The sequence below is a fragment of the Myotis myotis genome, unplaced genomic scaffold (genome assembly GCF_014108235.1).
Source record: "Myotis myotis isolate mMyoMyo1 unplaced genomic scaffold, mMyoMyo1.p scaffold_m19_p_5, whole genome shotgun sequence".
Classification (NCBI taxonomy): Eukaryota; Metazoa; Chordata; class Mammalia; order Chiroptera; family Vespertilionidae; genus Myotis; species Myotis myotis.
Genome location: NW_023416357.1, coordinates 90,558,097 through 90,630,185, shown reverse-complemented (window position 1 = coordinate 90,630,185; position 72,089 = coordinate 90,558,097). Strand labels below are relative to the sequence as shown.

Here is a 72,089-nt window from a genome sequence, read left to right as displayed (position 1 = left end):
TAATAGAATCAGGGACATAGAAAGGGAATGGACTGACTATTCTTGGGGGGGAAAGGGGTGTGGGAGATGCGGGAAGAGACTGGACAAAAATCGTGCACCTATGGATGAGGACAGTGGGTGGAGAGTGAGGGCGGAGGGTGGGGCGGGAACTGGGAGGAGGGGAGTTATGGGGGAAAAAAAAAGGAACAAATGTAATAATCTGAACAATAAAGATTTAATTAAAAAAAAAAAAAGAGTCTTGTCAAATATCTTTATCCCCCTGACACATGCAAAATAATGTGGGATCGAACTATGGTTTCATCCAAGCCACACTATGGCCCTGTGGTCTGTTGTGTATCAGCAGGGGTTGGGTTTGGAAGGAGTGATTGTGCATGTGTGATGTGTGACTACAACTCTGTGCATGCAGTGTGTGTGTGTGTGTGTGTGTGTGTGTGTGTGTCAGAGATTGAGCCTGTGAGACCTCCTTCTGGCTCAGTGCCCCCGCCTGTTTGGCCCTGCTTACCTGCTGCTCTGGGCCTTGTGCGTGGTGGCCAGATGGCTGAGGAGGAGGACACTGGGCTGCCTTGTTTACTGGGACTCTGGACCATCCCCACCATATTGGACCTCTTGGCCTCTTGGGCATGACTTAGCCTCTGCTGGCATTGCGGGCCTGCCAGAGATGCCATCTGGCCTGGGAACTGTTCTCAGCCTGGGCACAGCACACTAATGACTGCCTGCTCTTCTGTCCAGGAAAACAGCCCAGGCTGACGTGAGCGGGCACCAGGGGTGGGGCCATGTCTTGGGAAAGGCTGCCTTGGGGTTTTCCTGGTTTGGGGGCCTGGTCCTGCCACTTAGGTATAGAGAACTTTGGTTAGTTACTGCCCACTGGCTCTATCTTAAGCCGGTCTAGTGAGTGCCGGCTGGCTTCTCCTTGGGTTTGCCCTGGCAGGACCCCCTCTGCCTGGGTGATGGGTTGAGACAAAGACATTAATGTTTGGAGGGTGTTGTATTAGTCAACACTCTTGTTTGCAAGAGTTAGAAACACAGCTCGTGAGCTATCTTAGGCAGATGTCTCCAGAATCCAGGGAAGGGCAGGATGCAACTGGCTTCAGGAACATGTGGAACCATGGACCAAGCTCTGTCTTCATCTTAGGTACAACACTGAGGACTTTATAGTAATTTTCTCACTTGATTCTCAAAATAAACTGATGAGGAAACTGAGGCTCAGAGCAGTGAGTACCAAGGTCACGCAGTAAGTGATGTTGCTGGGATTTGAACTTGTCTTTCTGACTCTAAAGTCTGAACTCTTAACCACCAGGCATTACATCAGGGTATTAGTTAGGGTCAGCTGAACTGCTGTAACAAATAGGCCCGGACCGAATGGTGCACACACAACAGAAGTTTATGACTCATGTTACAGTTAAGGGTGGTTCTAGGTGAATGGGGAGAGAGAGGTCTATAGTATGCCCAGCTGTTTGGTGCACAGGCTCACAGAGTCTCTGCCATCTCCAACATGTGGCTTTTGAGGTCCCCTTAGAGACATAGCATGGTGAAGCATGCATGGTAGGATTTTATGGGTCAGAAGGGGGAGTGGCACATCGCTTCCATTCCCCTTCCACCCACTTGGATTCAGGCATGTGGCCCTCCCAGGTGTCAGGAATCTGGGCAATCTGGTTAGCTGTGTGTCCAGGAGGAAGGAAGGACCACATCTGATGGGCAGCTAGCAGTCTCCACCACATACAATAGGTATTTCCATTATTTGTCGCTCTCTTCTAGTCCTTGTTCATAAGCACTTTTCCTACTCGGAGCCATAATATGTATTCTCATTTTTATCAGATTTCATTCATTTATCACAATCTTTTTTCCGTGTGGCTCCACTGAGTTTTCATAACGGTTGTGGCTATACGTTGTCTACACCAGTTGTTGGACAGTGACCTTGTTCCATTTTTTTTTCCAGATAATAAAACAGTAAATGTCTTTATGCCAAAAACCTTTGATCCTGTTCAATTATTCCTTTAACTTCTCAGGAGTGGGAATACCAAGTCTGACGCAGGGACATTTTTACAGCTTTTGACACATACTACCTTACTGCTTCCCAAGGGTTTGTAGCTGTCTATGGTGATATAATGTGACCAGCACTGGGCGCTGTTTGCCGATTCAGCTGTTGGAAAGTGGTTCCTTAGTTTATTATGATAGCCCTTTTCAGGTCTCAACTCTTTGGGGAGGGGAGTATTTGTGTGTGTGTGTGTGTGTGTGTGTGTGTGTGTGTGTGTGTGTATCTGGTCCAAGTCATACCTACTGTAATTTTAGTCTCTTGGTTTGGAGCTGACAAAATCATTTATTCACGCAACAAAAATTTAGAGAGTTTCTGTTATGTGTCAGGCAGTAGTCTAGGCCCTGGTATATAGTGAGTCAGAAAAAGACCAAGTCCTAGCTCTCATGGAACTTTATATTCTAGCAGGAAGACATACATTGGCCAAGTAAACACAGGATGCATGGGATCATTTTTGTTAGTGATAAGTGCCAAGAGGGCAGGTCTAGGTTAGAGAGTGTTCAGGGCAGGTCATTCTGAGAAGGTGTCATGAAACGTGACACCCTCTGCCGTAAGGAGGAACCAGCTATCTGAAGAGCTGAGGGACGAGTATTCGAGACTGAGGGGACAGCACAGGCAGAGGCCCCAGGGAAGAATAAGAGTGGAGGGTGGGTCAAGGGTCAAGAAGAAGTAACAGGATGGTTTGGTGAGAGCATGGAGCGAGGGATGGTGGTGGTAGGAGAGAAGACCAGTGAAATACTCAGGAGTAAGGTCACATAGGACTTTGCCAGATGGGATACAGAATTGCGATGTTTTCTAGTGTCCCCTGGAAGACACTGGAGGGCTTTAAGCAGGGGAGGAAAATGATCTGGGTGCTGTTTCAGAAAGATGACTGTGGATGCCGTGGGGAGAAAGGACTGCAGAGCTGAGATTGGAAAACTTCTCCCAAAAGGCCAGACAGCAAATATTTAAGGCATCACGCACCACATACAATCTCTATGGCAACTACTCAGCTCTGCCATTGTGGTGGGAAAACAGCCTAGATGGTACATACATGAATGGACATGGCTTTGTTCCAATAAAACTTTATTGACAAAAAAAAAAATATAGGTGGCTGGCTGGATTTGGCCTGAGGGCCATCATTTGCTGATCTGCTGTAGGGAGTAAGAGCCCAGATGGGGTGACCAGCTGGGAGGTCACTGGATTAATCCGAAGGAGGCGGGATGGTGGATTGGACTGGAAGTCCAGAGAAGCAGATGGATGTGGGATGTGCTTCAGTGGTTGAATCAACATGAACTGCTCCACCCTGGGAACGCTTCTGTCTTTCAAAGGTGACTCTTGGAGCGGTACTGAATGTCTTCACTTTACAGACTTCTAGGGGCTCGATCTGAGTGGAGCCTGCTGGTCAGGTGCTTGGAATGTGGTCACTCCAACCCTGGAGACCAAGTAACTTATCCAAGCCACATAGCTAAGAGGTGACAAGGTCAGGATTTGACTTTAGTCAGTCTGGTCCTGGTGACCCCCATCACAGTCGTGATGCTACACCACCTCCCAGCTCTGACTAGGACTCGAACTCAGTCCAGCCTGCATCTGATGCTCTGAGTTCTCTCCAGGATGCCCGCCAGGTAGGATATGTGTGTGCAGAGCGTCTGCAGGAATACTCCCAGCAAGGGGGCTCTCCAAGTCTCCCCTTCTTTCTTGAGACAACTTTGGGTGTTAAACTGTATAGATTAAGAATTATGAGTGTGCATTTTGGGGCCAGGCAGCCTGAGCCCCTCCACTTACTGGCGGTGTAAGCTTGGGCATGTAGCTCTGAGCCTCAGTTTGCTCAACCATAAACCAGGGTCAGAGAGTCCCTTCCCTGGGGATGCTGGGGGCTGGTCCACAAAATGCCCAGTGGCTCTGGGTACTAAAAAGTCTCCTGTTGCTTTCTTCACACCTTCATAGCTTACAGCTCCATTTTGCTAATTTGTACTTCTACTGGTAAAGGACGTTTTGTGTGACCTCTGAACATTTCTGTTTTGATCAATTAGGTGTCTTTTTTTTTTAAATTGTTAACTTGGTTCAGCGTTACTTCCCAATTTTCTGTGGGGGTGGGGGAGTCTTTCTCTCTCAGGAGGGTTGGAGCTGGTCCAGAGTGGAGCCTGGTCTTTGGTTAAATATGACATGTGCGCCCAACCCCCCGCCGCCCCCCCCACCCCCCCAGCATGCTGCCAAACACCTACCGGCTGAATGAATGACGTGTAAGAGCCTCCATTCACTGTGAACTCCCATGGCAGCCCTTGTAAGCAATGTGACCATTGTACTCCGTCCCTCCCCAGGACCTAGTCTGGTGCCCGGCACGCAGTAGGTGCTCAGGAAATGTAAGCTGAACTATTCGAACCACATTCACATTTCCACTTAGGAGAAGCTAGTCTGTTTGTGATCTTTCCTTAATTCAATGTGGCTTAAGTTTCGTTTGGGGACCAGCAACCAGGACTGGCTGCATCATTTGCGGGGCCCAGGGCAAAATGGAAATGCAGGGTCCCTTGCTAAAAAATTGTTAAGAAGTTAAAGATGATAACAGCAGAGTATTAAAGCAAGCCTGGGTTTGTTTTTGTTGTTTGTTTTTGAGCCCATGGCGCTGTGTCGTTGCACAGTTTGTATACCCATCAGGCTACCAGCATCAGCGCCACCTGAGAAATGCAGACTCTCGGGCCCCGCCCTGAGTGGGTATCTCTGGGGGGTGGGACTCAGGAAGCTTCCCAGTGATTCTCATGCACAGAAAAGTTTGGGCCCTGTCTTAATCTTACAGCCGGGGGGAAGTCACGGAGCCCTGATGGAGACAGAACCCTGCACGGGATGCTTCATTGGTCTGACCCAGGCCAGCATTTATCATGTAATAGTCTCCCTTTTGGTGAGTGGCTTTGACAAAAGGAGCCACTGCTTAAGTTGGTCTGGGACCAGGCACTTCATCTGCTCCATGTGTCTGATCCAGCGGCGTACTCATTCTTCAAGTGCCTTCCTCCGGCATCGAGTCCATCCATTGCCTGGGACGCAGTGAAATGACTTCTCTGTAACAGGCGGTTGGCTGTTTGAATCCTCTCAGGGTCTGGTGATGTGGGACTCTTCAGAGGCTGATGGGCTGTTGGAGAAGTGGTGAGCTCCCTGTCATGGGAGCTGTGCAAGGAGAGGCTGGATGATCATTGGGTAGGGATGCTATCAGGAGGAGCCCAGCATTCAATGTGGGGTCTGAATGGATGATGTTGAAGATCCCTCTCAATATTAATAGCTCTGTCCCTCTCTTTTTAGCACCAGCTTTCTTTTTCTTCCCCAGTGCCTGTTTGTCACCACAGTCTTTGCACAGCCCCTGGGCTGAGAAAGAGTAAGGATGAATGATACCCACCGTGGTAAAATGCACGGGCCATACCTACCACATTGAACTAACCGAAGGGTCCTGTCCATGATTGGGGTAGATGCTTTTGCTGCCCTGCCCACATCCCTCTGGCTTAGTAATGTGCTGGAATCAGCTAGTACCAGCTCGCAAGAACCAGCTGTTATTTTCAGGAATTTTGCAAAATTTTTTCAGGAAATTTGCAAGCCCGTTGACATCATGTTGATAGCTTGCTATTGTTCATAGTGGCAGTATTTACACCATGGAATCAGCAAACATTACAAATCAAGACCCCTCCCTCCTTCTCTCCCTCCCTCCCCCCTCCCTCCATTCCTTTTCTTTTTCCCCAATCTGGAAAGCCAGTTGTTAAACACTTCCCACCACACCACTGCTTTGGCCTAACAATATCAACAAGTGTTGGCCAAATTCCCGCTGCTGGTATGTCTCCTGCTCCTTGTTGGAAGGATTTCGTCAGCGCTGTGCAATGCTACTCTGCCCTTGCAGAGGACAGGCTGGAAGCGTCTGGGCATTAATGCTCCTGAGCGCATCCCTCTGCAATGACGGGCAGGTGTGTAAGTGCTCTGGCTCCCTGGCCCCTTGGCTGGGGTGAGGCTGACGCGCAGTTTCCCCGCAGGAACACTCCAGTGGCCCACAGCCAGAGCTGCCTGGAGAACACAGTCTTCAACGGCTGCTTTCTCTTCCCTATCCCACATCCCCACTTTCCTACAGGTAGTTTCTGTGTCTCCCAAATCAACTCCTTGTACTTGAATTCTTGCCTCATGTCTGCTTCTGGGGAACCCAAACTAAGATTGCATATGACTTAACCTCTCTGGGCCTCAGTTTCCTAATTTAGAAATGGGGTGTTAATCATTGACTCACAGGCAGGTTAACTAAGCACAGTGGAAGTGAAGCTGACCCTAAGCAGAAATGGGTGTATTTTTTTTTAAAAATATATTTTATTGATTTTTTACAGAGAGGAAGGGAGAGAGATAGAGAGCTAGAAACATCGATGAGAGAGAAACATCGATCAGCTGCCTCCTGCACATCTCCTACTGGGGATATGCCCGCAACCCAGGTATATGCCCTTGACTGGAATCGAACCTGGGACCCTTCAGTCCACAGGCCGACGCTCTATCCACTGAGCCAAACCGGTTTCGGCCAGAAATGGGTGTATTTGAAGTGCCTAGAACAGTGCCCGGGACATGCTTAGAAAACATGATCGACAGTGCCTGGTACATACTAAGCACTCAGTAAGGGACCCATCAGCAGCCCCCTGGCTAATCCGATAGGTTGCGCCCCTTCAGGTACAAGTGATCACAGCCCACCTCAAACACCCTGAAGCAAAACTGGAACTTAGTGGCTTATGGAAAGGAAGGAGTCGCTGCATGGACCTGGGACTAGGGACTCAGTGACTCCAAGATGCTTCACACATCTCCCCACCTATTACCTTTGCTGGTGTTAGCATCTCTTGGTGACCTGGCCTTATTTTGTCCTGCCGTGGAAGAGATCCTCTCATGTAACAGGAAACATGAATGGCACTCAGCTCCTGATACTTGGAGTTTTATTCGACACTGCAGCACAGTCACTATATCCTGACTAATACAGGACTCTGCCCCCATTATTAAAATCCTCTTAACTACCTTACTAGGAAGGTACTCATGTCTCCACTTATCAGGTGGGGAAACAGAGGTTAAGGCAGGTCACATAGCTTTCCCTAGATCACCCAGAGGGTCAGCAGCACCTCCAAGACTCAAACACAGTTTTGACTTGTTGGAGAGCCTGCTTTCTTGCCCACCACTCGGGGTTCTGAGATGTAAGTCAGGATTGGGGTGGAGGAAAGAGAAGACAGTGGAACTGACAAATAGGAGGATGTGGAAACGAATGTCAGTTGTCAAGTTAGCCCACCTCCTGCCAAAACTTCAACTGTGAGACTTAACCGATTACAGAGTCCTGCGCGTGGGCTATTTTCAGACGAGCTGTTCTGGAGCATTTGCTAAATACTCTCAATGTGTCTTCAAAGACCCCTTCATATTTCATGCAGCAGGCAGAGCAGGATGATAATGAATGCTAATGCCTCTTTGTGGGAATCCCGGAGGACTGTTCTCTTTAGTCCCTCATTAAAGCTCCATGTGCACTTTTGAATGAATGATGTCTGGCATCTGGACCAGATGTCAGAAGGGCCCCAGCTGCAAGGGCCCTCAGTCCTCCGCCAACTAGCTTCTTCACAGTGAGGCTTTCTGGCAAACTTCCCTTGCTTTCAGGATGAAGTCAATGCTAGTGTCCCCAGCATGCCTCCTTTCTCATGACAATGGCTTTTACTTCCTTTCTCATCCCTGCCACTTTGACCCCTTAGAGGGGTCCTGCCTCCACCTGCTATTGATTGACTTGAAACCAAAGCCCTGAAACTATAGTACTGTGGCCCCCTGGCCACACATGATTGGTCCAGAGGTTGACACATGACCTAAACTGGGCCAATCAGAGCCCTCTTCTGGGATTTTTGAACTTGGAAGCAGAGAAAGTGTCAGTCAGTCCTTCTGAAAGCTGGAGGCTGTGAGGCTGCGGGCTGTAGGAAGCCTCATCTCCTGCCACAGGAGGGAAGCTCCTCTGCTGTGAGAAGGGAAAAGTTGACAGAGGCAGAGATGGAGAGCAATGAATTCAAGTGCTTGGTTTCAGTTATACCTGAACACTTCTGCTCCTCTGGTTACTCTTTCTTTGATTATAGTTTAACAGTGATGAGTGTAGCCTTCTGGAGCCAGACCAGCTAGGTTCAAATCCCGGCTCACGGCCTACGCGTGTGACAGCAGTTTTTTTGTCTTTGTAAAATGGGATAAATGAGAATACCTACATCAGAGGGTGGTTATAAGGAATAAAAGAGATACATGCAAAGTGCTTGAAATAGTGCCTGAGAGGTAGTAAATGCTTCAGAAATGTTTCTTCTTCTTCCTCCTCTTCCCCATCCTAATAATAATAATAATAATAATAATGGCACCAGTGTTATTAATTACCTACTACCACTACTACTACGATATAATATTACTTTCCCAGCTTTATTTAGTTATAACTGACATATAACACTAAGTTTAAAATGTGTAACTTTTTTATTTGATACACTTATACATTGCAAATTGATTACCACCACTTCCGTCACATCACATACTTATCTATTTTGTGGTGAGAACATTTAAGATCTACTCTCTTAGCAGCTTCAAGTATATAATATAGTATTATTAACTGTAATCATCATGCTGTACATTAGATCCTCTGAATAAATTCATCTTATAACTAGAAATTTGTACCCTTTGACCAACATCTTCTCATTTTCCCCACCTCTCAGCCCTGGTAACAAATATAATATTATTATATTCTAATAATAACTATAATATGTTGTATCCAATAATTACCTATCTAATAACATACTACTACTAAAACTGTCATTATTATATCTAATAATAATATTATATCTAATAGTAACAGTAATAATTACAAATTCTTCAGTATTCTTCTAATAAGTTGGGCTTCTATCATTTACAACAAAAATCACTGAGACTTGCGAGATGAAAGAGCCCTTCACAGGTGGAGACCAGCATCAACTTGATCAGTCATTGGGTGCAGGGCCTGACAATCAAATACGCTCTACCAATGACCCAGCGTTCCTTCGGACAGAAAGACCACTCTGTGGTAGGACCCGGGAAACAGGAAGAGGCGGGGCTTCTGCCTCAGCTGTGGGCGGGAGAGAAGGTGGCTTCGCAGGTTGAGAAGGTGGAGCTGGGAGCTCGGCTTCGCAAGCCTGCTGTTCCTGGGCCCCTACCCGGAGGGCAAAGAGAGCTGGGAAAGAGAGGCTGCTGAATGGTAGGTGGCGGCTTTTACACGCGAGGCTTGCACCTGCAAGGCTCGTCTTCGGCGCAGCGCCGGCGTTTATACGGCGGCCTGCAAGGGGTTCAGTCACGTGCACGTTAGCCGGTCTCATGACACCTTGCTCCCTCCGGGCTGTGCCCTTGGACAGGCTCCTGGTGCAGGAAGAGTGGCTGGAACGTGCCTTCCGAGGGCAGGGCTGGAGTGAGGAGCCTCCCATTGCCCCGTTTCCGTGTCTGCCCTCCGTAGCGTCCTCTCCGTGACCTCCAACGAGCTGGAACCCGAGGGTGAGGAACAGCCTCCTGCAGGGCCAGGCTGGCCAAGTGAAGCGAAAAGGGGACTGACGACTGAACTGGAGTCTTCCCTCAGACGGCTCCGTAGAACGGAAGTGCTGACTGCTTTTTACTCTGGCTGGAGGCCTCTACTTGGCTCTTAACAATGGAGTCACCTAAAGCCCCCACAGGGCACCGCCATGGAGGAGCGCACAGTCAAGAGACGGAGAGGATAACTTCACCGTGTTGTCTGGGCTTCTGAATCCTACTGTGTCTGGACCCCGGCCTCCTCATATATGTGGACCAATAAACGCCCGGTGTTTGCTTAACTGGTTCCAGTTGCTTCTCTGTTGTTTTGCAATGGAAAGAGACCTGGCAGTTACCACCTCCGAAGTAAGACAGGCGCCAGCCATATTAAACCGCTGGGAGAATTGGCTGCGGACTCTGAGCGCATACCCTGGACCCAGGAGGAGGAGGGACTGCCAAGCTGTGGTCATCACCTGAATCAGGGGCAGGGCGGGGCCAGGAGGGCCATGTGCTGCATCCACACTGACCGTCAGGAATGGCAGCGGCACAAATCGAGGCCCAGGACAGGTACGTGTGTTTCTTTGGAGGGGAGGTGTAGTGCAGTCCCTGGTGATGGATGGGAAGGACTCAGCGTGAGTCTGAGGGATCCTCATTTTCAGGGGTGCTTGGTGTGCGTGGTGAGGTTCTTGTTGAAAAGATGGTGGAAGAGAGAAGTTTAGAAAACTAGGTGGCTTTTTGTGTTTGTTTTAGAGAGAGAGTGTGGAAGGGAGGGAAGGGGAGAGAGAGAGAGAGAGAGAGAGAGAGAGAGAGAGAGAGAGAGAGAGAAGAGAGAGAGAGAGAGAAAGAGAAAGAGAAAAAGAGAAAGAGAAACATAGATGTGAGAGAGACACTGATTGGTTGCCTTCTGCACTCGCCCCGACTGGGGCCAGATCAAACCTGTAACCCAGGTATTTGCTCTTGACGGGGAATTGAACCTGTGACCCTTTGGTGGGCCAGGGCTGCTTTTTTTTTTTTTTTTTAACTGCCAATAACTATGCATGGTGTCACGTAGGTACTGGGCTTATCGGAGAGATCACTTCCTAAGTTATATAAATGTACACCTGAGGCTATGCTCCATACTTGAAACTAATATAAAATTGAATGTCAACTGTAATTGAAAAACAAAAACGTTAAAAAAAACAAAACAGGTTCTGTTTTCCAGTTGGTTTCTGTATGAGCAGTGGTTTCATCTGTTGAGCCCCTGCAATGTGTTAGACACTGCTTATCTTGATTACCTGTCTTAGTGAGGGACCTGTATCCAGTGGGCATTTGGCAAACGCTTGCTGTGCTGAACTGGCAGTGAACGGAGTGGCAGGGCTCTGTGAAGCTCATTCGGGGGCTGCACGGAGGAATAATGACTCGGAGAGGGATGGGTGCTTTCTGTTCCACATAGAAATAAATCCAGCCATGCGCCTTGAAGGCGATGTTGAAAGGGCTGATTTCCGCACACATTACCGAACCTTGAGAACTTTCTGGGGGCAATTCAACATTCTGATGGCGTAGAGAGCAAGGCCCACCTGGCTACTTGGTGAAGACTTCTTTACTACACTGGCTTGTCCTTCGCTGTCCCTAAAATACAGAGGAACTCAACCATGTGTGTGGGTTGCGATTGAGAAAGAATCATACCTTTGCTGGGATATACTTTTTTGCGGTGCTTAGCTTGTGGAAGATAGGGTCTGGGGATTGCAATTTAACCTGTAGAAAAAATCCATGTATAGGCCGGTAAAGGGGTTTGCTGTTTCTTTCTGGAAGTTGGCCTTCAAATGGGGCTATGTTTGACTTGCATGTTATTTGAAGTAAATTTGAATTAAGCGTAAACATTTAAAAGTTAGAAGAGTTTATATTAAAAACTCTGATTTTGAGCTCCTCTCAAAAATCAGAACATGGGCCCACATTCTGCAAGCATGTCAAACTTGTAGTTCCCACAGCCGCTGCCCCTCCTGACTGAGTTACGCCCAGACTGTGCCTCTCATTTTTGTTACGATTGGTCTTATAGACATTGGGGTTTGGGATTCTTATTTTGGGGTCTAAGCTGAAAGATAAGCCATTCTTGATTTTTATTACAACTTTTTAAAAAAATTAATTAAAGAGGGAGTCATAAAGATTCAATAGTTTCTCATCCCTTTTTGGCGTTGAGGAAACTGAGTCCAAGCAGATGTTAATCACTTACCCGAGGCCACATGACAGGGCACAGCTGAGTGGCTTTCTCCTTGTGGACCACGAGTGCAGCTTCTACTGCTTCTTTTGACTTGGCCAACAGGGAACTCAGAGCCACATTTTCAGGTCCGGTTTAGTAACTGACCTTCTGGCCTATGTATCTTTATCCTACTTCCCATCTTGTTCTATTCCTGCCATTCCTGCCTTTACTTCTTATTCTAAGTTATTTTCCTCTAGTCCCAGTTTTTAATTTATATTTTGTAATTTTGTATTACATATTTCTTGGAGTCTACTGTAGATTCTGTGTGGATGCATAAATACAATGTAACGGGTTTTAGAAGTCCAAGAAGGGCCCAATTGTGTGCTGGGTGAATTGTCATAGACTTAGACTGTGGCTCTGTCCTCACCACTTGCCTTGCCATATCTCCCTCCCCCCCCCTCACTCCCCCCCCCCCCCAGCTTTTACCAACAATAATGTATTTTCCTTCCCTGGCCTAGGCTGATGGCTTCAGCCTAGAGCAGCTATGACGGGTCAGTCTGGTGTCAGGAGGAGGGTGACAGACTCTGTCCTCAGACAGGCTGCATGGGGGGATGTGGGGAAGGGGCAGCTTTGCTACCTGCCTGGCATCTGGGTCTTGGTTGCAGAAGGAATTCCAGGCTCTCCTGGCTTCTCTTCTGTCTCCTGCAGGTCCACTGATACGGCCATTGCTGCGGAGATCTGGAGAGAAAACTCCCAGCCGGCGTTTCTGGCTTGTTTGATTTTGAACATGTTCCCTCACATGCCCTCTCTCTCTCTCCTCACCTTACCCTTCCAGTCCATGGTTTTAAAACAACCAAACCCCAAAAGTCAAAACAGAGGGGCCATTTTATGTATCTTGGCTGTTTCAGGCCAGAGAAGGGAGCTCACAGTTTTTGAGCTCTTACTCTGCACAGCTAATGTGCTGTGTTCTTTGTGTGAGTGTCTGCTTGTCTTTGATTTCAGAATAACCTAGAAATGGATTGCCAGGCCCTGTATGCTCTGTTCCTGGCTGATTTCTCTGACTGCGTCTCCCTGCCTTGCTTCCTCCAGATGAACTGGCCTCCCTTCACCCCAGTTCTCTCCAGTCTCTCTCCCTTTCCTCGGGCTGCTCTCTGTGCTGGGAAGGCTCATGCCTCCTGGTCTTTGCTTGGCTGGCTCCTTCACACCCCAGATCTCAGCTGAGGTATCCTTTGAGGCTTTCTCTGATGCTGAAGTAGACGAATCTCTTACAGAAACCTTCCTTTATAGCACTCTTCAACACTTCTAATACTTTTTTATATGATTTTTTAATATATTTTTCATTATGCTGTAACTTCCATTGGAAGTTTCATGCATGTGGACTTGTGTGTGTCTTATGTACTGTTGTATCCCCAAGTGTCTAGCACAGTGGTTCTCAACCTTGGCTGCACATTAGAATCACCTGGGAATCTTTTTAAAATCCTGATTTCTGGGCCCCATCCTCCGGAAATTCTGTTTCTTTGTTACTAATGTTGTGGCCCCACCCATAACAAAGAAACAGAATTTCTGGAGGATGAGGCCCAGAAATCAGGATTTTAAAAAGATTCCCAGGTGATTCTAATGTGCAGCCAAGGTTGAGAAACACTGGTCTAGCATATAATAGGTGTACAATAAAAATTTGTTGAGTGAACTGATGCAATCCCATGATTTGATTGTTATTGTTGTGATTATTACTAACAGCTACTGCTTATCAGGTGCTGACTTTGTGCCAGGTGTTGTGTTGACTTAAAAAAACACACAAAACTAGCCCTGACTGGTTTGGCTCAGTGGAAGGAGCGTCGGCCTGAGGACTGAAGGTCCCGGGTTCGATTCCGGTCAAGGGCATGTACCTTGGTTGCGGGCACATCCCCAGTAGGGGGGTTGTGTAGTTGGCAGCTGATCGATGTTTCTCTCTCATCGATGTTTCTAACTCTCTATCCCTCTCCCTTCCTCTCTGTAAAAAATCAATGAAATATATATTTTTTAAAAATCTAGCATCTTATTTAATTCCACAATGATCCTAGTGGGGTGCATTGTATTATCCCAGTTCCTCAGAAAGGGAAACTGAGATTCAGGTCTTTGCTCATGGTCACCGAATCAGTTGGTGATAGAGCTGGGATTGGAACTCGGGTTTTTAATAGCAAGGCCGTGCTCCTTCCACTCTGCCACTGGGCTCCTCTCCAGAGCAGTCCTTGCGCTGCCAGGACTTACTGCTTGGCATCTCCCAAGGCATGTGAGTCCTGCGGGGAAGAAGGGCGGAAGGGAAGGGCTTGCCAGGTGGGAAGCCCCTCTAGGTGTCAGCTAAGAAGGAAGGCTGAAGAGGAGGTGGGGTAAGGGGTCTTGCTTTCCATAGCTAGGCTGACAGGATGGGCTGGCTGGGAGCTGGGCTGTGGTTGGGTTCACATCATTTTCTTAGTCTGCTTGGCCGCCATAACAAGATACCACAGGCAGCATTGATGGCGCCCACTCTGGAGGCTGGGAGTCTGAGATCAGGGTGCCAGCGTGGTCAGGTTCCAGGGAGGGCTCGCTTCCTGGCTAGCAGAGGGCCGCCTTCTCGCTGTGTCCTCAGGGTTGGGAGAGATGGACAGGGAGGGAGGAGGGCCCCACCTTCATGACCGCATTTAACCTCAATCATCTCCTTAACAACCTTTCTCTGGAAACAATCACACTGAGGTTAGGGCTTCAGCATATGAATTTGGGGAGGGGAAGGGTTGACACAATTCAGTCCATAGCAAGTCCCCAGAGAGCTTTGGGGAGCCAGGATTTGGGGCCAGACAAACATACCTTTAAACCCTGCCTGGCCCTGGCTGGTTTGGCCCAATTAGAACGTTGGCCTGAGGACTGAAGGGTCTCAGGTTCGATTCCCAGTCAAGGGCATGCACCTTAGGTGCAGGTTGGATCCTTGGCCCTGGTCAGGGCGTGTATGAGAGGCAACCAATTGATGTGTCTCTTTCACATCTATGTTTCTCTCTCTCCTCCCTCCCTTCCCTCTCTCTAAAAATCAATGGAAGAAATGTCCTTGGGGTGAGTATAAAAACAAACAAACCAACAAAAACCCTGCCTGGTCCTTTCCTAGTTGTGGGACCCTGCTACCATAATCTGGCTGCTTCATAATACAATTATTTTTATTTGTATTAGTTATTGTCATTATTTTTATTCTCGAGCAGGCTGAATATAACTTTTCTCCCTCTTTTTCCCCCCCCTACCCTTGAGTTGTTTGGAAGTTATTTTTAAAAGTCTTTGAAATGTCCTTTCTGTATTTGGCCAAAGCAAAATGGAAATTGATGGCGTTGTCACACCGACGTCCCCCTCCCTCCGGCTGCCTGGCTGGGGGAACCACTCAGGGAAAATGTGGAGGTTTCTGTTGAGGGCGGCTGGTTTGCTATTGTGCGTACGTTTCCTGTGAGACCTGCTCAGCTCTCTTCTAAAGCAGGTTTTTTTTTTTCCTTGTTCCTCCTTTTTTCCTTTCCTGCCAATGTCAGGTCCTCTGTGTCTCAGCTGGATTCAGAGATTCAGGCAGCAGGCATCAGACCCCAATCTGGCGCTTCCAGCGGAAAAGCCTTTCAGTGCCTTCCTTTTGACTTAGAGTAACATCCAAATTCTTTATCATGACCATGGATCCTGTCCCTTTCTCCTTCCCTCTACTCCTCCAATGCCCCCCTCGCCCCTCCCTTAGCCCCAGCCTCAGGGCCTTTGCATAGGCTCTTCTCACTGCCTGGAACTGTGTTTCCCCTTGGTCATTGAAGTCTCCATTTATTGACATCTCTGCTCAAGTGTCACCTTCTTAAGAGCTCCTTCCCTGAACCCCAGTGGAAAATAACCCCCTTTTGCTATTCAGTCACAGTTGGGCATAACCTCAATCAGGGTTATCAGAGAAAAACTGGGGGCCCAGTTAAGTTTTAATTTTAGATAAGCATCAAATAATTTTTCTAGCATTGTATGGGACACACTTGTACTAAATGTTATTCATAGTGTAGCTGAATTTCAAATTTTAACTGAGTGTCCAGTATTTTATTTGCTAAGTCTGGCGGCTCTACCCTCTAGAGCAGCGGTTCTCAACCTGTGGGCCGCGACCCCTTTGGCGGTCGAACGACCCTTTCACAGGGGCCGCCTAAGACCATGGGAAAACACATATAATTACATATTGTTTTTGTGATTAATCACTATGCTTTAATTATGTTCAATTTGTAACAATGAAATTGGGGGTCACCACAACATGAGGAACTGTATTAGAGGGTCGCGGCATTAGGAAGGTTGAGAACCACTGCTCTAGAGAAATGTGTCGAAAGAATGAATGTGAAGCGCTTAGCACAGAGCCTGGCATACCGTGGCGCTAAGTGGATATCAGCTATCATCTTCATCTTCCTCCTTATCTAGTCACTTCTTGGAACTACAGTCTCCCTGCTCCCTTCCCCCTCCTTAGAGACAGGCGAGAATATGTTTTCTACCAGAGGAACATCACCTGGCTCCTTAGCAATAGCAGAAAATGTTCTCGCTGCAGCGTTGGGCCTGACTGCAGTGGTGTTTGGCAGGGAAACGCAGTGAGTTATCACAGAGCATTCCCTCCAGCGCTGGGTCATGCAAATATTTATTGCGAGCGTTAAATAATAAATGGAACAGCCTGCCCAATGGTAAATCTGTCATGTTTGGTTTCAGCCAGGAGTTGTGATGGCTCCGGAATTGCCGCCGGTTCCACTGCCTCCGCCTGCCCTCTGGAGGGGCAAGGCAAACAGCCCAGCTCTCCAGGGCGGAATCAGCAGGCTGATTAGACACCTGGAAGCCAGAGGGGCGGCGGGGGATGCGCAGCCAGGCAGGGAAATTGGCAGGTAAGACCAGGCTGCGGCCCCGGAACCCACGCTGATGAGATGCAGGGCAGGCCTGAGCTCCTGCAGTCAACGGTGTCACCACAGTTCTCAAGGGGCACCGTCTCGTTGTCCAGGTCTTGAGTTCTCTCTCAGTATTTCCCTCAGTGCTGATGTCAGCTTCACTCGGGCTCGCAGGCCAGAGCTGGTGGCTTTTGAAAGTGGAGTCAACATTCTGCCTCCTTTTCTAGGCTGAGTGGTGGGTGATGGGAGAGGAAGGAGCCTGTGTGTCAGACACTGAGAAGCAGTAATGTTTCTGGGGCCCCTGATGTGTAGAACTCAAACACGTGAGCTCTTGAGGTGTCAGATCTGACTTGGAATCCTGACTCTGCCCTTATAAGCTGTGTGATCTTGGACAAGCGCTTAACCTCTGGGGCCCGAGTTTCTTGAGCTGTGAGGTGGGGGAATGATGGTCCCATCCACTATGGTTGCCGTGAGGATTACTAGTAAATGAGATCATGTAGGTAAAGGGTTTAGCACAGTGTCTGAGACCTGGGGAGTGTTCATGATATGCCAGCTCTAATGGGTAATAATGGTCCAGAGAGGAAATGATCTTGCTCAGAACTACAGACAGGGCTGCTGGGGTCAACCATGCGGGTGTAGTCACATCCCGGGGTATGGGGTGAACAGGTGTTCTGGTCACACGGTTATTGAGTGATGGCATTAAGGCTTCAACCTGAGATTTGATGGTTTTCAAGATAATGCTTTCTTCTACCCCTCTCTCCTGTAGGATGGTGGGAAGTGTGGCCCCTGTGCCTGACCCCAGTCCTCATGGTCTGGGATTGGTGGTGTGCACACAGTGGTGAGGGGTAGAGTTGGAACCTAGCTAGTGTCAGGCTGTGCGGAGTAACGACACCTCAGAGGATGTGCTTGGCTTCGAATCACTGAGAACCCAAGTGGAAGTGGCTTATACAGGCATGGCAGCCATTGTTTTACAGAGGGTGGCCTTGTGGTTAGTTCCTTCAGTGGCTTAGTTCTGTAATGGTGAATCCAGTTTCTTTCCATCTGTCTGCTCTTTTTGTCATTTGTAGCAGGTGGCGCCTTAGATCACTCAGCCATCCTGACACTGTGGTTTAGACCTTTGGTTCTCAAAGTGGGATCCCCAGACCAGCATCATCAGCATCACCTGGGAACTTGTTATAACTATCAATTACATTCTTGGACCCCACCCTAGACCTACTGAGTCAGAAACTCTTTGGTAAGGCCCACAATCTATCTTTTTATTTTTAAGTGTCACAAATAAGTTTACCTAAAATTAGCTAGTTACATATATTTTAAAAGTTTCAGAACCTCTGTCTGCCAGCGTCCGTAAACTAGAATAGGTTGGCATGGAACCTGCAGTCCAACTGAAGAGCATCAAGTGATCATCTGGGTACTTGCTGACACATTTCTCTTGTCACCAAGATAGTCACGAAGAAAACACATCTCTTGCCTGGGTGAGTGGGAAGAATCCCCTTTTACAAGAGCTCCTTAAAGCATCTATGAAGGAGAGCTGATAATATCAGAAGAGTTCCAGCACTTCTGCAACTGAATATAATTCCCCACTCTTCTCTTCTTGATTTAATTTCTGTGGCTCATGAAGACTTATTTCAATCTTGTTGAGCTCAGGACCAAATGCATATCTGAGGTTTCACAAACTTGTAAAGTCTGAACAGTAGCCTTTTTGCTTCTGGCAACATTCAAATTAGCATCTGGAAGGAGGCATAGCCAGTCTATCATCTGGTTCAGGGTTGGAGTGTATATTCCAGGATTCATGGCAGCATTTTCACTTCACTTCAAATAAAGGAGCTACGATACTGGAGAAGCAGAAGCTATGCTGTGCTGGGATGTCTTTCACATCGGGTGGGAGAAACATGTCACTCACTCATTGCAGTTAGTGGAGCTGCTCTGTTTGGTATTGCAGGGCAGGAGGTGGTCTCCTCTGTTGTGTCCTGAGGCTTTTCATTGAATTATTAAAAAAAATATTCTTACTGATTTCAGAGAGGAAGGGAGAAAGAGATAGAGACATCAATGATGAGAGAGAATCATTGATCAGATGCCTTTTGCATACCCCACACTGGGGACCGGGCCCACAACCTGGGCATGTGCCCTTGACCAGAATTGAATCCGGGCCCCTTCAGTCCACAGGCCAACGCTCTATCCCAGGGGTCCTCAAACTACGGCCTGCGGGCCACATGCAAATACAAATATTGTATTTGTTCCCGTTTTGTTTTTTTTACTTCAAAATAAGATATGTGCAGTGTGCATAGGAATTTGTTCATAGTTTTTTTTTAAACTATAGTCCAGCCCTCCAATGGTCTGAGGGACAGTGAACTGGCCCCCTGTTTAAAAAGTTTGAGGACCCCTGCTCTATCCACTGAGCCAAACCGGCTAGGGCTGGACCCCTGTTTCTTGAAGACTGCCATTACCAATGCTTGAGAACATCTTGAAGCAAGCACTGGTGACGGCTTCAGCAATGTCAGAGACTGCTGTAGACAGAGCAGTAACATCTATACATGGGTCTCTTCTAGGCGACCTCCACTGAGCCAGGGCACAAGCTGTGAGGAAGCATGTGAGTTTGGATAAATGATTGGAGAGTTGTAGGGTAAAATGATGGTTCTGTTTCCCATCTTCCCAGAAGTCCTATTACTGTGTCCCCAATAATCATACGAAAGTCAGGTGTCTGCTTAATAGCCAAAATTTTGAGTAGTTCTACTTCCGTGTGTTTTTCTGAATCTTTCTAAGTTGTTTGGATGCTGGAGCCTCTGGCTGGATACTTGCTTCAGTTTTTATTCCCCTTAAAATTATCTTTGATGGCTCTGAGTTCTGGGGTCCAAGTCCATACCCCCGTGAGGTTTCCCAGTTTACACACTAACGCACAGCCTGAGTGCATGGACCGTGCCTATGCTTGCATTTTCCAAGCGCATCTGCTGGTGATGGCACTTCACACTTGTTTGGAATCACAGTTAGAAATTTTCCATGTAGCATAAACAGATATCCCCCGTAATACCAGAGCTGACTGCTGGTCCCTTGTGGTAATTCTTTTGAAACCTGTGGTGTTTGAAATTTTGTGTTCCATATGGAGAGGCATTCCTTAGAAGCTGGTAGTGGTGATCCCAGGACCGCTACACAGTCTTGGTCCAGGATGCCGAGCGCAACACCATTTTGAGCCTTCCCAGACACTACTGTCTTGAGCAACAGTGATCTCACTCCCCTCTGATTTTGATGATTTTTCTGGGTCACTCGAATATATTGGTATCAAGGTTTCATATATGCATCCATCAGAGCTTAATGACGTTGAAGAGGTGAATTTCGGACACACGGATGCAGTAAAACTCTGTTAACAGATCTTTCTTCTTGTTTAAGTCAGAGTGTGTATTTGCTTAAGCCACTTGAGTTAAACATTTGTACATAAAGTAATTTCCATGTTTTCCAGTAATAAAGATTAAAACATGATGCCTAGGTACCATGAAACACCATATCCACTTAATCACTGCTTCCTCAGGATAACAGTTTCAGTTTTCTGCTGGGACTCTGCAAGCAAGGCCTCTAACCCACACACGCCCCTTCCCTGGATGGCACCAAGGGCCCATCCTTCGTGTTGAATGTGTCTGTGTACCTCAGCTGACAGCGTAGCTTTAAATACTTAATCCAGGTTTTCATCTTCATTATTCCATAATCTCAAAACCTTGTTGTCCTGAATAACAGTATACTCTCTGGTTTAGAAGTTGCACACAGCTGGGCGTGTATCATTTGACCTTGTTTTACTGACCAGCTAGCTGCCCAAGGGTTTCTGCTCAGAAACCCAGCAACATTAAGATAACACACACTATTCACAGAGTCAATTTCTGACTATAAAAACAACTAAATTTACAACTAAAATGATAGTCTTCAACACATTTCCTACATTAACAAAAAGACAAATACTGTATGATTCCACTTAAGCAGAGCAGAATGGTGGCTGCCAGGGGCTGGGGGTGTGGGGAGGCCCTGTTCAGTAGGTGCAAAATTTCAGTTCTGCCAATGCAAGGAGCTCTGGGGATGGATGGTGGTGATGGCTGCCCAACACGGTGACTGTACTTAGTATCCTGAACTGTAACCTTTAAAAAGACGGTTAAAATAGTAAATGTTATGTTATGTGTATCCTACACCAATTACAAATATAAGAACTTTAAAAAATAGTTAAAATGAAAACATAAACAATAGTACGTTTGAAAAATGGATTCCATTGTGCCTTTGAACAGGGTCCTGGGAAATTAAGTAAGCTGAGCTGGGATCACGCCCGTGCACATCCTCCACTGTGCTCCTATGCGGGGCTTGCAAAATGTAACTCCATTCGGCAGCCCAGGTGAAAACCAAGTGTCATCAGAAGTGTCAAAGCAAGCAAACAGCATAGGGGACTGTTGGCACCCTGTCCCCAAAACTTCAGAGGTGATTGATTATCTAGCTTCTTAAAGAAACAAGAAACTATATTCAGCAGCCCACAAAAAGAATTCCCCTCTACCCCACCACCAGAAGTAAAGCTGCCTAAAAGGTGTGCCTTCAGCTTTGGGCGTGGGGCATGTAGATTTTCTGGGACTGCACTCTAGGGTTTACAGCGCGAAGTTGGCAACAGATTCTTTTTTTTTTTTTTTTTTTTAATATATTTTTTATTGATTAAGATATTACATATGTGTCCTTGTCCCCACGTTACCCTCTACCCCCCCCCCCCACCCCCGCTCATGCCCTCTCCCCCCCGTTGTCCATGTCCATTGGTTAGGCCTATATGCTTGCATATAAGTCCTTTGGTTGATCTTTCCCCCTTACCCCCACCCTCCCCTACCTTCCCTCCAAGTCCCGACAGTCCAATCAATGCCTCTCCGTCTCTGGATCAGTCCTTGTTCATCAGCTTATGTTGTTCATTATATTCCACAAATGAGTGAGATCCTGTGGTATTTATCCGCTCTCCAGTTCCATCCACGCTGTGGCAAATGGTAAGAGTTCCTTTTTCTTCTTCCTCTTCTTAAAGAATACCTTTCAGCATTTCATATAATGCTGGTTTGGTGGTGATGAACTTCAAGCGTACCAACATCAGAATTATAGGGGTACCAGAAGGAGAGAGAGGGCAAGATATTGAAAACCTTTTTGAAGAAATAATGACAGAAAACTTCCCCTACCTGGTGAAAGAAATGGACTTACAAGTCCAGGAAGCGCAGAGAACCCCAAACAAAAGGAATCCAAGGAGGACCACACCAAGACACATCATAATTAAAATGCCAAGAGCAAAAGATAAAGAGAGAATCTTAAAAGCAGCAAGAGAAAGACAGTCAGTTACCTACAAGGGAGTACCCATACGACTGTCAGCTGATTTCTCAACAGAAACCATGCAGGCCAGAAGAGACTGGCAAGAAATATTCAAAGTGATGAATATCATTCAGAATAGAAGGTCAGATAAAGAGCTTCACGGATAAGAAAAAGCTAAAGGAGTTCATCACCAACAGATTCTTAATCAAGATTCCCATTAAGATACCAAGAAAACGAAAAACCCAACAAAACCCCACAAAACTTTTCCCCGAGGGAAGAAGTGTGTGGACACAGGGATAAACCAGTCCCCGCCATGTCAGCCGTCCTCTCTCGTCCAAGCAGTCTCCCTTCAGATCCTTCAGTGGGCAGCTGAGCTGACAGAGATCCCAGGAGGGATCTTGGCAAGTCTGTCTCTGAGGTCCGAAGCAGAAGCACAGGTTTCCTTTTCTTTCCGAGTCTGGCCCACGTGCACTTAGACGCTCTGTGCCTACAATTCGGAAATACGCCTCTCTCTCCAGGAAAGCAACCAAGTCACATTCCAGACCTCATTCAGGGAGCTGAGAAGCCACACCGGCTTTCCAAATAGCTCGCTTGCTGCTCACCCCTCTTTTTCTGAGGCTGCGAGAAAGCCCAGGCCCCTACTCTGCCCTCAGCAATGGGGAGACAGCAGTGGGGTACTCCTGTCCCATCGCCCTCACCTCAGAGAGGACGAGTGTCCTGCTGCTGTCCTTGACTGAAAGCTGGGCTGTTCTGTCTCTCTGCTCCATGCGTAGAAGTCTGCCAGGCCCAACATCCCAGGGTATTGCAGACGACGTGAATTCCTCCTCCAGGGCTGCCTGCCGTCTGGGCAAACCTGTGGACCACCACGCTCCCTCCCGCAGGCTTCCTGCTTTGTCTCTCCACGATCTGTATTTGAATACGGCCTCCATATAATTCCGGAGGACACTAGACCAGGGATTTTTGCCTGTGAGCAGCCAGATAGTAAATGTTTTAGCCTTGTAGCCATTCCGTCTCTGTAGCAGCTACTGAACTCTGCTGTTCAGTGTGGAAGCAGCCACAGGTAATAGGTAAATGAAGGGGAGAGATTTGAAATTCATATAATGTCAAATGTCAGGAAACACTATTATTATACTTTTGATCTTTCTAACCACTTAAAACATGTAAGAGCCATTTTCCTGGGCTGCACAAAAGCAGGCGGTGGTCCGGGTTTAGCCAGCACCATGGTTGGCCAATCCTGACTAAGACTGACAAGATTCATCCTTGTAACTGGGAAGGACCCAGCTTCCCTTGCAACAGAAAGAGCCCCAGTTCCTTAAAAAATTGAGATCTAGTTTACAAAGACGAAGGGGCACGTTGCTGTTGTATGTCACCTGCAGCGTTTGTTACAGCAAGCTCCCAGCTTCTGGTCAGCAGAACCATTCTTGCCAAGAATCAACTTACTCAGTGTCTTGCTTTTAGAGTCTAGACTGTTTTATTTCTTAGGCAGCTTTTTCATCTTTCCACTGAAGACAGTCTTCATTGTCCTGGAAAATCTTGACATAATCCGTTCTGATACCCGAAACTCCAGCTATTAATCCCTGGTGGCATCAGAGCCTGGGAAGGTACGGTACATGCGTCCAGGACAGTCTTTCAAGCTCCTGCACTTCCTTTGTGAGCCTCTGAGATGGAGTTCCCTACTGCTGTTTTGTAGACCGGGCAACTGAGCAATGGAGTATCAAAAAGGTTAGAGACACAGTGTCTAGAGCTACAGTGCAGCTTCCCAGTTCTGTGATTTTTCTGCCAGTTCTCTGGGCTACTCCCTGGAGGGTTGACAATTCTGTGGTCTGGCTGTTAATTTGAGACCCAGCTCTAGCCCTCTGTAAATAAGATGATAGTTAGAAAAAGGGAATTCTTTGTTGTTTTCATCTCTCTGGAGAATAGAGAGTTGAAGTCTCTGCAGTTTGACATGAGCCAAACTGAATTGTTTCCTCCCAGAATCCACATGTTGAAGCCCTAACCCCTAGTGTGAGGGTATTTGGAGATGGGAGTGATTAGGTTTAGATGAGGTCATGAAGGTGTGGGGCCCTATGGTGGGATTAGTGCCCTTATAAGAGACCTCTGGTCTCTCTGCCATGTGTGGACTGCCGGCCTTCAGGGTCTCTGTTGTTTATGCCCCCCACTCTATGGTACTTTGTTGTGGCAGCACAAGATGACTAAGAGCATGGGGCCTGGGCCTGGCCTGTCAGGAATATCAGATTGCTCAGAATGAAGGATGAAAGGTGAAAGCTTAAAAGCTTCTCAGTTTGGTGCTCTCCACCCATTATCACTGTCAGTACCTTTAGTTCAGAATGTGGGTACACCTTGTGTGGAATTGAGAGGATTGGAATTCATAGAAGCTATGGTAAAAATAGCATCATAGATCATCACTGTCTTTTTAGAACTTGCTGTAATTATTGCTGAAGCTACAGGAAACCATGGTTTAAGCCAGCCGTGGGCAAACTACGGCCCGCGGCCCGGATCCGGCCTGTTTGAAATGAATAAAACTAAAAAAAAAAAGACCGTACCCTTTTATGTAATGATGTTTACTTTGAATTTATATTAGTTCACACAAACACTCCATCCATGCTTTTGTTCCGGCCCTCCGGTCCAGTTTAAGAACCCATTGTGGCCCTCGAGTCAAAAAGTTTGCCCACCCCTGGTTTAAGCAAATAGGGGGTATTTTCCGCCTATAGCAAGACATCTGGAAGTGGTAGTGTTGGGGTTGTTTTTGTGGCCCTGGTTAGCATCCCTGAGATTCACCAGGCCTCCGTCTCAGGCTCATCTCATGCTGCCTGGTATGGCTCTAGCCTCATCTGACAAGGTCTAAAGGCAGGTCTGGGGGGTGATGGGCATGTGGGAGTTCAGACAGTTTCTCCTTGTATTAGTTTTCCAAATCACTCCAAAATGTAGCAGCTTAAAACAACAAACATTTATTCTCTGTGGCCAGGAATTCAGGTGTCCCTCAGCTGTGTGGTTCTGGATCAGGATGTCGGCCAGGGCTGCAGTCATCTGAAGGCTTGACTGGGGCTTGAGGACCTGCTCCAAGGTGGGTCCCACACACGCCATCAAGTTGGTGTTGTCAGCTGGGGCCTCTTCTCCATATGGGACTCTCCACGGGGCTGCTTTAGTGTCCTCACAGCCTGTCACCATGGTCCCCAGAGGGTGTGATCCGAGAGCACAGGAGGAAGCCACAGTGCCTCTCATGCTCTGATCCTGGAAGTCACACATTTTCACTTCTGCTGTGCCCTGTTCATTACAGATGAGTCACTACATTTAGTTTACATTCTAGAAGAAGGGAATGAGGCTCCACAGTTTGATGGAAGGAGTATCGAAGAATTTGTGCACAAATTTTAAAATCACTGCACTCTTTATCAATCTCCCCCCCCCTCTTTTTAGTCAGAGAATAAGATCTTTTCCAGAGGGCTCCATCCCTTACATCTCATTGGCTAGTCCTGGCTCATATCTTCCCCCAAACCAAGGCACTGAGCCAACTTTCCTGAGGTCAGAAACCTTGAACAGAACTGGGGTTCTGCTAGTAAGAAGAACTGGGGTGGGGAGGATGACTTTGGATGGCTATTGACAATGTCTGCTACAGTACTTTACATATTTGATCTTTAGTTCTCCTAACAACCTTGTAAAAGTATGTTTGATACCCATAATTTGCAAATACGGAAACTATGGTCCAGGGAAGTAATTCCCCTGAGGTCATACAGCAAATAGGGTGGGAGGACCAGGCCCATCTTGCTCCAAAGCCACACCCTCTCCACTGTCCCATCATAACGGTGGCTCTATTGGGAGGTGGGTGGATTTCGATGCCCAGGGGACACTCGGCAATATTTTGAGGTATTTTTGGTTGTCACAACTGAGTGGAGTGGGGAGAGTCCAGGGTTGCCCCTGAACATCCTCTGATGCATAGGACAGCTCCACAACAGAGAATTATTTGACCCAAAATTTCAACAGTGTTAAGGTGTTAAGGTTGAGAGCCCCTATATTAGAACAAGTACTTGGAGGGAAGGGGTCATGTTATCTCAGTCACTTCTGAATCCTCTGTGCTGAGCCTGGTCCTGACACATTGTAAGTGTCCACATTGTGAGACTCAATGAATGCTGACTGAGTAGATGAGCAAACTTGCCACACGGAATTCCGGAATCCAGGAGGCATAGGCTTGGAGAAGTGCAGGATCGTGGCGGGTAGGGAGTAGCATTCCCTTCCCAATGGACTCCTCCAAGCCCCCAGCTTCCTTCAGTCTCCGGAGAACTGGTGGGGACATTGGTCCAACACAGCCTATGTTCCCCACTTGCCAAAGGGGGCTGACTGATGGATGGTGGTCAAGGTTGGTCACCTGTTTATCTCTGAGATCCTGGAAATAGAGGGACCAAATAAAGAAACACTTCTCTGAATCTACCCATTTTTAAATGGACTAACCACCCAGGAGGAAACAGTAATTTATAGCTTCCTACCCTTCCCTCCTTGCTCTCTCTCTGTAGGCAGTTGCTAGTGCTTCAGGGCAAAGATAATGAAATTTCCTTCTTGTGTCAAACTCCTTTTCCCAGGAGTCAGAGCCCCAGCATCAGCCAGGGTGGAAGACCTGGGTTCTGGGAGCCTGAGTCGGAGGCGCAGGGTATGCACACAAGTTCAGCTTCCTGGAACAGGCTGGGCTGGCAGTGATTGATAATTACCTTGCCACTGACATTTCATTGCCCGCCAGCTCTTCATTGGATGTTTCTGTATCATGTCAGGATATGAGAAAAAGCAATAGTCTGTAATGGATAGGCAAGACCAGTTTTTTTCTAGACGTCAGTTTTTACAGTAAAGATAGAGCTTGAATTTACTCTAAATATGTCTCTGGTTTGGCACCACCAGCAGCATGTGTATCATATCCTCACAAAACTCAGAGATTATTGTGTCCGTTTTGCAGTTGAAATGGGCTCAGAGAGGTTAAGTGGCTTGACCAAGATTCCATAGACAATTAGAGGGATAGCAGGGATTTGAACCTAGGATAGTCTGTTCACCGCCCACAGCCCACAACCCTGTAGTCTCCAAGTTTCCAGGGCTATCGGGCTCTCAAGCCGTGCTCTGGTGGTGAGTTGGACCCCTCCTCCAAAGTCTTGGCTACTGCTAGAGATGGAACGTTTGTGCACTTCCCTCTCCGCCCTCCCAATTCATATGTTGAAGTCTTTTTTTAAAAAAATATATTTTTATTGACTTTTTACAGAGAAGTAGGGAGAGAGATAGAGAGTTAGAAACATCCATGAGAGAGAAACATCGACCGGCTGCCTCCCGCACCCCCCCTACTGGGGATCCAGCCTGCAACCAAGGTACATGCCCTCCACTGGAATCGAACCTGGGACTTTTCAGTCTACAGCCCGAGGCTCTATCCACTGAGCAAACCGGTCAGGGCCATATGTTGAAATCTTAGCTCCCATTGTGATGGTATCTGTGGGTGCGGCCGTTGGGATTAGGTCATGAGGGTGGAATTGTTTTAAACCATGTCAAAGCACAGAATTCTCAGAACAACGCTAACTGAAGATCCGTAATAAATCCTGGTGGTGAGGACATTGTCACAGCTAGCTCCTGAGTTACCTCCATTCTCAACCTTTGACCCTCCCATCTTCATATGAGCAGAGGACTGCTCTCACAGGACCGAAGTGCTGGTGTTTGCTCAAAGAGAAAGGAAATTTAAGACTGAGGGCTAGTCTGGAAGCCATAGCCATGTTCTGAGAAAAGTTAAGCAAATTGTTGAGTTACATAATGTGATGGAGGCGTTAGCTGATGCCATGTTGGTAAGCCTGCTGTAATTTATGTCTATCAAATCAACACATTGTCTACCTTAAACCTACACAATGTTTTACGTCAATTCTATCTCAGTTACAAAAATTACCTTTGACCAGGGCAGCAATTTTCAGCCTTTTTCATCTCATGGTACACATAAACTAATTACTAAAATTCTCTGACACACCCAAAAAAATATTTTTGGCCGTTCTGACAGAAAAGAGGTATAATTTTGATTCATTCACACTGGATGTTGTTGTGTTGGCTCTTGTCATTTTTTCATGTGACAGTACCCCTGACCAAATAGTCAGGTATTGCATGTTTTAACAATTCTTGTGGCACACCGGTTGGAAATCGCTGGACTGGGTGGAGGGGGGGATGAGGAAAGTTAAATAAAATGACGTTGAAGGCAAGTTTGGGGTTCCACTAAGAAATGTATGTCTCCCAGAGACATAGACTCCCTCGCCTGGCAAATCTCTGTCAGCTCAGTAAAAACCGTCACAGCTTCGTGGCTGCAAAGCTGACTTTTGTTTCCATGTGAACTGCTCTTAGAAAGGCCCAATGCAGATCCGGAAGATCAGGGGCAGGTCAAGTAACTTACTTTCTTGAAACAGGCTACCAAACACAAAACATATGAGGGACAGTAGACATATATTTTCACATCGGTCTCCTCAGCCCTGCTTTCTCATCGGTGCCCTTTCCTTGGCCTCTTCTCTTGGACCTGTGAGGGCTCTTCTCAGGCTTGTTATGGGGAGGTGTGGGTGGAAGAGAGAGCTGGCCTGTGGCTCCTCACGGCCCCATCACAGCCACTTTCCTGTGTTCTGGGACACCTGAAATCTGGTGACTGTCACGTGGCCAGCTGTCAGGGAAGCTCAGCCGTTCTCTGCTGGGGGTCTGATTTGTGGAACAGACTGAAATCAGACAGAGCCCGTGGGGTCCCGGTGGGTGGAGCTCTGGCTCTCTGTGCTGCTGGCAGTGCCATCTGGCTGTCCTGGAGGTGCTGAGGGGTGTGGCCTCCACCTGGATAGTGTCTGGGGGAAGAGCTGGCAGAGAGCTGGGAGGCTGTCGGGCTGGTAGTTGTTGGGGACAGAAGCAGGTTCAGAGAGTGCTGGGGAGGCGTGGGCAGCTACTTCCAGGGCTCTTGGCAACTATGTCAGAAGGCTATTTCCAGACCGCCTCTGTCTGGTCCCTCCTCCTCTTCCCTCATTATCTCCTCACTGCATCTCTGTGGCCTGAGACTTTCCCACCAGCCTAATGTAAGGCCGTGGTGTAGAACAAAAGCTAGGTTGGCTCTGTGTACAATGGGTGAGACCATTTGAGAATGAAAAGCAGCTTGTCTGAGCCTGCTCAAGCTCCATCACAGAATACCACCGTCTGGGTGGTTTAATCAACAGACATTGATTACTCACAGTTCTGGAGGCTGGAAGTCAAAGACCAGGTTGCCAGCTAACTTCATTTCTGGTGAGAACTCTCTTCCTGGCTTGCAGATGGCCATCTTTTTATTGTGCCCTCACATGGCTGAGAGCTCTCTTTCTTTCCATCTTCTTATAAGGTCATCAATCCCATCATGAGGCCCCATCCTAGAGGCCTCATTTAACCCTAATCTCCAAACACCATTACATTGGGGATTAGCACATTAACATGAATTTTGGGGAGGAGGTACATTCAGTCCATGACACTGAACTCCTCCCTGTCCCATGTGTACGGAGCTGCCAGTCTTGCCTGGAGGCTTAATGTCTTGATAAGATATGAGGGGAACTTTCCATAATATTCACCCAAAAAGAATGGGCTCTGCAGAGGTCATTCTATCCAGGCCCAAGACCTCAGGCTGTTGAAACCAGAGGCCAAGGTCAGGGAGAGAGTCAGGAGTCTGCAAGGCAATCGGAAGAGGCCGGAACCCAATGGAGCCTTGAGGAATGAATGAGAGGGCTTGAAGGCAGAGGGAGGGGAATTGTGGGCAGGAAGCGCCCAGGTAAAGGCCTGGAGTGGCAGTCGGGATGGAGGTGTAGAAGCTGGTTTGCATGAACATATAGTGTCAAATAGAGACCCACTATGCAGGGACAAGCATTGGATGCTTTCCCGTACCAGGCTTGTCCTTCCTGCAGAGCACAGTGATGTCCACTCACCTGTTCTCCATCCTGGCGGGCCTTGGGTGTGGTGAGGAGCAGAGGAATGCGAGCCAGAGGCCAGGGGCTCAATCCTGGCTCTGACTCCTTTCCAGCCATGTGACCTGGGGGCAAACCACTGAGTTATCAGAGCCTCAGATTCCTCACTAGTAAAATGGGGGAAATGCCTCATTTGCTCTCCTGAGGGCCTTAGGTGATGATGGATGAGGAAGTGCCTGGTGATCAGTAAAGACATTCAGCCATATCTTCTGAGCATCTATTATGTGTCCCAAAACCAGTTGCTGGGGCCCACAGAGGAGTCTTGGGTGGGTGGCGGATGAATGGGCTGGTGGGTTCATGGCTGGAGCCTCAGACCTCCACTGCCACTCGCCTGCCCTGGGTCGGCCAAGTCACTCTGGTCCATTTGCCATTCTGGGGCACCTGCTGATCCTTGCATGATTAGAGCTCTTTTGTGGGTGCTGTTTCCTCTCTGTGGAGGCCATGGTGGCTTTGATGGGTCCAGCCATCCTCAGACTGTCCCACTGGCATGGGAGGTTGAGGCTTATTACTGTCAGTCCAACAAGTATGTCTGTTCATCCCATCCACCCACCCATCCATCCTAAGCCTGAAGGAATTTCAGCTTTGGAAAGGACTCCCTTTATTTATTATTTTTTTAAAATTGATTTCAGAGAGGAAGGGAGAGGGAGAGAGATAGAAACATCCTTGATGAGAGAATCATGGATCGGCTGCCTCCTGCACGTCCCCCACTGGGGATCGAGCCTGCAACCCAGGCATGTGCCCTTGACTGGAATTGAACCTGGGACCTTTCAGTCTGCAGGCCGTCGCTCTATCCATTGAGCCAAACCAGCGAGGGGAAGACTCCCTTTTTTTGTAAGCAGAGACTGAGCCTGAAAAGGGGAACATTTCTCAGCATCAATGACAGGTCCTGTGCCAGGGATTCAGGACTGGGTCGGATTTGTCTCTGTCCCCATGGATTAGGCTTGATATGACTTCTCCCGAACCTCCTGAAATCCAGAGCTATCTTCCCCATCTCCACTGGTATCCCAGCCCAGGCCACCACTAGCAGAAAGGTTAACCATGGCACTGCCACTGTAGTCTGAGAGAGGGCACCCTTCTACCCTCCACTGACCATGGGCTTCAGCTGCCAGCCAGCCAGAGGGTGAGCAGCTCCAAAGCACAGGCTAGAGCAGGGGTGGGCAAACTTTTTGACTCGAGGGCCACAATGGGTTCTTAAACTGGACCGGAGGGCCGGAACAAAAGCATGGATGGAGTGTTTGTGTGAACTAATATAAATTCAAAGTAAACATCATTACATAAAAGGGTATGGTCTTTTTTTTTCAATAGTTTTATTCATTTCAAACGGGCCGGATCCGGCCCGCGGGCCGTAGTTTGCCCACGGCTGGGCTAGAGCCTGCATTCTGGGTCCACTCTTGCTACCGACTCTCCTAGGCTGTGCTCTTTGAAAGCCACCCAGAGATGGAGATTCGCCTGCAAGAAGTTGACTGGATGGGGGAGCTACATCCATAAAGGAGTGAGAGAGGCAGAATTAGGTGAAGGAAACGGACTATGATGAGGTGGTAGCTGAGGTTTCAGCTAACCCCACTGGGAGCTCTGAAGCTGGGAAAGACCTTCCATTTCGTGTCCACCACTGACAGGTAATCATGTGTGGACTGCTCCCTGGAGGCGTGATCTTGGGTGAGGCAGCTCCCTTTGGCCGAGGGAGATTTCTGGGGGGGACTCAGTGGTGAGCCATAAGGAGTCAACGCCCTTGGCTGTTGGGGAGCGGTCTGTGCAGTACCATGAGGTGGCCACCACATCCACTGTCCTTCAAGGTCACTGTCTGTAACGTAGAATGAACTAGTGATGTGCCCAGGACTCTCCCTTCTCCTACAACAACCCTCTCCGTGGCTGTGGCTGTGGCTCCTCATCTTTCATGTTGATTCCCTGGCCAGAGTTGACTCGCTCAGTGGAGGGCAGCTCACTGGGGCCGGCCCACTGTCATGCCTGTCTTGATGGCCACGGGTGAATGGCCAGTTATAGGCACCTGCACTAACCTGGTACAAATAATTTTCCCAGGTGGTGAGGATGTTTCTGTGTGGAACAGACTGTGTTAATCAGCACTTCCCTGAGGATGGGTGGCCTCTATGGGAATCTTGGGAACTTTGGAGCCTGGGCAGAAGGTCAGCTGCGGTGGGAGAGGTGGATCTGGTGTGCAGAGGGGAAGAGATGGAAGACAGGGACCCATGAGCCTGGTGATCTCCAGGGCCCTGGTTTCAGCTGTTCCTAAAGCTCACCCTCTTCCCTGCCTTTCCCATTTTAATAAATCCCCGTTTTTGTTTAAGTCACTTTGAATCAGGTTCACCCTTTTGTCAATTTTATAAATTTCCAACTTCACAAACCCCTCTAGGCCGGCTTTAGAGGTCACAGCTGGGGAGCCTAAGGGCTATGTCCAGCCTTCAACTATATTTTGTTGGGTTGGTATGTTATTTAAAAGAAAATCTAGTTTCAGTAATACATTGAGCTCCATAAAGACAATACTGGGCACTGTAGCTGGAGGGGCACTGGGCTACTGAGGAAAGATAATTAAATATGGGCAAAGGCGATCCTAAGAAGCTGAGAGGCAAAATATCATCATATGCTTTTTTTGTGTGTGCAAACTTGCCAGGAGGAGGCCAAGAAGAAGCACCCAGATGCTTCTGTCAACTTCTCAGAGTTTTCTAACAAGTGCTCAGAGAGGTGGAAGACGGTGTCTGCTAAGGAGAGGAAAATTTGAAGACGTGGCAAAGGCAGACAAGGCCCGTTATGAAAGAGAATTGAAAAATTATATCCCACCTAAAGGGGAGCAAAAAAGAAGTTCAAGGGTCCCAAAGAGGCTTCCTTCAGCCTTTTTCTTGTTTTGTTCTGAGTATGGTCCAAAAATCAAAGGACAGCATCCTGGCGGGTCCATTGGTGATGCTGCCAAGAAGCTGGGCGAGATGTGGAGTCACTGCTGCCGACGACAAGCAGCCAGATGAGAAGATGGCTGAGCTGAAGGAGAATGTGAAAAGGAGATTGCTGCACACTAAGCTAAAGGGAAGCCTGAGGCAGCAAAGAAGGGGGTCGTCAAGGCTAAACAAACAAACAAACAAACAAAAATAAAAAACAAGGCTAGAAAAAGAAGAAAGAGGAGGAAGATGAAGAAGATGATGATGTATAAGTTGATTCTGGTGCAGTTTTTTTTTTCTTGTCTATAAAGCATTTAATCCCACTGTATACAACTCATTCCTTTTAAAGAAAAAAATTGAACTATAATGCTGTGTAAGATTTGTTTTTAAATTGCACCATGTCTTTTTTTTTTTTTGTATAGTTACCACACTACTGAATGTGTCTTTGGCTAGCCCTGTCCTGGTGACATTTTCAGTAGCCGCTACCCTTGCCTGGTACAGGTTGGGGGTTGTAAATTGGCATGGAAATTTAAAGCCGGTTCTTGCTGGTGCCCAGCACAAATTCGTTATATATGGGGATAGTATTTTCTCATTTTCAGTTGTCTCTGATGCACCTTACACGGAATAATCGTTGTTTGTTATTATAGACTACAACTCTCTAATTTTAAAAAAAAGCCGTAGCTGTTTTGCTGACACTCTGAACTCTTCTAAGTAAATACATTTTTTTTTTAAATTATAGAAATCCGGTTGTAATAATTTAATAATTGGGGATTTACATAGCATCTGGCCTTTTGGAAATAGTTGGTGCATGTAAAATAAGAAACAGCCAGCCCACCTTTCAGTGGGCCAAGCACTCCAGTTTGCCACCGACCCCGCCATCCCCTTTTGCTTTTCATTTCTTCCTTTTTCTTCATTCATGCACCTGCCTGTGCTCTGCAGGCATCTTGGTTTGTGGATCCTATTTTATACAGATTCCTGAATTGTGTGCTCTTTCCAACTTCAGGTTCCCAGAGGAACAGATACTGTACATTGTAGAGGGAACAAGTAAAGTAGGCGAGAACTCTAGGGAAGCCTAAGGCCCTCTGAAATCCCAAAGACGTACAAATGTACGTCATCATCATCATCATCATCATTATTAATAACGACTGAAGGGCAGGGGACAAGGAACTTAGGCCCCAATGCACAGCCCTCCACCCCCAGTCCCAGAAGGGTACTTGCACCATCGCAGTGGCATTTATCACTGGCATTAGCAGGTATAGCTAAACTGTGTCAACTTGGAAATGCAAAATGTTTGCCAAATGAATTAAAATGAACTGACAGAAATGATATCTAGGCACTGTCTACCTTTACCTATTCTTTCTAGAAATTGCGATGGCATTTCTCCAGGGCCCAGAGTCAACGAAGAAGGAAAGAAATGAGTCCTCTGGCTTGTGGAAGGCGTACCTTGTTATTCCAGCCGATATCTCCTTTGTCCCGTTGTCCCCCTGACACTGCTGACGTGCAGTCTTAGTCCTTGGAGACTGCACATTGCTGGCCAGCGCCTTTCCCTGGGCACATTTGTGAAAAGGAGGATGACGTTTCTCTCCCTTTGTGTCTGTTGCTTCCCTGAACTGAAGTTGATTGACTACAATGCACCATTTTGAAGCTCAGAGTGCAGGCAGAGGTTTGATAAAGCATTTTGCTGCGCTCCGTGCGTGGGCTGCACCTTGAAGTCATGGTGGTTTTATATCATCGTGTGCTGTGGCTGCCTTACTGCTCCTGGCTGCATGACGCTGTGGTTTTACTTAGTGCACATCCGGGACCCGCCGTGACCTGGCCCACCCTCTTCTGCTCTGTGGTGCCCTCTCTGCCATTCTTACAGGTGTGTCGCGTGGGTTCAGTCCTCCATGCGGTTCCCCTTTCTAAAATGTTTTTCCTGTTCTGACTTCCTGAAACATCTGCTCCTCTTCCCTGACTTTCTTTGAAGATTTAGGAGCTTTCGGGACCTGAGTCTTATAATTCCGAAAATTGTCTTCTAGTTCCCAGGACCCCAAGTGGAGCAGCATAACTTAGGGGAGGGAGAATGGCCTTTGGAGAGAGAATCACATGGGTTTGAATCCTGGCTCCTCCACTTACTAGCTATGCCATTTGGGACATGTTACTATCCACCTCTCTGAACCTCAGTTTCCTCATCTGTAAAATGGGGATCGTGCCCTAACTGGTTTGGCTCAGTGGATAGAGCATCAGCCTGTGGACTGAAGGGTCCTGGGTTCAATTCTGGTCAAGGGCACATACCTGGGTTGCAGGCTGGATCCCCTGTAGGGGGCATGCAGAAGGCAGCCAGTCAATGATTCTCTCTCATCATTGATGTTTCTTCCTCTCTCCCCCTCTCCCTTCCTCTCTGAAATCAATAAAAATATATTTTAAAACAGAAAAAAAGGGGATCGTGATAAGACCTAAATCTTGTTGTGAGGATTAAGTGTGATAATGTATTAAAAGGGTATATCATCACAGTGTCTGGCACATAGTGAATGATAAATAGGAACAATTAATATAGTGTATGGGATGGGTCCAAAGATGGACTGGCCTGAGGCAGACCTTGGAACCTTTTAAACTGAATCACATCATCTCACGTTTTGACTTCCAGGCTCCCTTTCGCTAAAAGGCAAGTGCAGAGACTGATCTAACTCATTGAAGTTTTTGGTTAATCAAGGGCTTGCTACCCTCCAATGGCTTTGTGTTGATTTTAGGATAAAGACCAAAATTCTCAACGTGGTTTGCAAAGCTCCACACGGTCAGAACCCTGCTCATCTCTCCAGACTCATATCCCAATTCCTTTTGCTCCTTGGGTTTGCCACTGGGCCACAGGGCCCTTGCACAGGCTGCTCCTTTTGCAGAGATACTGAATACATGTTACCTACCCACTAACTCCTATTCATTTTCAGAGCACAGACATGTCCTTTGTAATGCCCAATTATTCTGATTTCTGATTATATATCCTATGTTACTGTGTTTACTTGATTAATGTCTACTTCCTCCGCTGGACCGTGCACTCCATGAGGGCAGGGAGCTCAGCTGTGGGTTGCTCACCATAGCATCGCCAGCACCTAACACAGTAACCAGCCTGTAATGGCCATTCATTAAGTGATTTGTTGACTGCATAGGTGAAATACATGGCTTACTGTTTTAAGAATGTGTACAGTCAGGATGTTTGCTTGAAACTACAAAGTCCTACTACTCTTGAAGAAAGAAGGACCAAGAGACAAGTCACTAGAAGACAGAAAATAGTGTGAAGGAGCTGGGTTGCTCCTGGCACCGGGTAAATGGACAGTTAGAGGGCATTTGTGAAGGACGTGAGTGTGTGTAGTGTCAACTGTGGATTTCCTTCTCATCCTGGTTAAACTGCTTCAAACCCAGGGACAAAGTTTTATTTGAGAGCAGGACTGCTGCTGGTGAGGTGATTTCATCTTGCTCACCCTTTGTAAATGGGGTGCTGCTGAATGAGTAGCCTGACCCACCTTAGGCCGTGTAGGGTTTAGGGAGAATAGTCCTGGCCTCCTAAGTTCTTGACCTGCTATCAAAAACATTCCTTAAATAAGCCAAACATTTACATTTCTAAAACAGTGCACACTTGTTCTTGATACACAGATTTGGAAAACACAAAAAATAAAATAATTGAAAAAGAAAATAAAAATCCACCAGCATTCTACTACCCAGAGATAACCATATTAACATTTTGGTGCATATGCTTCTGATTCTTTTTTTTTTTTTAAATGTGTTTTTGTGCGTGTTTTATTTATACAGCATTACAACCTGATTTTTTCCAATTAGCAGATGTACCATGGATACCAAGTGTCCGGGAAGGGATTTATGTCCTTCCTGCGGGCTTGATATGATAGTACTAGCCTTGTGCCAAGAGCTTGGGGGTACCAGAACTGCAGAGGGTCTGATAGAGGGGTGAACCGTGGCCTTTGGAAGGAGTGACTATGAGGAGATGAATCAGGCAGTGGTGCAACAGAGACATGGGCTGATGGGGCAGTTGATGTGAGACATGCCTCAGCCACTCACCAATAGATTCTGGGGGGCTGGAGGGGGGGCATACGTAGGAAACCACAAAAGCAGGGTCATGGAGCTGATAAACTGGAAAGGAGGTTCTTGGAGCCATCGACTCTCTCATTTATTTTACCCAACAAGTTTTTCTTGAGCGGCTAACATTGCTGTACCAGGTGCTGAACGAGGTGATGGGGATTGTAGGAAACATAATTGTGACCTCGTTGGAAACTTGCACCATCCCATGTACACGTGCCAGGTGCTTGGCACAGAGCAGCAGCTTGGTACAGGGCACCCACAGAGATGAGCACTTACTACTTTTCCAGAATCTCATCTATAGTTGGTGATTATCTCCACGTTGCCACATCACTAGAAGGGGCGGGGAACTACATTTTTGTATCACCTTGTGTCCGTACAAATGATATAACTAATTGAATATGAGCACTCTGTGATGCTGATACTTATCAGTGAAGCTAGCTTCGCCACCATGAACTCTGGCTCTGTCACATTATCTCGGAAACTTTCCTTGGGGCGTTGGGGTACATTATTGCTCCTTCAATCACATCTTGGTCCTTGGAGGACCAGCTGGTAGGCCAACTTTTATTACCTGTTGTTTTTTAAATCACAACAGGGAAATGATAGCAAGGCATTGGGAAGGCATTTTTATATAAGATGAAATGAGCCAAGATTGGAAGAGGACATTTTTATTTGCCTTATAAATGGAGTGGATACAGCGTGAGCGGCATTGTGAATGAGATGAAGGGCTCTGCAGATCAGCGAGCACAAGCCATCCACCCTTCTGCACAGACAGCCTTTGCAGTGGGCCGAGTTCAGTTGCAGTTAGCTGCCGTCATTTTTCTGCAGCAAGGAGGTTGCAGCTCGAAAGTACCCGTTTCATGGCCAATCTCAGTTAGCTTTGATTCCAGGCAAAACGTCTTTTAATTCATTAGGCATAGAGGTCTACAAAAAGGCCTGGGTGGAAAATTATTTGCTCTAAAATGCAAAAAGAAAACAGCAAAGTTGAAATTAATGAATATTTTAAAAAATTCCTACACATTGCGATACTTTGTCAATATTGCTAATTGTTAAATTTAGTGTTCCTAGAGATTTTATTACATCTGAAAAAGCTCTAAGATTAGAATTTCCAATTTTCAAGAGCTTCTGAGTATGCAAATTGCCAAGAAATCACATCCAATCAAAATTTAAATGCCACTTATTATTGAATAATTTCAGAAGAAAAATTTAGAAGTTTTCCTCAAAAAATATTTGATAGCAAACAATCTATTTAATGTAGGATGTAGGCAAATATGTAATACATTTGAAATACTCTCTGGTGAGGCCTCTGAAAGAGTGTCTGGGGTATACAAAATTCTTCAAAAGGCCTTGTCATTGAGCCTCCCTCCCCATCCCCCTATAAAATAGTTTAGATAGGAGCTATTTTTAATGATGGCTGTTTTGTGTGTGTGTGTGTGTGTGTGTGTGTGTGTGTGTGTATGTGTGTGAAGTTTTTTTTTTTTTTTTTTTTCTGTTCATCAGATTATTCACTTGATTCTTAGATTCACTTGTTGATAGATGCATATTTGTTGTTCATAATTTGTATCTTTACCTTTTTCTTCCTCTTCCTCTTCTTAAAGGATACCTTTCAGCATTTCATATAATCCTGGTTTGGTGGTGATGAACTCCTTTAGCTTTTCCTTATCTGTGAAGCTCTTTATCTGACCTTCAATTCTGAATGATAGCTTTGCTGGATAAAGTAATCTTGGTTGTAGGTTCTTGGTATTCATCACTTTGAATATTTCTTGCCACTCCCTTCTGGCCTGCAAAGTTTCTGTTGAGAAATCAGCTGACAGTCGTATGGGTATTCCCTTGTAGGTAACTGAGTTTCTTTCTCTTGCTGTTTTTAAGATTCTCTCTTTATCTTTTGCTCTTGGCATTTTAATGATGATGTGTCTTGGTGTGGTCCTCTTTGGATTCCTTTTGTTTGGGGTTCTCCGCGCTTCTTGGACCTGTAACTCCATTTCTTTCACCAGGTGGGGGAAGTTTTCTGTCATTATTTCTTCAAATAGGTTTTCAATATCTTGCTCTCTCTCATCTTCTGGCACCCCTATAATTCTGATGGTGGTACGCTTGAAGCTGTCCCAGAGGCTCCTTACACTATCCTCGCATTTTTGGATTCTTTTTTCATTTTGCTTTTCCGGTTGGGTGTTTTTTGCTTCCTCGCATTTCAAATCATTGACTTGATTCTTGCGCTCCTCTGGTCTGCTGTCGGGAGTCTGTATAATATTCGTTATTTCAGTCCGTGTATGCTTAATTTCTAGTTGGTTCCCCAATATAAGATCGAGGGTCTCATTAGTTTTCTTGTAGATCTCATTAAGTTTATCTGCGGCTTCTAAACAGTTCTTGAGAGACCTTAAAAGTGTGGTTCTGAACTCTATATCTTCCATTGACAATTTTGTCCTGTTTCTTTGTCTCCGCATTTTGTTATGCTTCCTTGGTGCACCCCCTAGTGGTCTTTGTTCGCAGTCTTATAGTTAAATCTTGGTTGTTGTAGCTAATTCCAGGGAGGGTTTGACCTCCAGGCCAAGTGGCTATGAGAATCAGCTGTGTCAGCAGTGAGAGAACTTCTGTCCTCTAGGGAGGTGCTAATCTGGTGTTTGCCTGAGGCTATCCGGCAAATGCCTCAGTGCGGGGGGGGGGGGGGGGGCTTGGGCGGGGCGGGTCGCACAGGATCAACAGGGTGGGCCAGAGAGAGCAGTTATGGCGGCTCTCAGTCCTGTCCCCAGGGGCTCTGCCTCTCTGAGTCCCAGCACCCGCTGCACACCTCGGAGAGAAAGCTGCACTCGCTCTGACCGAAGCCAGACGGTCCCGCTTCTCCCGTTTGAGTCTGGGTCCCTAAAGACTCGCCCGGATCTGGAGCTCAGAGTCTGCGACTCCCTCTCGATTGAAAACGCCAACCACGCCCTCAGCCGCCAGCCCGCTCCGCGCACTCCGCACCTCAGAACTTGACTTCAGCACTGCGCCTCCTCTGAGTGTCCATATGCGTTTCTCTTTCCTCCTAGTTGTAGGACTTCCACTCAGCCAGCGCTCCTGTGGTTCTGGGTGATGTCCCTTCTGTTTTTTGGTTTCACTTTTGAAGTAGTTGTTCAAAGCAGCAAACTCCGGCGTTAACCTATGCCGCCATCTTGGTTCTCCTACATATGTAGGCAAATATGTAATACATTTGAAATACTCTCTGGTGAGGCCTCTGAAAGAGTGTTTGGGGTATACAAAATTCTTCAAAAGGCCTTGTCATTGAGCCTCCCTCCCCATCCCCCTATAAAATAGTTTAGATAGGAGCTATTTTTAATGATGGCTGTTTTGTGTGTGTGTGTGTGTGTGTGTGTATGTGTGTGAAGTTTTTGAGCTTTATGGTAGATTATTTTTTTGTTAAATATTCATTCTCTCCCCATTTACCTCATTGATGTTCAGCAAGGCCATGTCATGTGCCTTTATGGTGGGTATACTTCCCCACACTTTGCTTAGTTGACCATGTGATTTTCTTTGGCCAATGGGATGTGCGAGGACCTAACTAGCAGATGCCTGAAATAAGCTTGTGTGATGGGCTGGCCCTCTTGTGCTTCTGCCTTCTCCATGAGAACAAGAGTCCTTAGTCACTGGCCTTAGAAGAGTGAGAGACGCATGGAGCAGAGCTACCCCAGCATAGCAGCAGGTCTGCAGCCCAGCAGAGTTGTAACCCACAAAAGCATGAATGAGAAATAAATGCTAAGAATTTGTGGTTGTTTGTTTTACAGCCTTATTGTGGTCATAACTGACCGATACAATCTCCTACTCACAGTGGTGCTTACTCAAGTTACTGAAGCAATGACCATTTGTTATTTTCGACTGTATTGCTATTTATTTATTTATTTCCAACCATAATGCAAGGGTTACTCTGAAAACAAGTTCAGCTACTTTGCACATGCTATTCCCTCTGCCTGAAAAGTTTGTCTTTCTGCTCTTCACATAGTTGAGTGGCTAACATTGTTGTACCAGGTGCTGAACGAGATGATGGGGATTGTAGGAAACATAATTGGGATAACATAATAATAAAATTATTATTATTAAATCTTTGCTTCTGGCTTTAAATATTACTTCCTTGGAATGACCTGAGCATTTATTGTGGTTTTCATGGATGAGGTGCAGGGTAGGTACACTGAGCAAGCATAGGATGAGATAGTTTGAATGATCTGGAAAGCTCTGGGGTATAGGAGTGGTCCCTCACTGTTTGGTACCTGGCTCCGGTGTGGTTTAGGGCAGAGGGTGAGTGTCCCAGACTGTGGGAGCCTGACTAAAGGAGGTGGATGGGGTCGGGGGTGTGGACTGGGAATTGGTTGGTTTGCATATCAGAGGCATGCTAAACGCAAGCTATTTGGTATCTCTAGGAATTAGCTAAGCCTGGGTGAGGCAGTCCCCCCCTGGGTCCAGAAGGCCCCAAGATGTCAAATCATCATAAAATTAGAAAATAAAAGACATGATTAATAGTTGCACAGATGGATTCAGCCCTTGGTTATCTGGTGTGTCTGTCCTTCCTGTGGCGTTGGCATTGCTGATCCACAGCTTCCTCATGCCAGAGGCTCGACTGCTTCACAGCTGGCCTTTGGGGGATGGGGTCCAATAATCAAACTTCCCTGAGCAGATATTCTCAGACATTCTCCCAAACTGGGAATTATCAGGAAGAAAGTAAAAAATGGGAGGAATTACAGAGACATTCTTGCAGCACATTGAGCCAGTCTTTTTAGTGTTCAAGTCGCAAGGATAATACCAGGAATTTCCAGTTATATTTAATAAAATTGGCCAGCCCTTTGTGACAGCATCCTACTGACATCAAGAAAAATGACTGTTGCATATCTCCTCCGGATTGTGCAAGGATTCAGTATCATAACAGACCATCTCAGCCAAGGCTTTACAAAACAGAAACAACTGCAAGAAATTGGTTTTCATTCATTGGTGTGGTGAAAACGTGCCTGCGATTGCCTTTACCTCTTGGGCGGTCACTGGCATGGACCCTCTTTGTTTACAAGTTGTTCTGGGAATAGGGTGCAGCACAAGCTTTTCTGACCCCAGCAAGTCCGCCATTTCTGGGACCAAAGGTATTTCTGGGGAGAAGGTATGCCAGGTGCATAAGGAACTCAGCTATTATTGTGGTAGGAAGCAGGTCAGAGAGGCTGTATATCATAGTGCTCACTAGCTTAGGCTCTCTTCTCGGACTGCTTAGTTCAAATCGTGCTGCTGTTACTTATTTGTATGTGATCTTTGGCAACAGTTTTAATCTCCCCGTGTCTCAGTGTTCTTATTTGTAAAATGGGATGACATGGTAATGATTAAAAGAATTTGTATTTATGTTGCCGAAACCGGTTTGGCTCGGTAGATAGAGCGTCGACTTGTGGACTGAATGGTCCCAGGTTCGATTCCGGTCAAGGGCATGTACCTGGGTTGTGGGCACATCCCCAGTAGGAGATGTGCAGGAGGCAGCTGATCGATGTTCCTCTCTCATCGATGTTTCTAACTATCTCTCTCCCTTCCTCTCTGTAAAAAATCAATAAAATATATTTAAAAAAAAAAAGAATTTGTATTTATGTTGCTCAGCATAGGGCCAAGCTTGGGGTGAGAGCTTAACCCTTTTCGGTCCAATCTCGAGGCTGACTCGACAGACCAGGCGCTAAGGAGCAGCTCCAACGTTGAGCAATAAGAACATTAAAAAGTTCAACATTCAATCCCGTCAATTAATTTGGACCAGACTGTTTGAATTCCAAAAATAACATTGGACTGCAAAGGGTTAATAAATATAGTCATTTAAATCAATCATTACTCATCCCTCCCCCACTCTCTTCTTTATGAGATTTGGAGATTTATTGGGATAGATGGGAATATTCCCAACTAATGCCTAATGGCAAGGAAGGGAAGCAAAACTCTGGAAAGAAAACTACCCCAAAGGAGTGGGGCTGTCCCAGCTGTTGACCCAGCTTAACCCTAGACTAAGAATAGATTGGGATGGTCCCAACTTGGGTCTGCAGGGTAGGACCCTGATGGCAACAGAGGGGAACATATGTTGCAAGGCTTGAGGGTTTGCATAGAAGTTCGAAGAGGTGGAACCTGGGAGCTGGAGTGTGGAGGAGGATCCCTGGGTCCCATACAGGGACTGGGCCATCTGGGCATCGTCACAGCAGTAGGTAGACACCCCAGCTGTACTCGACCGGCTCTCAACAACAACACCCTGTTGCAGCCTTGGGGATGAGGGGAGGTGAGTATGGGGCTGCCGGTGAATGGGTCAACTTCTCAGGTTTCTCTCCGTCTGGAGTTTGGAAGCGACCTTTGGGTTAATTAAACCTTCAGGATTTTTAGACCATGAAAAAGGAAATCTAGAGGGAGATATCGGACCTCTTGCTCCTGTCAGCATCATGGGAAGGCATGAAATTAATTGGAAAATAAGAGATGTGACTGTTTCCTAGGTTAATAAAATGCGTCATGCCTGTTAAACACATGGGAACCCTTTTCACCCTCATCACAAACCTTCAAGATTGTGTTATTATCCAAAGCCCTTATGAAGGCTGACCAGGCGCTGCAGATACCGGTTCCTCCTCCAGCTCTGCTCTCGTCCCCTGTTACCTCCTGACTTACTCACTCGGATCCTTTCTCTTCTGTGAACAAGCCACGCTCTTTCCCACTCAAGGCCTTGCCTTTGCAGTTCCCTCTGCCTGGGGTGCTGTTTCCCAGGTAATGACACACTCATTCTCATCTGGTGGGTCTCACCCTAAAGGTTACCCTTTTAGGTTTTTCCATTCACATCTCTTCTTCCTCTAAGTGAATCTCCGTCACATCACTCTCTCTAGCATTGCCGAAATGGTCTGTGTTACTTCATGGTTAGAGGTTGTTGTCCCTACTGGAATATAAGCCTTATCACAGTGACTTTGTGGATGTCCCTCAAGATCCTATCATATCCCCAGTGATCTCCATAGTTTGTTGAAAGATTTAGGAATTCCTCATTTTACAGATGAAGTATTGAGGCACAGGGAGGTGAGATAGTTCTGTCACAGTTACTCAAGGTAGCAAATGTTTTCAGTGCTCCACTCATAGCTCCTAACCCTTCCCTCTCAAGTGCCCACTGGCCCAAACAAATGCATTGGTGTTTCTCTACCTGCGGACTTCCTGTGGTTGTAAGCCATCTTTGCCCACCCGCACGACAACATGGAGGTGCTGGGGGAATTCACACCTCCCACAGGGTGTGCCCCTTGATCAGGAACTGATGGGTGTTGGGGGATGGCTACCCCAGGTGAGATAACTATGACGCACGCTCATGGCATGGCATAACTCCTTGCTCAGGGACAACATGTGGGTTGAAATCAGCCACAGTGGGAGTATTTACACCATGGAAATGGGGGGAAATGACAAAACAGGACTTTTTATTTCTTTTCTGGAGAGTCAGTCATTAAACATTCCCCAGCACCCGTCTGGATATGTTCCATACTGTCTCCTAGGGGTTCCCGGCAGGACTAGGCTCCAGTCGTCCAAAGTGGAAACTTGCCTGGTAATTTGCCCTCCATTGGCCGCCTTGCTCACCTGGCTCACTTCCTCTGTCATAGCTCATTTACCTCCCAAATAAATTACTTGCACTGGATTCTCGTCTCAGGGTCTGTTTCTGGGGAAACCCAAACTAAGGCACAAAATTATTAAGTGATGGAGCCAGGATTTAAAACTAGGCCTGTCTGCCCTGGCCAGGTGCCTCAGTTGATTGGAATATCGTCCTATACACCAAAAAGGTTGCGGCTTCCATTCCCTGTTCAGGACACATACTTAGGTCATGGTTTATGCGGGAGGCAACCAATCGATGTTTCCCTCCCTCCCACCCTCCCTCCTTTCTCCCCTCTTCTCTCTCTAAAGAAAACAAACACACACACACACATATCCTCTGGTGAGGATTAAAATAAATAAATAAATGAATGAATGAATGTAGGCCTGTCAGATGCCAGATCCGCGTGTGTCCCACAAACACCTCCCACCCCTCGTGTCTTCTTGTCCTTTGCCTGTCAGGGTGGCAGATGTCCTCTGGATGTGGAGGGGCCTCTGAGGGGTGAGGCAAATACATTATATTGATGAAATTAGCTGGCAATTAAGAACTTATCCTTTTTACATTAAGGATTGGATTAATTAGGTAAAACATAAGGAAATCTAATTTACTTCATAAATTATCCTATATAATAAAAGCCTAATATGCTAAGTGTCCGACTGGTCAACCAGTTGCTATGACGCGCACTGACCACCAGGGGGCAGATGCTCTGACCGGTAGGCTAGCTTGCTGCTGGGGTCCGCCTACTGGGACTGGGCAAGATGGACTAGACACTCCCTGGAGCCCTCTGCCGTCCCTCCGGTCCCTTCCCGGCCCAGTAGTGCACCAGTGCTGTCCCTTGGCCGGGCCTGCGCCCTCTCGCACTCTGGGACCCCTCAAGGGATGTCAGAGAGCTGGTTTAGGCCCGATCCCTGCAGGTCAGGCTGAGGGACCCCACCCATGCAAGGATTCGGGCCTTTAGTCCTTTGTAAAAAAATGTTAAAACGTAGTCATGGTTTGCATAAAACTTGTAGGCACCAAGACAGATTTTATTGCTCTCTTGTGTAATGATCCACATCATGCTTCCGTTTCATGCTCCTTGTAATTGGCTGTTTATAGTTTCTAACTCTGTTTAAAGATGGTTTGAATATTCAGGGGCCTCGCCAGGTGGTTGAACAGGTTTGCCACACCCATGGTGTTAGTTGCAAACTGATAGGCCCTCAGAGAGGGGTTGGGTGCCAACTGATAGACCCTCAGCTGGACAGAGGCTGAAGGAGCAGAAGGAGGCTTTGGGGCCTTGTTTTATTCTGCATATGTTTGTTTACAAGTGAGAGAAACTCAGTTCAACCGGACCCCACTGCTTAAGGAAACTAGAGAAGAGAAAGAACTTCCCAGGAAATTGGAAAGTTCAAGGGTGGAGAGCTAGCTGCAGGCACGGCTGAGGCAGGGGTTGCTTGCTAGGAAAGCCTCCTCTTCCCTACATATAAGCTCCGTAAGGACAGGGGCTTCTCTCTCGTGATTGCTGTGTCTCCCATCCGCAGAGCAGTGCTTGGCCCATCGTGATGATAATAGCAGATACTTACAGAGCACTTTGTAAGGCGGTAGCAGCGTTCCAAGCGAGCTATACATATTAATTCATTTAATCCTCTCAACCCAGTGAAGTAGATAAGTATTAATTATGATCCCCATTTTTCTAGGTGGGGAAACGGAGGCACAGAGAAGTCATATAGCTAATAGGCAGGGAAGCTGGGGTTTGAACTGAGGCCCTCTTGCTCCCGAGCTGCGCGCGTAGCTACAATGCTGTGTTAATTCAGTAAATCTTTGTCGGTTAAGTGTATAATGATGTAACGTGCCAGACACAGAGTATTCAATAGCTAATAGTGATGATATTTATTTGGGCAGCTTCTGTCTTCTGTGACCCCATTAGCTTTGGGCACTGGCATCGTCTGTCTTCAGGATTCAACATATTTTGCCCCGACCAGGGGAATGTTGGCAGGTCAGGATGGGTTATGCTCAAGGAAATGAGGCTGGAGGTATTTCTAGAATCATTTTTCTTTTGAATGAGGAATTTGGGGATCACGGAGAGATAAATCTTAGCCTGGGTTTGGAGAGGTTGTGACAGAATTATCTGCTGGACCAAGAGAGTCTGACAAATGGGAAACATTTTGAAGGAAAACACCTCAAACCCAGGCTTTTTCATAAGTCTTTCTGGACAACTCTAGGTAAGCTGTGTGTCTCCCTCCCCACCTTTGTGATGGAGAGTCAGATATTTAGGTCCCTGATGTTACCCAGCTGGGAATAAAATGTGATAAAGTCTCTTAGGCCTCAGGGTAGTCATTAATGCTGTTCACCGAGTATTTCCGTTTTCTCTCTCTTCTGGGCACACGTAGGATTCCCTACTCCCCACCAAAGTTGGACATGACCATGGACTTGCTTTGGCCAATGGCACTGGCACAGAAGTGATGGTTGTCATTTTCAGGTAGAAGCTTTAAGAGCCAGGATGTGAGCTGCCACACTCTCTTCTCTGCTTCAGATACTGGCAACATTACAGGTAGTGGCTTCTTTCTATGCCTGGGTGCGGGAGTGAGGTGAGCACTGGGAACAGCCTCCATCAGGCCTGCAATGGACATGCAGTGTGAGTGAGCAATTAAATCGTGCTGTTTTAAGTTACTGCAACTCAGGGGTGTTTGTGTTTGAAGCATAGCCTCACCCATCCTGGATACAAGCAGATACCTACATTAGAAGTAGTCATTGCGCTCAGAGAGGGAGGAGTAGAGGAGAGATCACAGACTTTATAATCAGAGGGACTGAATTATGATTTCCCGCCCATTGGCTGTGTGACCTTGGGCAAACTCTTGAACCTGTCTGAGCCTCACTCCACATTCTCACCCATGAGATTGAGCCACAGTAACTACTTCATGGGGCTGCTTTGAGTATTAACAGGGGAAACCTGTGTCAAGGGTGTAACAGTAGATGCTGATGAGTGTTAGCTATTTTGCTATTATGTAGCAAAGTATAGACTACTTTGATTATTTTTGAAAAACCTGTTTTTATTATTAAGGGTAGAGTGGCTTAATTAAGTAAACTGTGTAAGCTAATAGGGATGGGCTTTAATTCTCCACTCTCCATGGATGGCTGGGAATTTGATAGTTATCTGAAGGCTCAGGAGCTTGAGGGCATGTAGACTTACCTTTTGTTCTTCCTATTGGTGTTATTAACTGTGTTAGGACATCCCCACATCCATCTAGCTTGGAGCTTTTATGGTCTTGGTCAAGACTTAGCTTCCCCGAGGGTCTTTAATTTTAGACAACGGGATATTCAAAATTGAACTTGTCTGGGAATCAGAATGTATGAGCTGCTCAGAAATAACCAGGACTTCTCTGTAGACGTCATAAAGAATACAGCACGTTGGCAGAATCAGATCCAGGTTTTGTGGGGCCCAAAGGTTACACAATTTGGGGATCTCTATTTAGAAAAAGAATACAAAAGTGGGAATATAAAATCAAACACAAAAGGGGATATTTGTTTGGAATGTGAAAATAAAACAAATTTCTGGAGCCTTCCATCCTTCCGGGCTCTCTGTAGGTATCAGAAATGTGAACCTAGAGCTGCTTCATTCTCACAACCCAGCTTTCCCTCCCACCCAGAACACCCTCAAGTTCAGCATGTAAGGGACCCATGCAAGGGAAAGGTCCTGAAGCCCAAGCTTCATTATCTTATGGTGAATTTGCTCTGTACGACAGAAGTTTCCTCTGAATACTGAGAAGGGTGTGCATGTGTCCATGGGTGTGAGATCCAAGCTGAGCCCACAGCAACCCAGCTTAGTTTTCTTTTGAGCTAAACTTGAAGTTGTCTCTCACCTCACCCCCCAGACAATATAAAACGATTTCCCTTATTCATTGTAAACTGTTCGGTCCCTACCTTTCCCCCATCATCTTGCCTGACCCCAGGGTCTGTCATTTGTGCTTCTGAGCACCCACACCTGCAGCTACACTCAGCATCCCTGCCATCACAAGGTGACCAGCTCTACCCTTGGCAAGTCCTCTCCAGGGATCTTAGTACCGCTCTGTTCCTTACAGAACGTAGTCCTCTCTTGTTGTGGGGGATACATTCCAAGACCCCAGGGGATGCCTGAAACTGCAGATAGTACCAAACCCTATACTGTGTTTTTTCCTATACGTATATACCTTTTCACTTAAAGGAAGCACTTTATATCTTCTCTCTGGCATATCTGAATTTCCAACATCACTACTCTTGAGCTTTGGGGGCCCAGTATTAAGCAAGTTAGGGGTGACTTTAGCACTGCAATACTATCACAGGCCATTTGTTGACCATGGAGAAAGGGATGATTCACATCCCAGGCAGGAAGGCATGAAATTTCATCAGGCTATCAGAATGGTGCACAATGTAAAACTTATAAATTGTTTATTTCTGGAATTTTCCATTTAATATTTTCAGACCACAGTTGACCATAAAAACCGTGGATAAGGGGGACTATTGTATCTGACATCTTTCCATTCATACATAGGCTGGTTTCCTTTTTGTGTGTTTTTGTTTGTTTCTTTCTTTGCCAAGACTCTAGTTAAAATATGATATAGATTTTTTTTCTCCCCATAAAAATACGGATAGGGTACTAGGCGACAAACACCCTGTCTGTATTTAATTTGGAAGCTTCTTGTGACTATCGGATGTGGATTGTTAGAGTGGCAAGGTGTTCACAGAATGTGTTTCCCCAGCAGGTGTGACAGGCCTGATGGGATGGGAACCAAAAACAAACCAGATTCTCTGAGTGAATGTAAGTTATGCATGAACTGCTATCAGCATGGTAGCAGTACCCGCTGATTCCATTTTCTCAAAATCTTTGTGTGTGTGCACCTACTATGTGCCAGGGACTGATACACGTGGTGCTAAGTTACCATGTATATTAGTTTGTTGGGGTCATAACAAATACCAGACTGGGTGGCTTAAACAACAGAAATTAATTTCCTCACAATATGGGGACTGGAAGTTCAAGATCAAGGAGTCGGCAGGCTTGGTTTCTTCTGAGGTCTCTCTTCTTGGTTTGCAGGTGACTGCCTTCTTGCTGTGTCCTCCCATGGTCTTTCCTCTGTGCCTTCGAGCCCCTGCTGTCTCTGTGCGTCCTAACCTCATCTTCTTATAAGGACAGCAGTCAGATTGGATTAGGGTTGCACACTAAGGTTTTCATTTTAATTTAATCACATCTTTAAATGCTTCATCTCCAAATACAGCCACATTGGGGATTAGGACTTTAGCATACAAATTGCAGGGGTGGGGGTGGGAACCACAATTCAATTCATAATACCGTGGATGGCCGGAGAGAGCACCACCCTGCTGCTGACCATGTTGAGATATGGCTGGACTTGAGCAGGGCTATCACCTCCTACACCTTTCACTTTGTGAAGAGCGACCTGATTAGTGCTCACCTGAGTTCTTTCTCTTCCCTGATGGGAATTGGTCAGTCATATGCTCACCCATGACTCCCAGTTCTTCATCTTTCCCAGCACTATGAAAAGAGATAGGATATCTTTGTTATAGTACAGTGTTGAAGAGTATGGGCTCTGGGTCTCTGCCCCTTATTAGCTGAGGGACTGTAGGCAAGTCATTTCATGTCACTAAACCTCAGTTTCCCCTTTTGTGAATTAGGGGTTAATACAAGCACCTTACCTTAGGTGAGTTAGTGGGCATAACACATTAAATACCCAATGAAAGCCATCTACTCTTAATAGGTTTACTTTGGTGGCAAAGGACAGAAACTCATTGGAAGTAATTTAGGCTTTAAAAGGGGAATTTATTGACTCCAGTAACCAAATCTAGGAGGGTTAGGGGTGCAGTTGAACAGGAGGGGCAACTGATACCATGCAGTGAACCATTCCCCATGCCTCTCATATTTGTTTTCACTGTGGTGGTTTTGTTTTTTCCTTACTTGCCTAGATCCATGGCTTCAACAACCTTCCCTGTTTCAGAATGGAAGGGACCTTCTCTTGTGGTTACAGTGGGAAAAATCCCAGGGAAGGACTCTGATTGGCTCTGCTTAGGCCACATGGTCACACAGTACCAAAGTGCGGGTCCCATTAAAGCTTCTTAGAGCAGGGGCTGCTTGGCAGATAAGAATAATGGTTGCTTCCTGTGCCATCTAAAAGCTCTCTGTACTGTGCTTTTCACTTGGTAGAAATGAAATGAACTCCTCCGTTTCCCCATTATTCTGACCCTCATGCCCATTTTCTTTTATACTGAAGAGTAATCCAGGAAAGATCTCGACAGAGGGACCTGAGTAGTAAGGAATATAACCTCTTATGGGACATTTGGTAGGAATGGTGGCTTAATCTGGCATGGGCTCCAGATGAAAGACCATCTGAAACTCAGGTCAGGGAGATATATCCCTCCTGAAGACGAGACAGATTTCAGGCAGCGATGCACGCGTATGTTTGGAGTGTTAATTAGAAATAGGTATTTAGAGTCTTAGCAAATTTTCATGCTCATTTACCCATCAAGTTAACTTCTAGAGTGTCAAGAACTATGACGGGTAAAGGATATTACCCTACATGCAAGTTAGTAAGTTATCTGCCATAGTTTCATGGACATGGACAGGAGACACGGACTCCTGGGTTAGAAACAAAGGACTTCACTTTTGTGGCGCTGCAGAAGCATGTGCTTCATGTTTGTGCCGGTTCCCTTGGACCCCCAAGTCCTTCAAGGGTGACATAGAATGACATGGAGGTAGACTGAGGTGGATGTAGTGTACACAGTGGGTTTGCATCATAACTGACGAATCCCAGTATTTATGTAAAGGGACTGCCCAACATTTGCCCTGGAGAGAGGCATTATCATCATAATCCTGGTCAGCAAATGAATCTGTCTTCAGCTCTATCATCTCTGTCTTCCAATGCTGTTAGCTTAGACAAACATTCTTGCAAAGATAGTCGGGAATAAAAGCTGACACAAGATGCACAGAAATGTGAGAGCTGTATGGAGAATTGTCTCCTAATAAAGAGAATCTTTCCTAAGGAAAATATATCTGAAACATAAGCAGAAATTTACTCATAAACAACCAAAAGGCCCGCTATGAGGAGGGAGGGTAAGCAGATTGTTGTTAGAAATACTATGCTGTGTCTAGAAATGTTCTGAGGATCGTGGGATGGTAAGTGAGCAGTTCGTTTTAAAATATAAAGTGAAAAGGTCATGCTGCAAAATAAACTATATGTTTTTGTTTTTTTTTTAACAATGCAGAAAAGTCCATTACAGAAAACAATTGGGAAGGAAATTTGCTAACATTTTGATAGTCTTTCTCTGAGCAGTGAGTCTAAGAGCAGTTTTTATTTTTTTCTTTTGCATTTTTTGATTTTTTTCAGTGCCTATAGTGAACATGTATTACTTTTACAATAGGAAAAAATCCAAGATAAATTATTTTTGAAAGCAGTGCCGAGCATTCAAATTGAGCAAAAACAGGAGAAGAAAGCATGAAATAAGCAGGGGGAAAAGCGTTTCAGTTAAATTAGATGTTCATTTAAGCAATTTTTCTTGGCTGCAAGATATCTTTTTGACAGACAATTAGTCCTGGGTAAGTTCAATGTTATAACGGTGTGTTCTTAGGGGACAATTAGAGTATTCACATTTGATGTGCAGAAGTGTTATAGTAATGGGGAAACTTGTCTGAATGTCATTTGAAGCGGGGATAGTTGTGTTTTATTTTTCTTCTGTGAAGTTGTCCTGACTGAAAAAAGAAGTAACTTCCTTGACAAATGATCTAGCTGGGTCTGCTACGGGGCTGGTGGATTGTAGGATGGACTTTTCCATTGGCTAGGGGAAGTTGTGTTGGGGATAGAATACAAAGTTTAACATTAACACCATTTATTGTAGTATTAGCACCATTTATTATAGTATCAAGAATATAAATAGTACCAACAACAACCATACATCATATTTTGTGCTTATGCTGTGCTAAATATGTATCTATCTATATCTATATATCTATATATCTATATCTATCTACATCTATCTACATCTATCTATCTATCTATCTATCTATCTATCTATCTATCTATCTATCTATCTATTACTTTCTGCAACTATCCTATGCAATAGTGTTGATTGGGGTCTCCCCATTGCAGATGAGGAAACTGAGGGCCTAAGGCAGAGGTCCTCAAACTTTTTAAACGGGGCCAGTTCACTGTCCCTCAGACATTCCACACATGCGCACTGCGGGCCCGGGACGAGGTGGCTACTAAGCAGGACAGGCAGCGGCGGCAAAAACACCCGGCGGGCCGGATAAATGTTTTTGGTGGGCCGCATGTGGCCTGTGGGCCGTAGTTTGAGGACCCCTGGCCTAAGGGTTTAGGTGACTTATCCACGGTCATACAGCTAGTGACTGACAGTGTTGGAATCTGAATTCGTCAATCTGAATCTAGACCCTTGTTCATATGCTCCTGAACTTCTGCATTAGAATTTCTTGCAAAATGATGATGTTTTGAACTTTCCTCTGTACTTTCCTGGGTAAGGCAGTCTGCCTTGCCCGCAAGGCAAGCAGAATATATTACATATGCTCCATTTGAGAGAGAAACCCAGAATGTAGTAGGAGTCTCCCTAGGTCCCATATGAAAGAGTAGGAAAATTTCATTTTAAATGTAGCAGGGCTTTTATATGAATGCTATTTATAAATTTTAATAGATAATGTCTTTTATATTACATGAAATTGGATGAGCAGGCGAGGTAGTATATCAGCCAAACTCCTTCAGTTACATCCAGCTATTGTTCCGTGCAACTCCAAAGCCCACCAATAAACCTGAACTTCAGGTACGGCTAGATCAAGCTGCTTAAATGATTTACTTTGGAATCTCTCATCTCTAGCTCTCAGTTCTGTTTCATCCATGTTGGCTTCATTCTCAGGCTACTTCCTGTGTTTCAGTAGCTCCTAACTTATCTCTTACCAGCTTAGTAACAGTAGGGAAAAATAGCTTATTGACAAGAGTCTTGACAGAGTCCCAGGAGCACAGCAGCTGGGGCCCTTGATCAGTTACAGCCCCTATGGTGGGAGATCTGTGAGACTCATTCTTCACCACCTCGTGATGATCCATGCATTTTTGGGCTGGCAAAAAAGTTGGTGTGGCTCACACAGTACTTATATTTTAAAAGTTAGTTGCCAACCTTCAATAATCTATACATTTTACATGAAAAAAAACCACGATTTTCTTGAAAAAATATGATTGTCTGCCAACATTCAACCTCCATTTCCACAAGTCGGCCAGAGTGGAGCCCTGGCTGTCTTCTTTTTACTCTCTGCAGGCCTTATACTGGTTGGCTAAGGCCCACCTACATTAGGTTAGGCAACCTACTTTTCTCAGTCTGCTGATTCAAATATCCTTTGCATGCAAAAACATCCTCACAGACATGCCCAAAATAATGTCTTGCCAGCTATCTGGGTATCCCTTGGACCAGCCAATAACAACACATAAAATTAACCTTCACAGGAAGAAATGAGATGAGGGACTTTATGTCAATATGGAGCACGGTAATGAGCAAGGTACTTCCTGGGGCAGGTGGGCTTAGTCGTTTTGATGAGCTCTGGTTGACATTATGGAACACACTTCAGAGTGTCCCACCTGGGTGGTGAGAAAATTGAGCTATTCATCTTGCATCTCCCATCTGACATTGTCTGAGGGATACTTTCAGGTAGTTTTACTTCCTAGAACTTCTGGCCCATCTCCCCTCTGCCAAGAACAAGCCCTCGGGTGGTGAGTGAGATTCAGGTGTTTGCAGTGGGATGCCTTTGGTTCGTATGGAGATAACGAGGGTCCATGTGACACGGGTGGGACATTGCCGGTGTCTGCTGTGATGGGCCAATGGCACAGGTCAGGTCAACCACAGTGCTCCATCCACCTAGCAGTGCTGACCATGGGGCAGGGCAGGGCCTAAGCAGGGTGCATCAGGATCTGCTGCTGGGATTAATTCATCCTGGTTCCTTAAGGTTCACAAGGAGGATGTGAAGAGCTGTCAGCACCTACTTTTCCTGTCCCATGTGGACAGAGAGATGGAGAATAAGGCTGAGCCAAGACAGAGAAGAGAAATGCAGGGGAAGAGAGTGTGAGTCTTGGTGGCAGTGAATCCTTTTTCTAGTTTCTGGGGCTCTGGGTCTTGTCCCTCTCTTTCCGTAAACTGCCCCTGCTGGATAAACCAATGTAGTCCTTTTCTTGATTAATTTAGCTAGAGTTGGCTTTCTGGGAATGCAATCAAAAACCCTTACAAATAGTTATGGCAGGGCAGGGGGGTGGGAGGGAGGGGGAGATTGGATTGAGAGAGAGAGATTGCCCTGGGCCTAAGAGCTTTCTCTACTTATTAGCTCCCAGTGCCTGAGACCTAAGCTGCTGGAAGGAAGATGAGTTTATGGTGGAAATTTGTAACCAACCATTAACTGGAATGACACATCTAAGCCCCTGTGCCTGACCAATTGTTAGGCCTCAATGAAACAGGGATAAAGAAAGGATTTTTAGTTTCAGTACTTAATTAGGCATTCTTTTCTTCCTGCCTTTTAATTTTATGACTCTAGCTTCGAGGACAGGATTTTATTGTACTTGAGTACGAATTAAGCCCAAACAAGGACTCTCCCCATGTTTCTGCTTCTTCAATTTAAATTTATTCTTTGTAGGGTGACACGAAGCACTACATTATGTCACATGTAAGAACTATAAATTTTTTTTTTTTTTTAAAAGACAGAGCAAGCATTTATCATCGTGATCTCTGTTCTAAATACTATGCGAAGTAATATTCATTTGAAAAAAATAAAAATGCCGTTTTTTGTTGCTTTGAAAAAGGAGGAGTTTGTCTGAAGTGCTCTAAGAACAGGAACTCTAAAATACGCAGTGATGAGAAATAATAGTAGCTGCCTGCCATTTGTGGAAAGTCTGTTGGTCCCTACTAGGTCCTTAACATTTAATATCTCCAGTTAGCCTGTGAAGCGTTGAGGATGATTGCTCCAGTTTCCATGTGAGGGAATGCTGGCTCAGAGAACACTTAACCAAAGTCTCGAAGAAAAGAGCCGGCAGCCAGTTTGCATTAAGACCCTTTGAACTCCAAAAACCTATATTCTTCCCATTTGCAAAGGGTGTGATTTGCTGCATGTGGCGGGTGGAGGTGGTGGTGTATGTGATGTGTGTTTCAGTGCTAGACATTGTGTTAGGTACTGCACATAGTAGGCACTCAGAAGCACTTTTGTTCAGTGAATTTAAAATGTTTGCATAACTGAAGCCTCATGAGACTGAGGAGGAATTTATCTTTCCACTCCGTCTGAGCAAAGGATTTGTTAGATAAAGCAATTATATTTGTATCCTCATGGAAATGGTATTAGGAAACAAGGATTCTTATTTATTTCTCTCTTGAAATTCAAATTAAAGAGCCTTGCTGACACCTACCTTATTTTTGTGTGTGACAAAGCAGAGCCTACATAAGTCTCTAAGAAGAGATTCACACTGTCTTGCATTTGGACAGCACTCCACAGTTTAGAAAGCATTTGCTGGCCACGTCCCTTTGGGTCATCCCAACAGGCCTGCGAGGTGGGGAGGGGAGATACTATCATTCCCATTTTATAGTAGGGGAACTAAGGTTTGGAGAGGTTGGGGGTTGCCTCAAGGAGACACAACAGTTAGGTGCCAAACCGGGGCTTGAGTGGGGTTTGTCTGATTTACAGTTTGCACTTCTTGAGCACGATTTGGGAGTGGTGTAAAGGTCTCTTCAGGAAAACAACTGCTTTTCAGGCATCAATAGCCTGCTTTAGCAGCACTTAACAGCACGCCTCTGATCTATATGCTAATTTCAGATATGCCTTATCTCTTAAATAATCCAGGGGTAAGTGTGTGGATGCTTCTTGGTTTGAAATCCTTGTGTGCCTAAAGCGAATGGGGTTGTAGAACCCAGGGGTAAGTGTGTGGATGCTTCTTGGTTTGAAATCCTTGTGTGCCTAAAGCGAATGGGGTTGTAGAACATGCTCCAAAATGGACACTTCCCCATTTCGTCCTGATCGCTCCCATCACTCGCATGATGGCCACCTCGCGCCCTGCTTCTGCTCAGGGTCGTCCAGCGTGAAAGCACAGAGTTAGCCACCTGGAGGCCAGGGCAGGAACCTGGAAGAGAATGGCGCATTTGAGCTGGAGAAAGACATTTAAACTCCCCCACCCTCCCATTCTCTCTAGCTTAGGAAGTAACATGCTGTCTGGCGGGTATATATCCATTTTATGTTTTTTTAACAAAAACAACAGAAGACCAGGTGAGAGTCTATCTTTAATTGGAGTAATTAGCCATGTTCTAAAGGTGGAGCAGCCAAACCAGAAATCAGTGGCCAGTTGCTGGGGTTCAGGATGAGCAGCTATGTCTAATTACAAGAATTGTACTTGTTCATTCTAGAGAAGATGGCATCTAGGTTAATTATAAAGGAGAAAAATGTAATATTTTGTCAGTCTTGTGTCAGCCATTGGGTTGGTGGGTCAGAAGCCATCACTGTTGTAGACACTCATTGCTTAATGAGAATTAATTCATCAGCAGTCTTTTCCTTGATTGCGATAATGCTAATATTTATTGAATGGCTACCCTATGCTGAGTTTGGGCTAAGAGCTTTACACAGTATGGTCTCATGCATGCTTTTATTTTCACTATTTTCAAGGTGAAGGAACAGACTCAGATTAAGAATTGCCCAAGATCATACAGCACCTGAGTGGGGGAGCTAGAGTTGGGGTTCAGACAGTCAGATTCTAGAGTCCAGGGCCTTTATCACTTCACCATCCATGTGCTGTTCAAGGGATAACATGGTTCATGTCTGGTTTTCAGAGGAGTGCAGGGGAGAGAAGGAAAAATATTAAATGGAGAAGCAGAGAACGAGGAAACCGGACTCTATTTGCTGGTCATGAGCCATATTAAAAATGCAGAGCCAAGCTCATGGGTTCACTTGAGCGTTATTCCTTCCAAATAGCCACCATTAGGAGTATGTGCCTTATTCTCATACTGAATTCAAGGCTAAGAATGTGGTCAACCTCTTTCACTGTCATCTTCAGAATTAAGTGCAGGGTGGTCCTCCGAGGGTGGGTTGAATTTTTAAAGAACAGTGGGAAGTCATTTGTGGCCAAGTCAGGTGAAATAGTAGGTGATCAGCTTGTTACTATAATTTATATTGAGCCCTAGCTGGTTTGGTTAAGTGGATAGAGCATCAGCCTTCAGACTGAAGGGTTCTGGGTTCGATTCTGGTCAAAGGCACGTACCTCAGTTGCAGGCTCGATCCTCGGACCTGGTCGGGGCCTGTGTGGGAGGCAGCCATTCAGTGTATCTCTCTCACATCAATGTTGCTCTCTCTGTCTCTACCCCTCCCTTCCACTCTCTCTAAACAACAATGGAAAAAAATATCCTCAGGTGAGGGTTAACAAAAAAAATGTTGTATTGAAATGATATTTATCTTATAGTAAAACAAGATTGATTTTCTCATGGTATTCTGGAGGGCAGTTTGCCCAGAGCAGTGGTTTTCAAACTTTTAACAAACTACCCTTAAGAGGAAAGGAGAATAAATTCAAACTCAGCAAGTGTAGTCTGAAACAATCTCCCAAGGGTGAGGATGTCTTTGAAGTTTCATGTTTCATCTTAGATATTTGTGAATTCTGCATTCTACTTCATGCTACATCGATTTTCAGTCACTTAGGGAGCAAAGCCTATTGATGCTGGTCATGTTTGTACTGTAGCTTTGTATGTTTCAGGGATCCAGTGGGGTCCCCTGGGGTTGTAAGATGAATGGGTGTTAGGAATTATGAAATGTGAAAAAACATGTAGCTTCCATTCAGAGAAAGACAGTCACTCAATTCAACTCTATTCAGTTCATATCAACCGAGTGTAAACCTGTATTGGGTGCCTCTCCATTACTAGTTTGAGAACCTTGGTTCTATTACAGGGACCCTTCTCTGCAGGCCAACGCTCTATCCACTGAGCCAAACCAGCTAGGGTTATTTTCTCCTTTATTCAAACCATGATGTGCTACATATACTGTGCTATGTCTTGCTTTTCTCTATACAATATTAGTGTATAGCAATAGTATAGAGAAATTTCCCTGTCTTTTTTATAGTTGAATAGTCTTCTACCTAATGACTCTACAATAATTTGTTTAGCCAAGTCCCTTATCAATGGCATTTCCAATGTTTTGATAATATAGTATTTTATGAGTAATCTTGTACATATATGTGCAAGTGCATTTGCAGCATCTATTTCTAGAGGTAAAATTGCTGGGTCAAAGGGTATGTGCATTTATAAGTTTGATATTGTTGGCCCTGGCTGGGTAGCTCAGTTGGTTTGCAGCCGTGGGCAAACTACGGCCCGCGGGCTGGATCCGGCCCGTTTGAAATGAATAAAACTATTGAAATAAAAGACCGTACCCTTTTATGTAATGATGTTTACTTTGAATTTATATTAGTTCACACAAACACTCCATCCATGCTTTTGTTCCAGCCCTCCGGTCCAGTTTAAGAACCCATTGTGGCCCTCGAGTCAAAAAGTTTGCCCACCCCTGGTTTAGAGTGTTGTCCCAGTATACCAAGGTGGCAGGTTCAATTCTCAGTCAGGGCACATACAAGAATCAACCAATGAATGCACAGGGGAGAAAACCAAGATGGCGGCATAGGTAAACACCGGAGTTAGCTGCCTCGAACAACCACTTCACAAATACAACTAAAAGATGGAACGGACATCATCCAGAACCACAGGAAAGCTGGCTGAGCGAAATTCTTCAACTAGAAGGAAAGAGAACAGCATACGAGACTTAGAGGAGGCGCAGTGCGGAAAATACAAAGGTGCGGAGGTATGCGCGGAGCGGGCTGGTAGCTGAGGGCGCGGTTGTCGTTTTCAATCAGGAGGGAGGCTCAGGCTCGGAGCTCCAGTTCTGGGCGAGTCTCTAGGGACCCAGACTCAAACGGGAGAAGCGGGACTGTCTAGCATCGGTCGGAACGAGAGGGCAGCTTTCTCTCCGAGGTTTGCAGCGGTTGCTGGGACTCTGAGAGGCAGAGCCTCTGGGGACGGGACTGAGAGCAGCCATAACTGCTCCCTCCGCCCGCCCTGTTTGATCCCGTGCGACCCGCCCCGCCCAAGCCCTGTGCAGAGCCATTTGCCGGATAGCCTCAGGCAAAGGCTAGATTAGCACCTCCCTAGAGGACAGAAGTTTTCCCACTGCAGACACAGCTGATTCTCACAGCCAGTTGGCCTGGAGGTCAAATCCCCCTAGTATTAACTACAACCAACAAGGCTTAACTACAACAAGACTTCGCACAAAGACCACTGGGGGGTGCACCAAGAAAGCATAAAAAAATGCGGAGACAAAGAAACAGGACAAAACTGTCAATGGAGGATATTGAGTTCAGAACCACACTTTTAAGGTCTCTCAAGAACTGTCTCGAAGCCGCCGATAAAGTTACTGAGATCCTCAAGAAATCTAATGAGACCCTCGATGTTATGATAAAGAACCAACTAGAAATTAAGCATACACGGACTGAAATAACGAATACTATACAGACTCCCAACAGCAGACCAGAGGAGCGCAAGAATCAAGGCAAAGATTTGAAATGCGAAGAAGCAAAAAACACCCAATCAGAAAAGAAAAATGAAAAAAGAATCCGAAAATACGAAGATAGTGTAAGGAGCCTCTGGGACAGCTTCAAGCGTACCAACATCAGAATTATAGGGATACCAGAAGATGAGAGAGACCAAGATATTGAAAACCTATTTGAAGAAATAATGACAGAAAACTTCCCCTACCTGGTGAAAGAAATAGACTTACAACTCCAGGAAGCGCAGAGAACCCCAAACAAAAGGAATCCAAAGAGGACCACACCAAGACACATCATCATTAAAATGCCAAGAGCAAAAGATAAAGAGAGAATCTTAAAAGCAGCAAGAGAAAGAAACCCAGTTACCTACAAGGGAATACCCATACGACTGTCAGCTGATTTCTCAACAGAAACTTTGCAGGCCAGAAGGGAGTGGCAAGAAATATTCAAAGTGATGAATGCCAAGAACCTACAACCAAGATTACTTTATCCAGCAAAGCTATCATTCAGAATTGAAGGTCAGATAAAGAGCTTCACAGATAAGGAAAAGCTAAAGGAGTTCATCACCACCAAACCAGTATTATATGAAATGCTGAAAGGTATCCTTTAAGAAGAGGAAGAAGAAGAAAAAGGTAAAGATACAAATTATGAACAACAAATATGCATCTATCAACAAGTGAATCTAAGAATCAAGTGAATAAATAATCTGATGAACAGAATGAACTGGTGATTATAATAGAATTAGGGACATAGAAAGGGAATGGACCAACTATTCTTGGTTGGGAAAGGGGTGTGGGAGATGCGGGAAGAGACTGGACAAAAATTGTGCACCTAGGGATGAGGACAGTTGGGGGGTAAGGGCAGAGGGTGGGGTAGGAACTGGGTGGAGGGGAGCTATGGGGGGAGAAAAAGAGGAACAAATGTAATAATCTGAACAATAAAGATTTACTAAAATAAAAAATAAATAAATAAATCTCTCTCCCTCCCTTCCTCTCTCTCCCTCCCTCTTCTTTAAAAATCAATAAATAAAAATAATAAAAAATAAGTTTGATATTATTAGATTCTCTCCCATAGGGATTGTACCAAGTCACCCCAGCAACTTTTGAGAGTCCTGTCTCCCAAGAGGGGGAAGGAGAGCTGGTTGGACTTGAACTGATGCAAAATGAAATTCTCCAGTTCCAATGAACTGATGACGTGCACCTTCAAAGAGTTATTTTACTTAGGACGAAGGCAATCTTCCATACTGTTTTCAAAATTTGCTGTTTATAAATGAAAATAGTGTGTTCTCTGAGTTTGCTGAGGATACAAATTCATTTTCTTTTAAGACTGGCTGCCATGTCGCGTTTGTCAACAGGGGCACACGCATAAAGTGGGAACGAGAAGGCACATGGTTGTTGGGGCCTCTTTCCCTGCAAAAATGAGCTGCCCCAGCATGAATGTTTGAGAAATGTAGTTCTGCAGGGCTCTGCAGGTACTTTCAACAAGTGTCCTGCCATCGGAATAAGTAGGCACCTTCCCAAGGTTACAGTGTTTTACCATATTTCCTTGTTTATAAGGTAGCATTGATTGTAAGTTAGATCATTGATTTGATAACAGCTCTTTGCGGGAAAAAGAGACACTACTTAAATGCTCACATTGATCATAAGATGGATGGGTTTTAGAAATGATGAAATGTGAAAAAGCATGTAGCTTAGATTCCTGGAAACATAAGTCCCTCAATTCAACTCTATTCAGTTCAACCCAGTTGAGTGCAAGCCTATGTTGGGTGCCTCTCCTTACCTATTTTTAAATTTATTTTTAAATTTCATACCAGAGGAAATAAGTCTGTTGAGACCTGAGGGAGGAAGGGAGGGAGGGAGGGAGAGAAATTTTTGTTCCACTTATGTATGCATTCATCCAGAAGAGATATTAATACCTGTCTCAAAAGGTTTATATTATTTGGGATGCTTATGTTTGCAAGTGCCAGAAGCGCAACTCGGTGTATCTTAAGTGCAGGAATTTATTGGGAGGATACTGGGATAGTTCTCAGAACAGGAAGCCACAGAAAGGCAGGATGGCCGGATTGGTGCACCCCAGGACTGGCTTTGCATCTTGGGTCCAGTAGCATTCTCCATGAGACACATGTGAAGTTTAGTATCTTATTGGCTCAATGACAAGTGAGATGGATTTAATTCTCCTGGCCTCAAGCTCCAAAATGCTCCAGAAACAACCTGTGGCCCAGCTTGGGTGGTAGGTTCGTCCCTGGGGTCAGTAACTCTGATCAGGGGAGGCCTGGGGCAGTTCTCAGAAAAGAGATGATGGGTAGAAAATAGCGCAGATATTCAAACAGAGTTGCTGTGAGGATCATGTATCCATAGCATACCTAGCCCAGCCCATGGTAAATGCTCACCAAATGGAAATAATAAGAATGATGATAATAAACACAGATGGCTAACGTTTATTGAGTATTTTTTCCATCAGGTTCTTACAAGCACTGACTATATGAGACTATATGCATGGCTCATTAATAAAGCATTTGTATCTTTACTTCTTATCACTAGTACATCCTTCCCCTTTCCAAGAACTATTTAAAATCCACAAGCCTAATGGCTGAAGGCTCAGTGGACACAAAATGAAAAGAAGGGGATCTTGACTCCGGTTTCCTGCCCAGAGACGAGTGAATTTGTGTTTCCTGCACCTGAAGGCAGGGACTATGGTATAGGGTGCTTCTAAACTTTTACAAGTTATTGCTACTGCCCAGCTAGAAGTGAAGGGACCACAGCGCATAATAGTGTTTACTGCCTTTGAGTGAAGGGAAGAGAGCCTGCATGTCCGTGGGGCAGCTTCCCATGTTGTCTGCCTGGGGCCCAGATTTCTAGCATCAATATGACTTCTTGGCTCCCTTGAGCCCTGAATCTACTGCAAAGTCAGAAAGCCCCAAGACTTCTGTGCTCTGTAATTAATCTGGGCTTTGGAGAATAGTTTCACTTAAGAGCAAAATAATGGTGGAAACTTGTGCAGAGGAAGGAGTTAGGCCAGACTTTGGGGTAAGCCTGCCTTTGGTTGGTGATAGTGGTAGCAGTGGGTGGGAATAACTCCCCGAAGAGCTTCGCCCTTTCTGGATGAAGAAGATGCTGTTAGTCTGTCCTTTCTCTGGATAGTGTCTGAGCTGGTTATTCTACATTTGCCCTTGTAGCCTCTCTCTCTGCCCCCTCCCTCCTGCTCCTAGGAGGCTGACCTCCTGGGTTCCAAAGCTGCTTGCTCTCCTTCCCCTCCAGGCTGGGGCAGTAACGGCTCCTCCCTGTTCCTAGTCCCCCCGTGTCACAATATTCCTTTTTGGTTTCCCTTAATTCCGCATGTATCTCAGTATATATCCCTGTATTAAACTCTTCTGTGTTGCCCCATTTGAGTATGCCACATGTTTCCCGTAAGACCCTGATTGATACTGTGTCCCCAAGAGGGGAATAGGTTCCTTGAACTTCTCACTCCTTTATTCATTCATCTAACCTCCCACGAGCACTTCCTCTGTGCCAGGACTTGCTCCGGGGCTTTAAAGGATAAGATATGATTTCTTGTCTCTGTCTCTCTCCTTAGTTGTTCAACCCAGAGACTGACGACAAAGAAAAAAGAATATTCTGAGGTATGGGCAGAAGGACCAGCCTAGAAAAAGGGCCCCCAAACAAAGTCGATCTAGAGGGTTTTTTAGCAGCAGCTCCACCAAGGGCACATGTCAGGGACGGGGTGGCCTGCAGTCCACGGATGTCCCTGCAGAGAAGCCACTGAAACACGCAGGTCCTGTGTTCTTGCATCATGAGTCAGGACGTTCTGGGCAGGAGAAATCATCTGATTGGCTGAGCCAGTCACATCTTCAGTCACATGTAGGATGCCCCCCCCCCCCCCCCGGTTTTCCTAGGACCATAACACCTTTAGCACTAAAAATTCTGCATCCCACGAAACCTCTCAGTCCCTTGAATGTGGGAAGAGGGAGAATCTGTCCCCTTGGACTTCTGCTTCCCAAGATTGCACACAATGGGGGGTTTGAAGGGCATTCCAGGCAGAATTTTGGGATATTTGCAAGAAATCCGTATTACTGAAATTATTAACCAGTTAATTCACATGGTCAATAAATATTTACCTAGCCAACTATTATGTGCCTGGCTCTATTGTAGGGGCTGTGTTTAGAGTGCTAAATGCAATGTAATCCTGCTCTCATAGAGCTTACGGTTGTACATTAATTATAGTAAAAAATAAATGTATAATAACAAATGATGATGAGTTCTGTGAAGAACAAGTATTGGAACTCTGGAAATGTATAAATCATAGGGTATCTTGACCTAGGGTCGAAGCTGGTCAAGGGTGGCTTTGGTGAGGAAGTGATTGTTACGCTGAAACTTGGAGTATAAAGAGGAATTAGCCGAATGAAGGGGAGGGGGCTATTGGGGGAAGAGTGCAAAAAAACCTGAGGCCTGGTAGCAGGGATCAGATATAAGGCAGTTCCTTGGAACTGTGTTTCTGAAAGTCCTCCTGGACCCATCTCAGTCCAGCCACCACCTGCCACTGAGGCCAGCAAGGGTGAATTGTGTTAGGAAAATTTCTTGCAAGGAAATAACTCAGAATCCACAGGTATTTGTTAGCAAGTTACAGAAAACTCAAATGGCGTAAACAGGCCATTTGAGGAATTGTTATCTTGCATGAGAAGGAGTTTGGAGGTAGGGTGGCTATAGGGCTCTACTCAGTAGTTCAGTGATGTTGTCAAAGACCTGGGCTCTTGCCTTCTTTCTGCTCTGACTTGTAGAGTATAGTATGGCCATTGGCCCCAGTCTTTTCCTTTAATGGTCACAAGAGGCTGCCACAGCACCAAATACCACATTCTCGCACAACAGTGTTCAAAGACCAGAAGGCAAAATTTGTCTTCCCGTATCTTTTTTTAAAAAAATATATATTTTTATTGATTTCAGGGAGGAATGGAGAAGGAGAGGGAGAGGGAGGGAGGGAGGGAGAGAGAGAGAGAGAGAGAGAGAGAGAGAGAGAGAGAGAGAGAAAGAAAGAAACATCAGTGATGAGAGGGAATCATTGATCGGCTGCCTCCTGCATTCCCCCCACTGGGGATCAAGCCCACAACCTGGGCATGGCCCTGACTGTAATTGAACCCAGGACTTCAGTCTGCAGGCTGATGCTCTATCCACTGAGCCAAACCAGCTGGGGCTCTTTTTAATGGCTAGGATAGTGGTTTTTCAACCTTCCTAATGCCGCGACCCTTTAATACAGTTCCTCATGTTGTGGTGACCCCCAATTTCATTGTTACAAATTGAACATAATTAAAGCATAGTGATTAATCACAAAAACAATATGTAATTATATATGTGTTTTCCGATGGTCTTAGGCGACCCCTGTGAAAGGGTCGTTCAACCCCCAAAGGGGTTGCGACCCACAGGTTGAGAACTGCTGGGCTAGGAAAAACTTCCCCAAAGCTTCCAGGACCATTTCCAGGAGCTCTCACTGGTCAGAATTGGTCATGTGCCTTCTCCAAAGCCATCACTGGAGAGGGAGCCAGTATGACTGTGATTGGTTTAGATCAATCAAGTTTTACTCCGTGAGGCTCAGGAGGTGTGTAGCTTCTCCTAAATCATATGACTCCTCAAAACGTAAATAATTGGGGTTTCCTTAGCAAAGAGGAAGGGGCCCTTTCTTAGATAAGCAATAGTAGCATCCACCAAAGTGTAGGCAAAGCTTGTGGGGTGTGGTGAGTGAAGAGGCTGGAGACTGGCAAGGTTCCAGAATATGGCATTCTGATGAAGTCAGCAGGACCCAGGAATCTTAAAAGTGACTGTCCCTACATCGTGGAATTGAGGAATTGGCAGAGGAATTGAGACGCCTTAGAGAAGTCACAGAACCTCTCTGCTGAGACCATCGACCTTGAGCTATACACTTGAGTGTCCAGATTATTATGACCACCTGACGCGTGTAGGCAAATTAGCCGTACACTGCATCGTATGGGATATGGAAGCCAAAGGCCTGTTCGAACACTTTGCTGTCTGCAGTTACCAAGATAAAACGTCTCCAACTCACACAGGAACACAAGGATTGGATAGTCAAGCTTTGGAAAAAAGTCATGTGGTCTGATGAATCATGTTTCCAGTTGCATCATGCAGATGGCAGAGTGAGAATTTGGCGGAAACAGCATGAAAGCATGCACCCCACATGCATGAGTACAACCCTTCAAGCTGGTGGGGCAGTGTTATGGTTTGGGGTATGTTTTCCTGGCATGATTTAGGCCCTTTAATTCATGTGGAATAGCATCTGAATAGCACAACATACCTAAGTATCGTTGCTGATCAAGTTCATCCTATGATGTTGATGGCGTATCCCAATGGAGATGGCTTCTTCCAACAAGACAATGTGCCATGCCACGGTGCTCGTATTGTGCAGGAGTGTTTTCAAGAACATGAGGGAGATTTTACCTTGCTTAGGTGGCCCCCACAATCACCAGATCTCAATCCAATTGAATATTTGTGGAATGAAGTTAAAAGAGCCATCAGGCAGCTGGTTCCACAACCATCAGATCTCACAGAACCGGACAGTGCTATTCATCAGGAATGGTGTCAGATCCCTCGCATCACCTTTCAACATCTCGTGGAGTCAGTGCCAAGAAGAATCGCCGCAGTATTGAAGGCAAAAGGTGGCCCAACGAAGCACTGATGGGGGTGGTCATAATAATCTGGCCACTCACGTTCAAATATAACCCACGTTCAAATCTGTTAAATCGCTTTGTTTACCCATATCTTCAGAAAAAAAAATCACTTCTACTGTCGTGGTAAACAACCTGCTTCCCTATTTATAATGGTCTGGCCCTCTAACAACTTCAGGGCGAAATTATAGCTAATTTGCCTACAAACGTCAGGTGGTCATAATAATCTGGCCACTCAGTGTAGAGACACCTTTCTGGAATTAGTGGCACCTTGGGCTTCCTAAGTCAGTGACAGAGCCTAGGATGGTGCTCTCATCTGTGGAGACTCAGCAACGTCCAGGCACTTCCAAGTCCACGGTCTCCTTTGCCCTCCACTTTATAATGGGGAAACCGAGGTTCAGGAGGGCGAAGGAACTTGCTCACGGTCCCACAGCTGGAAAGTGGGAGTATCTGGACTTGAGCCCTGATCTCTTAACCAAAGGTCCTAGGATTCTGCCTCCTTGCCTTCTAGGTATCTCTGTGTGGTCTACTGGGTAGATCCTCCATCATGATGGATTGAGGGTATGAGTGAGAGTGAATCCAAGAAAAAAAAAGGTTAAAAAAGTTGTGCAAAGATGAAAACCCAGTTGAGACTCTCTTTGTGGACTCATGAATAAAAGGAAGTTATGAAATAGAGACGTTTGAGCTGGTGAGCCAAACTCACAGGGTTTGTAGGGCCGTGTCAGGCACCTCTGACAACACCGTGTATTTACCTTGCAGATGAATGGCTTCATTTCTTGTCCCAGATGCGTCACTGGTAGGTAATATTTATGCAGAGCAGAAGCCATTCCCCTTACTTTGTTTTGTTCTGGGATGTTTTTACCCATTTAATTTTCTATCTTTTGACTCGACACTGTCCTTTGGGGGACCGTGGTACAGGATGCATTTCGATAAACAATGCTGAGGTGACAGATTTGGGCTTTAAATGAAATTGTGTTCCGTAAAGTGGGAGACAAAGGCTTATAACTCACCGTTGGCGATAGACATTTTGGTGAAAATTATCTTTCATGCTTTGATCTCCACTGTATCATTTTCCTGAGTGGCCTCATGTGTCCTATCAATCAAACCCACTGAAGATGTAGGAGAATCACATTTAAAATCAAATGCAAGTTACAGATTCATCTGTCCAGGAGGAAGAGAAATGTGTCATGAATCCTCATTTCAATCTTCTGTGATTACAACCGAATTAGTTTTTGAAAACTCCAGAGGATGAAGTTTTCCACTTCCCAACTCTCATATTATTACTACTATTCTTTGAACAGGGCAATATTAGATCAGTAGAGAGGCAGACTAGAATGATTTAGCTCTGAGATCACAGTCTTGCCTTCCATCTTACTGTAGGTTAGGACCTTTTTTTGTTTGTTTTAAATTTCACCCAAGAATATGTTTTTACTGATGAGAGAGAGAGAGAGAGAGAGAGAGAGAGAGAGAGAGAGGGAGAGAGAGAGAGAGGGAGAGAAAGAGAAAGAAAGGAACATTGATTGGTTGCCTCCCATACATCCCTAACTGGGGATCGAACCCACAACCTAAACATGTGCCCTGACCAGGAATTGAATCTGCAACCTTTTGGTGTATAGGACGACGCTTTAACCAACTGAGCCACCTGGCCAGCGTGTAGGTTAGGGCTTTTTAACACTCCTCGGATAGGGATTTTTCATGTAGGAAGGGATGTGAAGAAGTTATCTAACAAGAACATTTTATTTATTTATTTAAGCACATTGCACCATTGATTTTTTTATTTAATTTTTAAAATTTTTATTGAATTTATGGAAGTGACGTTGGTTAATAAAATTACATGATAACGTGTCCTTTCTGTCTCTCCCTGGCTTTGAATGTATGCTGAGGAAGCAGTCGAGAATGAGTGAGCGAGGTCCTCTCCTCGTCGTCTCTGTGCTGGTCTCCTTTCTCATATCAACTTTGCACAGGTTGATATGCACGGACCTGTGTGAAGTGGTGGGTCTTCCACAACAGTGCTTTATAGATGAGGAAACTGAGCTCAAGAAACAGGTTCAAGGTCATTAGAGCTGAGATGGAATCCCAAGTCTACGTGATTCTGAGTAACATGCTTCTAAATGTTTTGAGAAGGAATATTTGTTGTTGGCCGCCTTTCCTCTCTCTAACCAGTGGTTCTCAACCTTCTGGCCCTTTAAATACAGTTCCTCATGTTGTGACCCAACCATAAAATTATTTTCGTTGCTACTTCATAACTGTAATGTTGCTACTGTTATGAATCATAATGTAAATATCTGATACGCAGGATGGTCTTAGGCGACCCCTGTGAAAGGGTCGTTCGACCGCCAAAGGGGTCGCGACCCACAGGTTGAGAACCGCTGTCTAACCTTAGTGCGCACATTGTAGGTGCTTGAAAGCACTCATTCTGTGTCTAAACCAGGAGTCGGTCAACTTTTACTGTAAAGGCCCAAGTGGTACATATTTTTGGCTTTTCGTGCCATACGGTCTCTGTAGCAACTAGGTCATTTTTTTTTTTTTTTTTTTGTAGTATGAACACAGGCATAAACAATATGTAAGCAAAGGAATGTGGCCATATTCCAGCAAAACTTTATGAACTCTGAAATTTGAATTTCATGCAATTTTCATGTCATGAAATACTATCTCTCTTTTGGTTTTCCCCCACCATTTAAATATAAAAATATTCTTAGCTTGTAGGACATAGGAAATTGGCATGGGTTTGACCTGCAGACTATAGTTTGCAAGCCCCTGGTCTAAACAATAATTACCTTGATCATCTCCCTAGTACGTGACAAAAACTATTGTAGCTCAAAGGTCTAGTTAGGTACCTGGCACAAAAGTTCTTTCTCCAAGGGAGAAAGACTTACTTTGAGAGGGTCTGTAATCTTCCCTGCCTTCTAAGGGGAGAGCCCAACTCTTGTCTTGAACTTCTATGATATAAAATCTGGGGAACAATAGAGTGGAGACAGCTGCAAAGTGGCAACAGGGTTCAGTTAATTTACTCGACAGGGGTTGAGAGACATGGTTGTAGAGGGACAAGAACACACCAGCTCTCTGGCATCAGAGAGATCTTCTGGGGCTTGTGTTTGGGGAACCAAGATATGCAGGGGAACTGGGGAGGCGGGAAACGGACTGTAGGTTACCCTTGTAGGTTACAGGAATTGGATCTCCTGTTACAGAAGTTCTCACGGGCGACTGAATCGCACCCTTTGTTTTATATTAAATTCTGTGGCTTTGGTGGTCCTAAAGATAGAAGGTGGAGGGAGTCACTCATGGTGGGAGACAGTTTTTTAGATGTCCTGCAAGAAAAAAAAATAACCCTCCAAATTCTAGTTGATATTTGAATGGTCTACCAGGCATTCATATGGGTTAGAAACTGATTTATGATGATCTTATATTTACAGAAGGTTACATGTAGACACGGAATGAACACGGAAGTTTCCAGGTCCTACTTTGTTTTGTATGGAGCGTTATCAAGAGGGATTTACCATTTTGTGAAACCGTGACACCCACCTGCTCCTTCTGTATTTGTGACTGTCACATTGTTATTCTACAATAGGCATGAGCACCGACGGCCTCATCCTGTCTTTCCTGATAGGGACCCATAGTATTTCACTGTAAGTTATTTCACTATAAATTCCTTTCATTTTATTTCTCCTTGTTATAATCAGGGCATGAAAGTGATTGCTTGTTAAAGGCAGGTAGGTTGTATTATTGATGAATTCCTTTTTAGGATGGCAAAGAGGGCTTTTCATAATATTAGCTAACATGGGGCCATTGGGCCTTGATGGAAACAAGAACCCTGCCTGTGATACTCGTTGGGGAATTGCTTTTAAATGACTTTTGGGTTGCTGGAATATGTTTCTTTGAATGTGGACACTGGGCTCCTGACTATATTTGGGGCACAAAAGCATCAACTGTAGGCACCTGGCAGAGTGAATTAATCAGATGCCTCCTTTAGGAGCAACCGCTTCCTCATCTCCCACTTCCTTTTGTTTGCAGGGTCGAGCCAGCCTCCTTCATCTCCTGCATCAGCGCAGCTTGTTCTGGGAAGAATTTCTCATTGCTTCTAACTCTCCTTTAGCTCACAAGCTAATTACAACTGGAGCCGACCATCAGCTCGGGCCAGGCCCAACCTATCCCCTCTCTGGGGGTGCTGAAACCCTTCATCCTTCCCTGGAAAGTGACTGTTGTCCACTCTCCCCTTCAGGCAGCCAGGACTAGCCGTCCTTTTACCCCCATGGGATCTTGATAAAACCGGCACCTCTAGCTCTTCCTTCGTTAGGTTGGTTTTTCTTTTTCAAAGGGCCCAGAGGTATTGTAAATGAAAGGTTTGTCTAGGCCTGTTCATGCATTTTATTCTGTTGGAAAATTCCACTGGGGTTTTCTGTTGTTACAATAGAGTGTGGCAGGTGAATCCTTGAATCAAACTGCCTGGGATCACATTCTGCCTCGACCACTGACTAGAAAATGTGTGACTTTTGGCTGATGACTTAACTTCTTTGAGCATCACTTTTCTTATTTGTAAAAGGGTAGTGATAGTAAAATGAGGATTAAATGATGTGATGAATAGAAAATGCCCCCAGTGCCTGGCATAAATTCCCCACTCAAAAACATCAGCGTTATCATGGAAATTATTGTTTATCAATATACAAAATTAAGCTGTAAGATTCCAAACTCATGTTCTCCTGAATGTTCTCTAAACTATTCAATGGAACAAAGAACTCTGCTCTCGTTTTCTTAGTTTTTCCAAGTTATTGTGTGTTCTCAGAGACACAATTCCATTGGCTTCCCAGTCTTTCCAATGCCAGTTGTGAGTAGAGTGATCACAGGAATGCCCTGCCTGTACGATGTGCTTTCTTTCACCATCTGGTTGCCTTTTCCAAGGTGGGCTTTAGAAAGGAGAAATGCTGAAGGGAGAAACAACCATCTAGTACTGTCTTAGCTTGGGCTGCTGTAACATAATTCCATAGACTTGGTGGCTTAAAGAGTAGGCATGTATTTCTCACAGTTCTAAAGTCTGGGAAGTCCAAGATCAAGGTGCCAGCAGATGTGGTGTCTGGTGAGGATGCTTCCTGGTTTGCAGATGGCTTTCTTCTGGGTACATCCTCACATGGTGAAAAAAGAGAGGGCTCTGGGGTCTCTCTCTCTCTCTCTCTCTCTCTCTCTCTCTCTCTCTCTCTCTCTCTCTCTCTTTCTATTGATTTCAGAGAGGAAGGGAGAGGGAGATAGATAGAAACATCAATGATGAGAGAAAATCATTGATTGGCTGCCTCCTGCACGCCCCCTACTGGGGATTGAGCCTGCAACCTGGGCATGTGCCCCTGACTGGAATCAAACCTGGGACCCTTTAGTCCACAGGCTAACACTCTATCCACTGAGCCACACCAGCTAGGGCTCTGGTCTCTTTTTTTAAGGCCACCTATCCCGTCATGGGGCTCCACCCTAATGGCATCATGCAAATGTAATCACCTCCCAAAGGTCCCACCTCCAAAGACCATCACTTTGGGGAT

At 45.7% G+C, this 72,089-nt stretch overlaps 2 pseudogenes; one reads left to right on the top strand and one right to left on the bottom strand.

Annotated features, from left to right (window-relative positions):
- Positions 1 to 18,979: 18,979 nt before the first annotated feature.
- LOC118656548 lies at positions 18,980 to 25,039 on the bottom strand (annotated as a pseudogene).
- A 7,337-nt stretch (positions 25,040 to 32,376) lies between these two features.
- On the top strand, positions 32,377 to 32,983 carry LOC118656547 (annotated as a pseudogene).
- The last annotated feature ends 39,106 nt before the right edge of the window (positions 32,984 to 72,089 follow it).